At 40.1% G+C, this 60,954-nt stretch overlaps 1 protein-coding gene across 1 annotated transcript; it reads right to left on the bottom strand.

Annotated features, from left to right (window-relative positions):
* Positions 1-4,234: 4,234 nt before the first annotated feature.
* On the bottom strand, positions 4,235-59,836 carry LOC121315480 (DNA polymerase zeta catalytic subunit-like). Its single transcript, XM_041249598.1, has 32 exons — positions 58,945-59,836; positions 43,267-43,456; positions 42,774-42,848; positions 41,880-42,040; positions 39,424-39,580; positions 38,855-38,949; positions 37,682-37,786; positions 36,618-36,702; positions 32,822-32,964; positions 32,430-32,564; positions 29,691-29,925; positions 28,764-28,906; positions 21,576-25,746; positions 20,270-21,207; positions 19,722-19,804; positions 19,225-19,350; positions 17,590-17,782; positions 17,290-17,401; positions 16,502-16,617; positions 15,393-15,511; positions 15,068-15,186; positions 14,272-14,413; positions 13,662-13,906; positions 13,247-13,355; positions 12,248-12,454; positions 10,681-10,790; positions 9,336-9,450; positions 8,860-8,997; positions 8,072-8,262; positions 7,043-7,289; positions 5,398-5,607; positions 4,235-4,877 (listed from the first exon to the last, which is right to left on the bottom strand). Exons 1-32 carry the CDS (start codon positions 59,081-59,083, stop codon positions 4,737-4,739), a joined length of 9,495 nt encoding a protein of 3,164 aa, XP_041105532.1. The 5' UTR covers positions 59,084-59,836; the 3' UTR covers positions 4,235-4,736.
* Between the last annotated feature and the right edge of the window lie 1,118 nt (positions 59,837-60,954).

Here is a 60,954-nt window from a genome sequence, read left to right as displayed (position 1 = left end):
ACCAGGCTCTACTATTTAAAACATTATGGACTTGACCATTTTAATTTCCACAGTATTCTCTGAAATCATCCCCACACTTTCCAGACCCTGAGTGGAAATGTGTGATGCAGCCTAAAATTAAATCTGATCAGAATTAAAGCTCAGCCAATCAACATGCAGTTATTATACTGGCAGTAATGCTGTCCAATAGCAGCTACAGAAACAGAATGCAAGCAGCATGGACTGTGTTGAATGAAATCAGAATAGCTGGAGCCGTTTGAGATAAGGTCGAAGAGAGAAGTTGAAAAGCAGATAAAATAAGTCCCGGTATAGGACCGGCTGTAAAAGAGGTCCCAGTACTGAGGACCGGCATTAGAATAAGTCCCGGTACTGAGTACCAGCAGAATTTCACCCGATTGCAAGTAAAATAATATTGATCACGTTTTATGTTACATCATTTTTTATAAGATGAAATATGTTAATAAATAAATAAATAAATTAAAATAAATTAAATATGGAAGATGATAATATATGATGAGAATAGAAATATATTGAATCGAAAAAAGAAAAAAAAAATCCTGTTTTCAAATAAAAAAGTGAATGTGTGTGCTGTTAATAGATTTGACAAAATTGAGGTGCTTGCCTGCCTGAGTGATTGGGTCACAATGCACTGTATAGAATGTATAATTCTAATCATGCTTAAACATGAAATCTACAACAGAGTGAACATGAAAGATTGTTATTTTAAGTGGAGCAACACTATCAGTGACACAGCAGGGTTCTTACCTGTACACTAATCTATGTTAACTGTGAAGTCCTAGGGTCTGTACCTCTGCATTGCCGACACAGTGTTGTACAGATCTCAAATTGTGACATTCCCAGCAGTGCAGTGAGAGAGAGGCCTTTCATGCTTGTAGGCTATAGTTGTACACACTATACCTGCTTGGGTCTTACTGTTGAATTTTGTCCCATCCGCATGCGTGAGTGTTTTGTTGAAGTTTATCCATGTGATTACTTAAGCTATTAATGTATTAATCACTGTGGTTTACCGTGAACTTTAGATATTACAAATTACATGTACATTTTAGACATTAGTATAAAAACATCAAAACACAAAAGAGCTTGTGATCGGCAATATCCTCACATCAAGTTACATTACATTACAAATACCGGTATGTGTTTAGAGACTAACATTAAGGGTAAAGAATTAGAAAATATAGCAAAGCACAGTTTGGCATAATAAATATAGTAATGAAAAAAGCTACATATACCCCCCCGACACACATATTAAAACTTTATATATTAACAGGTGTTTTTCCCCCAATTTCAGGTAAAATCTCATCTTTTTTCCTAGATTTACAACAAAAGTCCATGATTTAGCTAAATACACAAGCGTTTCACAAATTCAACATTTAAAATCCATCTATCTATCTATATTTATCTATCTATTTTACAATTCTTGGCAAGGCAACATTTAGCTAACATTTCTAACAAATAAATTCATGAAAAATCTTTTTTTTTTTTTTGGCAATTCAACATTTACCTAATAGATAAATCTGAAAAACATTGTCGTTCAGCAATTAATAAAAAAAGTGTAAAAGTCTGGGTTTTCACAATATATATATATAGCTAAATCTGAGGCTAAAGGCTATGCACACAGAGAGCGAAGCGAACGGTACGAATACAGTACAGTACATACAAAACAACTGTAGCTAGTCATGTAAAGAAAAGACTGTCTCCTTTTGTGGAGACGAAATAAAATAAAACAAAAAAAATGAGTATGGGTACACCACACACTAGAAAAAAGGAAACTGTTCAAGGAATAACGCAGGCTTGTTAAAGAGCTAATGTGATGATTATTATTATTGGTCAGACTTGGAGTACTCAATTCTGGGACTCGGACAACGTCCGTTAGGTAAACTGTGCCCCCACTACCACCACTAGTTGAATGAAAATTGATTTCAGTTTGTTTCAAGGTCTCGTGACTCGGCCTCGCCTTGACTACAAGTCTGATATTGGTCAACGTTTCAAAACAGACGCGCAATTGTACAGAAACACAAACCCAGTATGTGGCTCTCCCCGTCACTTTGTAAAATGAAGGTGAAATAAAGAGGTAGACATACCATCAATGCCCAACTGGTGTGCTATTTCTTGCCATGTGGCGTCCTTCTTTTCATGTATTTATAACCACGAGCACTCATCATAAAGAACATTATATTTTTCGACTTTAATAATTAAATTCTCATTGATGGCCATTTTTGTTTATTTCTGTGGTAATCTGTGTGAGCGAGACAGGGAGAGTCTGACAGCCACTTTGACCTTACTTCTTATTGGTCCATTGTGACGCACATTCATTTCTGTATCTGCTCGCTTCATTTGCGCCGGGCGCAGTGTGCCTTACTGCATTTAAATCAATAGTTTTCATTATTTTGTATTGGTGTGGATAGCCCTGTAACATACATGCCCACGCCCATTGACGCGTTTGGTTTGGCATGCAGAGCTGCGCTTACACTCCAAGAATGTGTTTGTTAACATTTATGTATTTAGCTAAAAAAATTTTGGTTAAATTTAGGAAAAAATACACGCTTTACATTGAATCCGGAAAAAAAAAACCAAACAAAAAACTGTTAAAACATTAGTGGCCTTTTTTTTAATCATTTGGTCACCCCATACATGGAAGCCACATTTCGTCTCTGTTCACTCGCCACTTCAAACATCATTTGTTCGGTTCTACAAGTCAACGGCTCATTTGAAAGGAAAGAACTTGCACTAATTAGCTGTCATTCATGTATTTATTTAAAATGTTCCATCCTTATTTATTTATATATATATAAAAAGTTAGTTATAATTTTGTTAGGTCTCAGAAGTTGGAAGAGACCCTGTCCTGGAATCCAGTCCTGGGTTTCTACCCAGGACTGGATTGACTACCCTTGTTGTAAATATAATTTAATCTATAACCTTGAAATAATGTTTATCTACATAAAATGTGTCTATCTAGGTTCCTTTTAGTATAAACATTATTGATACTTCAATGTTAAGGATAACAGTTGTTTTTATGCTTCTGGCATCATCCTGGTTATTTTAGCTGTGAATGGAAAGATATCAATTTAAAGTTTTGACAAAACGTCTTTGTTAAAAGGTCTTGGAGAACTGCTTCAGCTGTTGTAATATGAGGGGTAGATGCGTGGGACACAGCCAGTGACTGAGTCGCTGCAAATACATTGTAGTTATGGTGACCAATCCAAGTAGCAGCTTAAAAAAAGAACAACAAAAAAGTACAAATAACAATAACTGTACAGCAGAAAGGGTTGCACCAAACAGTGCAATCTTCAGCTGATAGAAGGCTGTGGATTAATTGGCAAAGGGTGTTCTGGTCAGATTGGGGTGTGACCATTGCAGTATTCCTTTCACTGTTACAGCAAAATAAAAAGCAATCCCATATTAACACTGCTGTAACTCCACATTGGATGAAGTAACTGGGTAGGCTGTTTCTTTTATTCTGTTTTGAATAACCTGCCCATGTGACAGTGAGTTGTGTATTTTTATATTGTTGTTTTTTTTTTTTAAATGATCTATTCATTGCTTGGTTACAAGTTAAAATGTACTAAAAAATAATCCTATTTATATTTGCTTATGTAAAGTCTACACATGTATCCAGTCCAATCCAGTTTAACACACAACCTAAAAATACAAGACAACTGAAAAAATAACACTTCCATACAGTGAGTTTTATTAAATCAATGAAATTATTTAAACCTCCAGCCATAGTAAAATCAATTTTAGAGAACAGAGAAAAGTCAGTCACAGTGCCTTAATTTTTTATACAGGTTATACAAATACACATTTCATGTGTACAATTGTTTGGCAAATTATATAATTAGTCTTTACATAGGTAGGGGACATTTACTTTTGAGCATCTAGAAAGCACTAAAAACACATTTGCACAAAAGAAATAATACATACTCTTGCCATAAATGATCAAAGTACACAATTGCAACAGTCCCAAAAACTTTTGAAATCTAACTCCACTCGTTCCACTTCCCCTTAGTGCTACAATGATAACCAGGAAAAATAAAAAGTCATCCTTTTCAAGCAAAACAATAAAATAAAATGATGACACATACACATTGCACCTTGAAACAAAGAACACAGCAGTAGTCAGCAGCTAGGATACTCTCTTTTTTATTAATTTTTGTTTAAAGTCTGGTGCACATGAAAACTTGACCAGCCACTTTACAAGGAAATACTCATATTTACAAAGCTTTCTGTATCACATTTATAGAAAAGACTAACTTTAAACAGTGGTTAATTAGTGGGTTAGAAGGCGCTCACTTAATTAGAAGACTCCAAAGTTTTGCATTTACAAATTGCTACAGCGCATTTGTTAAAAAATAAAAATAATAAAAAGTAGTGTACAAAGACCTTTTTAGTCTGTGACCAACATAAACCTTTGCATATTCAAAATGGTAAGACCTTAATGTTGGGCTGGGAGAAGGCATATCCACAAAAGTAGCAGCAAGGTACAATAATAATAATAATAATTCAGCAAATTATCAGAACTTCAAAACAGCTTAAAAAACCTTTTTTTGTCTTCTTGTTAAGAGCTGGTGAGCCATCTGCCCTACCCATCTGCAAAAACACACACAACAAAAATTAAAAATAATAACCCGATAGGTTAAGCCAAAAGCACCATTTAAAAATGTTCAGTGTGTTGAATCCGCCTGTACTTAGCACCACGTTGGTTGTGCGGATGGTGATTAGAACTGGTTCAGAAGCTGCCGGAGGTACGGTGCCTTGGAGACCTCCCGTCTCACTCTGGACAGTTTGTATAACACTGGGCAAGCCAGGGACACACACTGCACCTGGCGCTCAACACAGCCTGTACAGTTCTTGCAGATCTGAAATGGACAAACAAGTATTTAATACTTGGGCTTTGTAAACCGTTTCACAACCCAGGCCATTAAACAACTTCAAGCTACAGTATTTAAGTTAATGTGTTTTGCGCAGGTATTACTAGTTGAGTTCAGAAACCAGAGACATGCATTACCAATTTTATTACAACACTGACACCAACTGAAGCATTCATCTCCAGCTGGTTATTGTATTGCGTTGAAATCACATACTGGCTGGATGGCAGATTTTAGTTAGTGTACAGTTGCTGAATAATTAACGGTTAGTGTAATAATGTCTTCTGCATATTTTATTAAAATATGAAAAATCACACACCCTGCTAAATCTAGGATACTAACATTAACGGAATAAATGTGTTTGGAGGTACTTTCCATAAAATACCATTTAGTAAAGCCTCTCTTCCGTTGCCGCTGCACTCTTGGGGGAGAACCGTGGTCTTTAGTATTGTAGGTATTTTTGTTTTTGCTGTGCTCTTCCCCAGACTCGGGAAGGACTGTCAGCTCTTACCCGGAGCAGCTGCTCCTGCCTGTGCTCCCAGTCACGGATCTCCTGCAGCAGAATGAGCCCCACGTTCTGCGGCTGACTGCGGCACCGGCTGCAGATTCCCAGCTGGGTGAGTTCGTCACACACTGGGCAGTGCAGAGTGGTGAAGTACTGAGAGATCGTCCCCTTGCGACCTGCTTCATCATTCCCTGCCATTGAGGATGCTTTCTGGATCTGGGTGGTTCAAAAAACAACAAAAAAAACAAAACACAAACAAACATGAAAAATACCCAATTCATAAATTATTCTAAAAACACATTCAACTGTCTCTGTAAGTTGCCTTGGATAAAGGTGTCTGCTAAATAAACAAATAACTGGTGCATACATTTTTTATGTTAAACTTTAAATGCTAGGTTAATTGGATTTAAAAAGCAAAAACGATCAGCTTAGTTGATAGTGCAAATACCCTCATACATGTCGTCTGGTTTGTTTGTTTACGTGCAAGTGTTGCACAAATGAAAGCTGGCAAACTAAAGCATCAGTTTTGTAAACAGCAGAATATTTTTTTTGTTTGTTTTAAAAATGTGTTTGCCTGTACATATTCAACGTTCTTTTTGTTTTTAACTGCTTAAAAAAAGAATACTGTTGAGCTTAAATGTGAAATAAATAGATGGCATCGTACAATGCGGGATAGTATAGAGCAGACTTACAGTTGTGCCATAAAAAATAATAATAAATTGTACGCTTTTTTGTTTATGAAATTGTTGTTTGGGTGATTTGAAACTAAATGAGTGTTTTATTTAAGTATAAACTGTTCCTCAAAAGTAACCATATGTGTTTCATACAAATGGGAAAAGATGATAAACTGTCACTATACGGTTGTTTTAAGTAGTACTGTAGTTTAAAAAAAGATTCATGTTTTACTACAATGGCCTGGAGATACTGTAATTGTACAATAAAAAAAAAAAAATGTTTGAATTTATTGCAAACACAGAAGGTTGGGTGTATTCTTTTTTTTTTTAACCCTCTCTATAACGCCAGCCTTGCTTATTGCCCATGGCCCTTACCTGGTAGTATAAAGATGGTTGGCTGTATATTAGAACAAAGATAAGAAATGGATTTAACAAAAAGCAAAACATTTTTTTTTTTTTTATAAGACCACAAGATGGCAGCAGTGTAGCGTTACTGGCTACCAACAAGTCAAATCTGTCACAATCTGCACAATTTTATACGGACTGTGGCAATGGCTGCTGCTATTGCTACTGAATTCCATTTACAAACACACTAACAACCTGGCTAATGTAACTGTGTTTCCCATGAAAGGAATGTTGGTATACTGGTATGGTCAATTTGAATGTTGCAATTGTGGCTTCATTGTACATGTAAAAATGGTTCAAATGTTTTAAAAAAAAGTCTAGATGTACCGCATCCCCTGATCACTATTTGAGACTCTGGAGGCATATCAGTTGCAGACATTAGTTAGCCCCATTGCTCTCTATACTGGTCAGGTATTTAAACAGCACGTGTTCATTAAAAAAGGTTCTATCTGAATGTATTCTTAAAACCTAAAGGCTATTAGACTTCCTCCTTGCCAAATAATTTCCAATATTTGCTTTTCTGGACAAATAATAAAAAATCAAAAGTGGGCACCCAGAAACTAAGAGCTTACCCGAGGCAGCTGCTGGTACCAACTGAAGACGTCGACACCGATCAAGGCGAAGATTCTCTGCAGGGGCGGCAGGATCTGCTTGGTGATGTAGTAAGCAGCGTTGAGCCTCAGGCTGGGGTCCTGCAGAACCTCCAGGGGCCGCCGCACCAGCTGAATAAGCGGCACTCCAGGTATTCCATACACTATGACATAGGGGACCCTCTCGCCAACTCGGGGCTCCGAACGGCGGTCATAGGACAGCATCCGCCTGGGGGGGGAGCAAGAAGCGATTAGCGTCTCTACGGCTAAAGTAAGCTTGGCTATAGAAAATTGACAGATTGCTTTACAGAGTTGAATCAACTGGACTGGCTGCAAGAAGCTGTTGCTTTGAAAAGAAAATGTTTTGTGTTTGCATGCCACAGGAATTAATCTTTTTGCACCTTGTCTCTTGTTTTGCAACTGTACCATGCACCTATAAAATATGGCACTGGTTTTAAATAAGTAGTCACTATTCAAGCATTGTTGCACGCTGTGGGTACGATGCCGTGCTATTCTATATTCCTCCTTGAGGAACATGTGACCTACATGCAGGGCAGGCTTTGCTATTACCCAATAAACAACAAGCTCTATTTTATGTACAACAGTGTATATTTTTGCTAGACGTAGGAGCGAGCTGTAATGCATATTGACCTTACACAGATCGCTCCACAGTGAAAACAGAAAAATTATAAAAATACAATTTGCTCCTCATATTTTCAAGTAAAATATCAAAACATGGTTTTACCAGATAATGGTACCTTGCCTGCAAAATATTAATTATTGGGAGGAGGGGGGCCTTCAGCAAACAACTGATGTACAATTACGCTCTTATTCCGTTTGCCATGCAAGAAGTATCTCCTTTTCACTAGTTTGAAATGTGTACTGCAACTGGAAAGTGCAGAGAAATTGGGAGTAAGGTGCCAAAAATGGTTTAAACACACCACAATGTGCAACTTGTATAGCGTTTTGATTTTGAGAGCAGTTGTCAGTGAGGAGCTGGTGAAGCTGCACCTTGTAAGCTCGAGAGCTGGGACGCAGGCTCCAGGCCGGTATGAATTGCTGCCTCGATACTCTTTAGCGAAGGTCAGGTCCTGCATGCTGGCCTTCCCCTCCAGGACCTTCAGACACTGTCTCTGAACATACTGCTTAATCTGGCTGATATCCCGGGTCTCAAACAGCAGCCTGACTGAGCGCTCCAGTATCTGCGAGGGATAATAGCAATGAAACAATGTGCACTGCATGCAAGATACACGGCAATGCACTCCCTAGTGTACAATTATGAAGCAGGAAACCTATTTTTAAAGATCAAATGCAATCATGATTGTTTCTAGACGTGATTTGACTTCATATCTGTGGCTCAAGAGAGTTTCAGCAGTAATGACGCATTATTACCCAAAGCTGCAGGCATTACTGCTACATAACAGCCTGAAGCACAAGCTCAAGTGTGAGATTTTATGAAATTGAACGTCACAAGTACATTATAAAGAATTATATATAAAAAAAAAAAAAAGGTTTCCAGCATGCTACAATCCTCAGACTGGCTACCATAAACATTGCTAGGAAAGGCAATGCTACTTTTAAGTTACTTGCAAGTTTTGATTACTTCAGATGACATGCAATTACATGAATATTTTAATTCAAGACAAATACCTGGAAGAATCAACATGCTTTAATTCAGACAGATCACATCTTCAGGCAATTAACCTAATATATAATCTCCATGGAAGCAAGCATAATTACAAAAAAAAGAGAACTCTCTTTTTAATTTAAGTAGATTTTTTTCATGCCTATTTGTTCACCTTGGCAACAGCAGGACAGGTATCTCTTCGAACCGTCTCGATCCCTTTAGCGTCAAACACAGGATCCTTCTGGTCCAGACTTTCATACATATATCCCACATACCTCTTCTTGGTTTGCAACACACAAGGCAAATACACCTGCACAGGTCCAGTGGGGAAATCATACTGTAAGTGAAGTGACTGAAATGTACTTGTCATATTCTACATTACTATTCACACAGTGTTAGCTCAAGAGTTACAGACCAATCTCTTTACTACTGATGTCACGCTGCACTTATTGTGACTCCATTGAGTTTTTACTGCAGCTGCAAAAAAAACACAAACATTTCACTTCATGGAAGTATTCCATAGAGTTCTGAGTGTTTAGTTATACACAAGCTTCCTTGTTTATTGAAAACGCAACAACATGAATCCTTCAGGAAGTAAATAATGTCAAAAAAGGTTTTGAATGCTAGTTTAAGACTCATTTCGGTTACCTTCTCAAACTTCAGTTTGACTGGTTTGGGATTGGTAGCAGTCACAGCCTCTGCAATCTCCTGCCCAATCTTGAAGGCTTGCTTCTTGGTGGCTCCCTTCAGCAGCACAAACATACTGGTGGAGGGAGAGCACAGTACGGACGAGATTAAAGGAAAGGGCCGGCATTTCATCTCCCGCCTGTACAGTTTGTTTTTGGCAGGTTAGCTTTGTTGAGACTCTATTTACATTTTTTTCCAATAAGCCATAGAAATGCACCCTCTGGAACATTATGGTCTGATGCGGTTGATAAAAACAAAAACAAACTCAAGTGCATCTTCATTTAATGATGTCTTGCATTATTAATAGGGTTTAGGTACCTTGCTGACAGATGGGTTGACAGTTGCAATAATACTGGTCTGGGCAAATACTGATCCTGTCAGATACACATCTTTATTATATTAACTTTAATACAGGCGATGCATAAAATACAGGCTATGCATTTTTTTTTTTTTTTTTTTTTAATTCTGCTGTTGTCTTGAAATGAAAATCAATGTTAGAGTAACAGTAAACTCAGCCAGCAAGGTCTCATGGAAACACAACATTAACTGCAGGTCTGTACAGATCACTGTAGACAACAACATGGCCATAGACCAGGGTAACACACACAACTCCAAATGCATAGCAGTTTAAGACATGAGGCTTTTACTTGCATAAAATCATGTCTGAGTATGCCAGCACTACATATTTCAGGTACTTGAGTTATCCAATGCTACTCCAATGACTTTTTGGTTCCCATTGCTTTCGTCTGTGAGGTATCCAGGGGAGTGACTGACATTCTGAACTCAGCTCACGGTTTGCATGTTAATACTATTAATTTGCACTTATTTACTACCGAGTGATAAATTTAAAGCATCTTCCACAGATCTAATTAGGAGTCTTCATCAATCAAAGCCAGTGTGACAATGCAGACATCATCAGAGGGATTCGACCTCTTTATTCCCATTAAAGCTAAGATACACATGATGCAGTGACTCTGAGTGACTCAAGTGCAGTTAAGCTATCTTGATCACCCAGAGTTTGTGCAATTTACTGTACTGCTAATTTTTGCGTACTGCATTTCTCAGATGCAGTGTTAGTATAGCTATCCACAATGGCATTTGCTGTGTTAATCCAGATTTGTAAACTTTTGCTAAGTATTTAAGAATGGCATCTCTACCAATTGCAGTCCTAAACCTGTCCACAACAGAAAACAACACGGACAGACAGATGTTCTTATTTCTCACTTTCATTCAGTTTCTTCTGGAATGAAGACTTTTTAAGGCTCAATTTACACAGTAACAAATGTGTTAGCTAAAAGCACATTACCTGTCAGTGTCTCCATAGACCACGCGGGCTCCCCACTTCTTCGTATCGTTAACCAGCTTGATGGCACGCTCAAGTGTCTCCCTGGCTTTGTGAACAATGCTATCACCAACCTGCAGAAACAAAGACATGCATATAGAAATGGGTTTGCCACAGGCTCCACAGTCAGTAATCACTTCACCGTAGAAAAATGAAATTCAACGCACTACCATCCAAGACAGGTGGGTATAAATGTACATTATTTTTAGTCTCCAGATGTCTTAAGTGTGAGATACAGACAGCCTGTTTTTTTCTATGTAGAAGGTGCTCAGGTTCTAACTGATTAATACAAAAAGCTCTAGAGGGGCAAAGAATGCATTTAGAGGCCCCCTCTCCATAATAATAAAACTAAAAAAAAAAACTAAACTAAAAAAAAACTGAACTCTTGTGGCATTGCATGAATAAACCTAGTGAAGCAGTGGATATCGTCTAGGCTTCACTTTTGCAAAGACATCAACCAGGACATCAAAATCAAGTTTGTTTATTTTTTTAATTTTTTTTACCAAGATTTTTCAGTTGCCATAACAGTTTTTTTTTAGGCAGAACAATTTTAAAACATAGTACTTCGTATCATTGCAGCTTTTGGCAAGAGAAGAGAGAGTGTTTCCTTCAACAATGTTACATTGTCAGGCTAGTCTGCACTTTCAATGTCCCGAAGCATGAACATTTTCCTTTAAGCCTTTTAAACTTCTCACAGAAACTGCCATTTGGGTGCCCCCTCCCCCCAACTTTTGCTATTCTGAAAGTATGCCGAAAAAGTGCTGTAAAAAATGCAATCTCCTGCGTCTGCTATTCCCACCGCTTGCATGAACCGCAAAGCTACCCTTCCACATGGTATCTAAAAATACAAAAAAGAAACCTGTCTAAAGGTGACTGGCCATTGAGCTCATTCATCAGTTGCATCCCAGATGACACCTATTGCCAGCAGGAGCTTGTATTGCTTGGTGTCACCAGGAAATACTTCCACAGCACACTCTGCAGCATGTGACCGCAGGCAGACTGCAGCAGCAGCAGCGACTGTTTATAAAAGTTTGCTTGGAGGAAATCTCGAGTGACCAGAAAGAACGAAGTTGCTAATTTTGGGACTGCAGCCACAGATGTGAACAATTCCACCAAGCTTCAGGGTAGACTGCAGTTGCCCGAGAAGTTCCAAAAAAGTACTGAACATTATTTCAAGTGATCGAGGCAAATAAGAAACAGCACATCTTCCAGGTATTGTCCTAACTTGCATGGACGCGACACTGGCTTTTTTCGTTTAGAGAGCGAGTTTAAAAAACGCAGCTGTAGCCAAGGAGTTAATGTCTGAGTTAAGTTTAAATTCTTAGGGAAAGGAAAGTGAGACTTATCAAGATCTCAGTGACAAACACTGTAGGCTAACTTCTGAGTCCTTAAATCAACCTACAGAGTTGTGTGTTCATTGTTTTGAATGTTTACTAGATTTACTTAAAGAAAAAAAAAAAGAGTTATGTAAATGGCATTTTGGTTTAAAGGCTTTGTGACGAATCTGTCTCATGGGGTGTTTCTCTCTCACCTCGACACTCGGCATTCTCCCAGAGAACTGAGCAGCAGTGTAGCCGAACGTGACGTTGGCGATGAGCTTGAGACCCAACTGGCGAGCGTCCAGCATGCGTGTGACGGCTTTGTCGTGCTTGTAAGCCTTCATGGACTGCTTCACCATGATCCTGGTGTTGAGAATCTCTTCTAGCATACTGGGCAGCACACCCTTCCTCACAGACGGCTTTGCACAAGTAGAGGAGAAAAAGAACAAACCATAAAAGAAAGAGCAGGGAAGACCAAAATCATGCTGCTATTTGCAGAGTACTGTTTATATTTTAACGGTACAGTATATGCACTGTATATTGTATACCATGGTCTATTTGCTAGGACAGTACAGGAGAGGTGTGTGTTATATACACTGGACCTTATCCAAGGTTGCTTAGTCACAAACATTATAAACAAAGAGAGTTATGTATCAGTTTAATTAAATTCATGTAGGCAAAGATTGGTTTTCTGTTTCAAAATAGCTTTTATTTTGGATCCTACTTAAATAGCCACTTCTACCACTCTTTGACTAAGATATATATAGGATTTGCCCCAGCTGGACTCTGCGTATTATGGGAATGCACACTGTGTGTTAGATGGAAAGCTAGCCCTTCATTATAAACTACTGGAAGCTTTCGATTGCCCCTTAATGAAGAAAAGACAAGACGCCCACCGGTTAACCTTTATTCACTCTGAAATAAGTGGGAAGCTGCCTCTGTATTTCATTGATCTCTTCCAGTCAATTCAAATATGTGGGTACAGCTTGAGTAATATTGTAATGGGACAGCGCTTCAGTAATTTCTATTCTGTGAATAAAGTTTCTTTGAAAATTTAAAAAATGGGCCCAGAGCAAAAGATTTCCCCTCCAAAGTATTATATTTACAGGACAGCAATGAATCTGTCGAGGGGAGCCTTTATGGGGTTTGTTTCTTGATACTGAACAGCTGCGATTTCATTGGTCACACACAGCAATAAAGGACCCCGTTACCTTGACGAATGCAATCCCATTGGGAGAGACAGTGATGTCATTGCGGAGCAGGTACAGTAGATCTGGAGGTACCCTCAAAGATGTGCAGCCAAATTTGAACTCATCGTGGCTGAAACACACAGAGTAATAAAAGACTGAACTGGAATTGTTGTTTTCTCCTGTGGACAGGTTTAGGGCTACAACTCGTAAAGGTGCCATTCTTAAATACTTAGCAAAAGATTACAAATCTGGATTAACACAATTTATATTTTTTACAAGGAAATTAAAAATAGTAACTAGGTGGAGGTCCTGAACATAAGAACATTTACAAAATCAGGAGGAGGACAGCTTGTGCAGTTCCAGTTATTTAGTTGAAGTAAACATGCTCATATACAGGGTATTATATAAATGGATCAGAGTGTTGTGTTTCTCTTACCTCCCAAGGTGTTCCACGTGGCCCAGGCAGGTGGAGAAGCAGTAGTTGTAGGCTATGACAATGGAGGGGTACAGAGACTGGAAATCCAGCACCACGACAGAGTTGCTGTAGAAGCGAGACTCAGGCTCCATGACCAGCGGGATGCACTGAGGGGCTCTCATCTGAGCTCGCTGCTGTATGCTGGGGGTGACGGGGATATAGTTCATGGGCTTAGCGATCCGCAGCATCATCGACTCAACCCGGTACTGGAAGACAGGCAGGGCAACAGGTCACACAGTGCTGCCCTCACTCACAGGCATGAATAAACATGAATAAACATCATAAAACATGAGTGGCTAGTTTCAGAGACACCACATAACACTAAGCTAGGACTTCTGTACCTAAACTAACATTAGCTAGTCCAAGATTAGGACTAAATCAGGACCTGTGAAATGTGAAATTTACATGTTGTAAATCGTCAAAAAAAACTGAATCCCTGAAATCACTTACAAATGAGGATTTAAAAATCTTTCATACATTTCTAACAGTTAAACTTATTGTCATCAATGTTTTTGTTTTTCAAGAATCCACTTAACTGTCCAGTGCACTTATTAAAAAGAACTGGCCTGACCTGAGAACCTCTCGTGAGCACATGATAGAACTGGATCCCAAACAGCCTGGCCAGTTCACTGGTCCTGCCGATCAGGTCATGCTGCTCTAACAGCTGCAGGGTCCCACGCACACGGCTGACGTAGTGATCCACCATCTTCCACCTGGCAAAATCAAGGAAGCACATCAGGTCACAGCCACCACCGATTCCCCCAACCCTTTAGTTGTGTCTTCAGATTTTGGTTTTACGTGTACAGTAAAATAAAAATCATTAACCTTCGTAAAAGATGTTTGTAATGACAGGTCTCTCACACTTCTCTTGATTATTATAATTCATCCATTCAGTCAGTCATATCGGTATTCAAAGGTGATTGACAATAGCAATGGCTATAGGTAGGGTGGGTACCTCAGTTCTGAGGACCTCAACTGCCACTCCCTGCTACTCAAACCATTGCCACACTCCATATTTCTTTAGTTATACATCACCTGACACATGTATCCCCCACCCCCCCCCCTCCCCCTCCCCCCAAAAAACTTCCTGTACTTAACTCTTAAGTAAGGGCTTACTGCGTCTGTCTCAGCATGTGAAGTTGAATATGAGCAGAATCCAGCCTAGGGTGGGCCCTGAAAGCAAGTATACTTACAACACGGCACTGATGTATTAAAAGGCCAACATCTTTAGTGCATCTCCAACACACACAAGTAAAACTAACGGTGGCCTTCAATTTGTTGGTCATATAGAAATGGATATATAAATATTCTGAGCGCTCTTGCACAGCACAGTCATCTAAAGAGATATTCATTTCAATAAAACCAACCTGTAGAGGTCAGTCTTGCTGTCGAACCAATCAGAGAGAACGCGGGGAGTGTAGAGGGGGTAACGCTGGTGCAGAACATGGAAGGCCACGTTTTCAAAGCTGTAGCTCGTCAGCGTCACCTACACAAACACACACAAAAGAAGCCAGTTATGAATTTCAGCTACAGGGGTACTTTAAACTTTTGAGTTAAAAAAGTCACAAGGACATAATGACCGATTTGAATGTAAACAATAAGTATTCATTAGTTAGGATAACGCTGCTTTTCCATACCAAGTAGTCCATAAACAGTGCCCTGCCTGACGTTCGTTATTAAATCAAGCCATACCTCAGACTTCATCATCCTCCAGACGTTGAGCACAATTCGTCCAACGACGTTGATTTCCGTCATGGTGTCGGCACCATACTCATCCCGCTCAGCAGAAAAACGATTGTCTTTCCAATCGCCTGAGAAAATAAGGGCCAAGTGGTAGTTTTAGAGGAGGATGTCAATTACTCTTTTTCAAATACATTCTGGGGGTTGGGTGTTTAAGGGCTGAATCCTAACTTTCTTCTTTCAACAAAATCAGCAGTCTGGCAATTAACTGAAAAAAGAACATTCCTTATTAAATGACCAGGCTTTTCTGGTCTTTCATCATCACTCCATACTTAAAACAAGCTGCTTGAAGGCTGTACACTGCATAACAATAAACACAACACATTAAGCAACATAGCGAGGAAAGAATTAAAACTTCCAAGGTTACTTATCAAGGTCTGTACACATGGCACCTTAGCTGTAACTCATCCCTGATTAAAACAGGAATTAGGTGAGGCCTAATGCACTAAATCTTGATTAAGAAATAACAAATGAAGATGAAGACTTCCACTACAAATACACTTGATGTGAATGCAGCAGGAGAATCCAAAAAGATTGCAAAATACCAAGTCTCAGCAGTATTTTGCTCATTACTAAACGTCATGCAGAAAGGGGGCTGAGTGCACAACACTGAACAAACACGTGGGTGCAAAGGATCCACAAACTGTGAAGTGTGAGTCACAGCAACTCCGGAGACAGGCAGAGGCAGCGCAGGCTCATTTGTTTGAAGACATTAAGAAGACAGCCTGTGCACTTCCACTTTTTTTTTTTTTTTTTTTTTTTTTTTTAAAAGGAAGCCTTGCAGCTCATGTTGGATCCTCTGAAAGACGTGCGTGTGCTCCCAATTTGAAAAATAGAAAAACAGAGCTGGTTTGAAAGCTATTTCAAATTCTCTGAAAACATTGATTTTAAATGTAATTTTTTAATTATTAGAGATTTTATATTAAACATGTTTTTCCAAAGTGCATCATTGTGTCAAAAAGGTACTTTCCATTAAAGTAAAAAATGAGTATAGTCCTTGCACTGCCTCTCGATCTCGACCCACCCCCAGCCCAGCCCAGCCCAGCCCAGCCCAGCCTTACCTGGAATTCGTGAAATTTGCTGGCAGAGATCCACATTGAGAGCGGCGGCCCTTTGCAGGAGGTAACCCCAGGAGCGCATCTGAACCTCGTATCCCAGCAGGATGTCAGGGTCAAACCTGTGAGAAAGCAGGGTTACTGTTTAATGAAGTGTGACAGCTCACAGACCACACCGTTTAAACAAGAACGCACACATCACAGCAGCAGTGCGTTTATTTGAATGTCATTAAATCTGTGTTTCAAGAGTTCAGAAGCTGCTATTCAATTCTAGTTCCCAGCCACTGAAATATGTGACATTGGCTTATCCAGCCAGGGTGTCTCTTTGTTCACAACCGTCCGTGCCTTCTACTGAACACCAGCTGAGCTTCACTTTGGACGCTGTACACCGAGTTTCTATAGCTGGCAACTACAGTGCAACTGAAGCACAAGTTCTGAAAACAGGTCAAAGCACCATCACTACAATAAGAACCACCCAATGACTACATACATCATAAAAGTAACGTGACAAAAATGACAATTTAGAAGACATGAAAAATGTAGCCACTTACTCTTACTAACAATGATTCTAAAAAGTAATACAAGGTCACACACAAAGAAGAAAACTATAGTAGAACAAAATGGCAATGTAAAAAAGCCTGTGTCAAGCCTTCGAAACAGACACCTGGTAAGGGATCCATGCAAGGCCAATATACAATATAGTCTAGTTTCTTTAGACTAAACTCTTCATACAGCTGCCTGTTGTATTACAGTGCACAGTAAGAACATGCATACAGGAAACACAATCTACAAACCTTCTCATAATGCTGATAACTTCTTGAAATAGCTGCTTCTCATCAGTAGTGTAGGTAACTTGCAAACCAGTGACACCAGATCTTACAAGCAGGGGCGCTGTGACTCTGGAACCTACAGATATAAAACAGCTTGATACAAATCAAACATGTATTTAATTTTAAACATGCACAGCAATGTAGATGGCTGGTTCGTCCACACAAGTAGTCTTACACACAAATTTCAAACAAACTTGTTGCATTGATCATTAAGTGACCAGGAGGGTAAAGTTCCATGCTTAGGACGGTTGAAAAGCCAGCCACCTTGCCGGAAAGTGCTGTAGTCTTTGTCCACCACGATAGCCCCGCAGAGCTCAGTGTTGTCCGTGTCGGGCAGCAGTGCATCAGACGTGATGCAGTAAAATAAGGCACATATAGGATCAAAGTCAGGGTCAGGCTCCAGGTCCCTCCTAGTGCTGGCGTGTAGCTCCATGCTCAACAGAGTCAGGTACTGTACCTGCAGATTACAAACAGAACAGAGACTTGCTGCAGAAACTGTCAAAACATATCCCAGAACTGCACCCACAGACTGGAGTGTTTTTAGGTCTTACTCCAAACCAATTCAACCAGGGTGTGAACGTGTGGTTTAGAAAACTAGCAGAATAGTAAACCTACAAATTGTTAAGGGTGAGAATTTCAAATAACATATTTGAATATACCAAGAATGAAAGTTTCGAATACTCAACCTCTAATTACTCATAAGTGTGACAGGTCCTTAGAATGTATCAGCAGCAACCACACATAGGGACGCATAGATAAAAACATCAACAGTAATGTGAAGAAACATCTAAGCCATCTACTGTATTCAAAGTAAAAACTATAAGAAAGAAATAACAATACACAGAGAAGGGGGTTTTACTATAAAAAGGACCCTCAAATCTTTCAACTGCATTTAACACCCTTTGACAACTCATATAAAAGACACAACACAACATGCTACTAACAGTGGACAACAATATGTTTGCTCAATAAAATCTATGCTGTAATGCAACAAGATGTACTGTACCCCTACTTGCTGATTCCATAATATAATAATCATTTTTACAAAAGTCTGATTCCGGAATCAGGCCGATATCAGTAGGAGACCAATAACAGCAGAACTCAAACAACAAGGCTTAACATCACCTGGGTGGTTTGCAGTCTAAATTAAAGTTAACTTTATTTTTTTTCAGTCTGAGGCTCCTCACATTGCTGACCACTGCACACTGTAAAAGATTCAAAGCTTGTTTACCACATTCTGTGTTTTCTTCCAATGTAGCAGATGGGGGCCTGAATTTTAGATGATCGAGCATTTATCTTGCTGATTTATGACATGAAATACTTGTGCTGCAGATTACATTGCACATGGTCTCATTTAACTTGCTTGTTTTTCAAGATGTCATTTTTACTGCTCGTGCACTCCCTTAGCCAATAGCAGAGCTAGGTAATGAAGGACACCCGCCCCCCGTCAGTCATCAGTGAGGTGACAATTTTCCTGGTGAAGTTAGAGCATTTGTTTTAGAAATGAACGAGTATTCGAAACTTGATCAAAGTATCTGAGTAGTAATTTTATTTAGAATACTCAATTACTCGAATATTTGAACTCACCCCTACAAATTATTATTTGAATAGATTGCTCAAATCACTGACACCTAATCATTAAATGTTACAGAATTGAAACATATAAATATGTATTTTGTGTCCTTATACTCTATGTATAGAGAGGCAGGGTACCAGCAGAAGTACTTTGATGTCTTTGCTGGGACTGACAGGTGGCAGGATCTTTCCTCATTAATGATTATTCAGCTGTTAAAACACCTTTACATTGCGGTATTATACTGCTCGTCATGACTGTCATGCTTAAGGTCAGTAGATCTGAGGAATTTGAAGAGACTGGCTTATTAAAACAGAGATCAGTACCTCATGCAGTGCTTTTGCTTCCTGAAGGTTCTGCATACTGACTTTAAAACCATAAGAATTGTTGAGGGACGGTCCTTCAATTTGCGAGGAGTCTTTCTTTGGAACATTCAATGCAGCAAATTGATTCTGAAGGACAAAGCAATGAAATGTCACCAGAGGAGACTCAAACTGCACTTTGAAGATATAAAATTATAGGAACACAGTGAGCTAGTCCAGGCCTTACTGTCAGCAAAAAGGACCAGGCACAACGCTTCATTTACAATGCAAGATTACCATTTACATCAGTGAAAAGAAAATAAGCACCTTTTCAATGACTATGCTTTTTAAATCTGTTAAAATGGTCACTTGCAATCCTTTACGTTATTTGGACTAGATGCATTACTAATTTAGATTATCCAAAATAACAGAAGTATACAATTTACAATAAACTGCAGAGAACATTACATAAACAATAATGGGCTACTGTCAGTCTTATGCGATCTGAATAGAAGAATGACCTTAATTTGTGTTGTTAGGAGTACCCTTCTTAGAGTGCTAGCTTTGCTGCCCCTTCGCTGGCTCAGCTTCTGTGATCTGGGCTCTAGGTGAAAAATAGAACAACTGTGATTATAATTATATTTAAACAAAAGTACTGTTATGTTTTTCTTTCTTTCTTTTTTTTTTTTTTTTTTTTTTTTTTTTATAAAGATTGTTTGTTAAACTACCAGAAATTGCGTAATTCTGGTCTGTGTCACATTAATTAGTGGCTAATGTTCACTAAATGCTTGCATTTAATATGTTTACTTGAATTATCCTATATTAAGTGTAGGGTACCAATACTTTTGTCTGTGACTGTAGATTCATGGAATGCTAAAAAAGATGCATAATGGTTTCCTGACATCTCTGTCAAATAGACAGATTATAATACTGTGTGAGTGAAGTTCAGGAGTGGTCACCTACATATCTACAGAGCGAATCCACAAAAATCTTTGTTAATGAATACTTGATGTCTCTGAGGGTTAAGAATTGAAGACTTTTTAAGGTATTGATTAGGATGGGGACCTACCTGTTACAGGGGTGGAACAGAGTGGTTCAAATGGCCCCTCGTTTTTCCTTCTCTGGTGTACTGGCGTGCTGTGGAGCTGGACAGGGCTAGCTTTCCCTGCAGACCCTGGTTTGTGTGAAAGTGTGCACGGACTAAACGGCTGCTTGTCTTGTCTTCTCTGTGTCAACTGGGAACCTTGACTTGAAAGGAGGCTGCCTGTATGGGTTTCAAGAAGTCTGGGGGATCTCAACTCCAACCTTTCCCCTTTCTCCTCTCCCTTGTCAAAATCCCTGCTGCTGGATTCGGGCGAAGCGGTCTGCTGCCAGGGGGGCAGAACAGGGGAATCAGGGGAGCTGTAGTTTCCACAGTAGTCCTCACCTTCCTCCCCTGTTTCTCTTAAATCTTCCAAAGGCTTGGATCTGTTCTCTCCAGGGCTGTTTTGAGTGTCAGACGACGTGACAGGTGATAACTGTAGAAGCAGCGAAAGATCGCCACTTTCCCTCCCAGGATGCACTGCTGGCAACTGTGAGGATGTTTTGTCATCCACTGCTGTGTTGCTGTGGGCCTCAGCTCCCTTGTCTATCTCTTCCACGGAGGCCACTGAAACAACTGCCAACTGAACTGGCAGCTCACCCTCGTTCTTCTCCTTTCCCGCTCTCTGGCAACGATCATACTCCTTCTTGGCCTGCAACCACAGCTGGACCCGCTGGCGGCTGGGCGCACTCTTGCAGGGCATGAAAACCACCTTCTGATCGTTGGTGGATGCCAGATGCTGATCCTTGTCTCCCCTGACAGAGTCGAAAGGGCCACCTCTGTTGGTGGTGGGAGAGCCAGACTGAGTCATCACTGAGAATGCGGTCTTCCAGAACTGCAAACCTTCCGAGGAGAAATCCCCTTCAAACTCTGACAGCTTGTCTGCTAGCTTGGTCTCCACTGTCAGCACACGCCCTCCAATCTCCCTGAAGAGAATAAAACAAGCTTTCAAAACAGCGAGTCAATTTATTTTTGCACTCAGACAGAAAAACGATATTTGATTTAATTCACTGTTACATCGTTGGTAATGTGCTAAAAGTAAGCTACACTACAGTCATTGTATTCCCACATATTTAAAATATAAAATATACAAAGACAAAGTAATATCCTTTAGTAATAATTCTTACTTAGTAAATGGAGTCATTTGCAAAATCCACATTACCTTTTATGAACTGTGTGGCTACCACGGCAATATAATAATACCCTCACCACCCAGAGTACCAAATTAAAATGGGAACATGAACCTCTTTCATGGAGCATAATAATACTGTGAAGCAAACAGTAAGGATATTACCTTGGTTTTCGTGGCGCATCAGAGGGGTCGCTACAGAATGGCTCTTGATAAGCAGTCTCTGCAAGATCCAACTCCAGCAGTGTTGACATTATTTCATCACGGCTCGGGGGAGACATGAGCGGCTTCAGTATGTGAGCACCCCCTGTGCTGCGCAGTGTATGGCTACCACTTTTCAGCTGGGACAAGGAGCTGATCGACCTTGGAGAACTGCTGGGGGTTGCTGTTAAAGCCTCGCTTCCTTCCACAAGATCCTCAGTAGGGGAACCCAGAAGATCAACAAAAGACATGTTGTTTAATGGAAGTGGTAGAAATGGGTCAAAGGAGGTCAAAGGGTCCTTTCCATCATCGAACAAGCCTTGGCTACAGATCTGAAGGGGGCTAAAGCAGTGATTTTTGCTAACTGAATCAATGCTCTGCCTGCTTCGCACAATTCTTGCAGCAGCTAGCTCTCGTCCACTGTCAGAATCAAGCAAAGAAGCAGATAGATGAGTATGAAGAACTTCCCTGCTTTCTGCAGATGACCTGTCAAAAAGGTCTGGGCTAAGAGGACCTGTTCTCAACCACTCTGCCCCACGATGATGCTGAAACTCTTCACTAGCACTTGGCAACCTGTCTCCCATACTCTCCAGACCCAGAGCAAAGGCAGAAACAGGCTCCTGGATCACATCGCTAAGGAACTTGTGGGGCAGGTTCTTATCAGCCAGCACAAACTGGCTTCCCATATACAGGCTGCAAAACTCTGTCTGCCCAACGGTGTTGATGTCGAAGTTGTAGTTGTGCGGGAGTTCAGGAGATAAGCTATCCTCAAATGAGTAACAGCTCTCGAAGCCTGGGTCTGAAGGAAACACAGGACTGTCGTCTGATAAAGGGCAATCTGTCTGAATGAGCTCCTCCTCCTTGGCAGGATTTTTCTTCCGGTTCCTTGGCTTCTTCTCCTTTGGGGTTTGGGTTTTAGGATTCCTGGACTTTCTAGGGGATGACGATGGGGCTCTTTTGACTTTGGCCGGCTTTCCAGTGGGGCACGATCCACTCGTGTTTAACAGAGGTGTACCGGAAGGATCCTGTAGAGCTGTTCCTTCCTGTACCTTCTTCTGCCTTTTCTGTAGAAGTTCTTTCAAGACAGCTATTCCAGATGGTGGTTCAGTCACAGGAGGCCATCCCTCTCCAGTCTTGGAAGAGCTATGTAATGGAGAATCTGTTCTGGCTTCTACCTTGCTGTCGAGTGTGGAGCTGGGTAAAGGTTTTATTCTTATAGGTGTGAACCGTGCAGGTCCTAAAACATCAGCTTTTTTGAGGGGTCCAAGTGACATCTTTTTAGATGGACGCCTTGAAGATTTTCCTGGGGCCTTGTCTTCAGGCGACTGAAGGGACCTCAAAAGTAAAGGAGATGGGATTTCTGCATGGAAATCTGTAGACTTTATAGAACCAGGCAGCTGCTGTGGACTAAATAATCTGCTTTGACAGGAGGCATCTGAACCATGGTGGTCTGACTGTGTTGTGGCAGGAGAACACGGAAGGTTGGTATTTTGTACCCTGGATGACAGACAGCTACTTTGGGGGTGCAATTCAGTTGTCTTCGACAACTCCAAGGGGGTCTGCGAGATTGCAAATGCTTGAGTGGATTCATTGATACTGTAAAAATGAAAAGACTGACTCTGGGAAGGTTGGGGTGTGTGTTGGCCAAGCTGGTCTTGGTTATTCTGAGAAGTGGATCTTTCAAAAGTCCTAGGGATTCCAGTTGGAGTCCCAGAGGTCGGTTGACTCTCAGAAATGAAGGCACACTCTACACTACTATTAATCTCCATTACACCACACACATCTCCATGAGCAGTGCTAGTCATGGGAAATTGAGAGGAAGGGAGATGCACAGCTGAATATTCAGAGAGAGATGTTTCTTGCCCAGGAAAGAGAACCTGAGAGCTGCTGCACTCGCCACTGACAGGTAGCTCATTACGTTCTTCAGAAAGGATTTTTTTGCAAGATTTCCGGGTTCTTTTACCACTGACTAGGCTTTGGCTGCTTTCTGGCAACAAGTCATTGCTTTTCTTTTTTCTTCTCTGTCCACAACTGCTTGGTTTCTGCTTCTGATTGTGTTTTAATGCAGTCTCATCTCCTGCACTTTTGGTAGCCACCTTTCCTTTTTTCCTTTTGGGGCTGGTGGACGTCACCGCTCTCAATTTCCTCAGACAAGTCCTGCTGCAAACTCTTCTTTCCTTTGTCAACTTGCCTACTTCCTGACTAGGTGGGTCATTAACAGGGAAAGCATCTTTCTCTTCAGTGGTTAGTGGTAGCTCAGCATGTGGTTCACTTGGTGACCAACACCGAGGAGGCGAGGTTGCAATTGGGCTGGGTTTTCTCTCAGAGAGATAACCCAATTTGGACAAAACATCGATGTACTCTGTGGTAAAGTCATTGACTTCTGCATTATAGCACATCGATGGCGGAGGAAGTGTAGCCAATGCGAATCGCTTTTTCACAGGTTTGGTCTTTTTTATTCTCTTTAATGTTACGCCACGGACCTTCGGTGAACTACCTGCTTTTTTCTTTGCTGTTGAATGAACCTTTGCTTTTCGTTTCTGTCCCCTTTTTGCCTTTGGTGAATAAACTGGATATTTACTGGCAGTTGACTCGGGGACCTTGGGCCAAAATTCTTTCACCGGTGCTAACTTTCCATAGTGGTCCAGCCTTTCAGCTGTCAACACAACCTGCTCTTCCTCAGCACTCACCTTCGCCATTTTAACCAGCATGTTCTTCTGGCCCTTAAACCTGTTTATGATGATGTACTTAATGATAATTGGGGGCTCCTTATTCGACATCTTCCTGCGCTTTCGAGACTTTGGGTCAAGACCACTGAGAATGCAACTGTCTTTTAAGGTTTCTGTTGGAATCAGGGCAAACTTGGAGTGCTGGGAGCCTGCACGGGGTTCACTGTCCTCTCTCTCATAGCGCACCTTGCGCTTTGCTCTTAACGTGTATTTGCTCCCAGGCCAACCTGAAGGCTGTGCTGGGCCTAGTTGTGCAGGACATTGTGTGTGACTCGGCAGAGCAAGCTTGTTATCTCCAGCAGTCTCAGCAACTGAAGCAGCAGTAGTCATCGTAGTTGTAGAAGAAGAGGAACTAGTAGAAGTTCCTGTATCAACAGAGCCCAGTGATGAATTAAGCTCCTTTTCAGCACTTTGGGTGCTAGGAGTCTTCAACAGTGTGCAAGGAACCTCCTTAGAGTCAGTTTCTATGCTTTCACTTGCACTCATCTTGGCCTGCTGGCATGCCACATTGGTCTTCTTTTTACTTAGTTTTAGCCTTGACCGTCTCTCACCTTGGTCCAGCTTTCCAGGCTTGCCAACACACTTGGCGGTTGGTCGATTTAGGCAATTAGAAAGGATCACACTGGGGAAAAACTTATAGTGGGCATCTTGCTGATTACCAATTGCTTTTGAGGTCTTGTTCTCTTGATAGTCCTCATACCTTATCTTTAGCTCACCCAAACCTCCCTCCTTGTAAGTTTTCCCAGCATCTCCCCCTTGTGGTTCCACTGAACCATCATCTCCCACTGGGCTTGGCATCAGGCTGCTCTTTCTTGATGAAAAACTATTGCCTCCTTTCTGATGAATCTCTTGTTCAGCTTTGGCGGGAGAGTTCCTCATCTCGGAATAACAAAGTGAAAAGCTCCTGTGGTTCTGGAGAATGGAGATTTTCCCCTTTTCAGGGCTTTTAATGCTGATGCATTTCTTTCTGCTTTGAGGCTTACTGTTTTCAAATGTTGTGCTATCTAGTACAGGGTTGCTAATGCCCTTCTCATAGGAATAGAAGGAAGGCATGTCCATTTTATCAGCTTCTGTGTGGGAGTTTTCAGTCTTGGGGGTGATGTTACAAGTGGCAGGGTATCTAAATGTACAAGTACTTTCTTTACTGATCTCATACAAGGAGGGGTCTGGCTGGTTGTCTGGGATCGCAGAGCTTTTTAACAGAAAGAGCTTCTCTGTTGGGTCCTCTTTGTTGAGAGAATGGGCTTGACGGGGCTCCAGGTGTTTGCAATCCAACACATTTTTAGCAGAGGATGGGTGTTCCAGTGGGACGCTTTCATTGGGAAATGGATTTCTTTTTCCAAGAATCTTGTCAGTGGCGGATAACGATGAATGTGTCCTGGAGCCTTCTTCGTTTAATGATGCATCTGCAACACAGACACACGCAGACTAGCTAAGTAACATAGAGTACAACACATTCTTCAAGTATATAAGTCAGCACAATAAAGAGGTCTTTACTATGAAAAATGTAGGTCACTGCAAGCTACATTTACAGTATGTGCAAAATCTTCTTGGAACAAATGTACTAGAACATGTCAGCTTCAAGATACACATTTTACTTGATGGAACAGTGCTGCATTCTCAAGCTTACATTCCAGGAAACTGAAGACACTGAAAAAGACATCTGCTCAAAATGTCTGTCAATGAATTTAAGTTTCTTTTAGTGTTTCTAAAAAACAATCTGTATGACTACGGGGACTAAGCAAGGCACCACTGGAAACAAAACATTTAATGAGCTTATGTAAGCTAATAAACCACAAAGTTATATATTAATCATTTGATTAATATAATTTCAGACAGATTTAATAAAATGGTGATTAAAAGCGATTTGTGATATTGCAAGAGCAAGACTAAGCAATCCCTTAGCAAATATTCATTCACCTTGGGATCTAGCCAGAATTATGAAGATGTGCTGCATATCCTTCATTATTTCTTCATGCAACCCATTATGGTCCCAGATAAATACATTGCATCAATAATCAAACAGGATGAAGCTTCCTTTGTGTGAATCAAGGTTCTGGATACGAACAATTGTTACATTAGTGAAAGACAGTAACAGCTATATAGGATAGAGTGGGAGCAGCTATTGGAACCTGACGGGGTTATTAGGTGCCTGCCTGCAGCCTACAGAATGAGTATAGTTAATTACTTTCTTCCCTGCTGTCTAATTGAAACCTTTACTCGCCGCTAAACGTGTTTTTTGTTTATTTTTAGTCAATAGCTGCAGATTTATGAAAAGCATTACAGCTGATTGAAAGCACATTGCACAGTTTAGGGGTTCTAGTCTGCAGCACAAACAAACTCCCAACTTCTAACATACCAAATCACAGGTTGCTAGTACCTCTCAGGCAAATATACAGTGGGTCTGTTCAACTGATCCAAAACGGTGGTGGAAGAGTGTACTGAATATCACAATTTTCTCCATATGTTTTATCACCATATGGTGAAATACATTTTTACTCTTGAAACTATGGAATTAAGTCAACTTGTAATACAACAAAAGAGCCGCTAGTCTGGAAGGTGGATTGATTCGATTTAATAGGAAAAAAAAAACAAAAAAAACATGATTGACAGAGCTGCAAATTTTATGCATCATGAGGGATTTACTTCTCATGCAAGACTGGCATTCGCCATCACTGCCTCCTCCATTAAGGCTGCTTCATACTTTTAACTACAGTCAATGTACCTTGGCAGCAGCAGATCACCGTGTCGGGTGGTTTGGCTAAAAAAAACTCAAAAACCTTGCAGCTGAAAATTTTATTTGTTTGTTTGTTTAAAAAAACACAAATATTTTTTTCAAAATAGGGCTCTACACACACCCAGGGACATTGCTACCATAGTAGTTTCAATGCCACCTTCACTGACACAGTCGACAAGAAATATGAAATTGTAAGGCGCGTCACTGTTTTTTCTGTGACAAGTTACACCATTCAGAACTTGCTAAAACTAACACTAAAGAGCAGCTGTCACTCTGACATGTGTTAATCTGAGTCAAGCAAAAGGAGGTACATCGCCTCTGGCATCCTTGTGTGCCAAATGAAACGAATAAGCAGGAGATTTATTTTTTGTAGAAGAGTCAAAGGCAATGCATTTTTATCCTGGCTGGTAGGTTATAACTAGAGCCCTGTGAAATTATTTGTATTTTTTTTTTTTTTATATAGTTTTTCATTTTATTTTTCACAAATTTCATCTTATCCGCTAATAATGTTTTTTATTTAGTTTTATTACAGATACATATTAATAAAATAACTTAAACAGATGTGTTTACATAAAAACAAAGTATACATCGTGTTTTAACTATACACATTTTTTAATTATTTTTTTTAAATTTTTTTAATAAAACATTATGACACACACACCCAGCATAGAAAAATAATTTAGTTACCACAATTTCTCATTGGCGGTGGTAACGATAACATACGTGAAGTGCCTGTCGCTTAGTTTCATGTACCACAACATAAAATCATTTATTTCCACTTCCCTCAGCAGCGGCATGTCCACATTGCTTCAACATTTAGTACCCACGGATGCCTGAATGTCTATCTACAGTAGATTAAACAGTTGGCCAAGAGAAGTCAGGAATTTAATTTCATGATAAATTCAACATCATGTGACCAACTGAGTAACAATGTTATATTACAGTCTCTTTCAATTTCCATTCCAGTCAGCAGTTGCAAAATCTGCACATCATTATTTTGTCCACGTCATCTGCATACATCCCATTATGCTCCAGTTCTTTGCAACGCTGTTTATTTATTATGTGGGGTTTAGGCATTTTAGAAACAAACATCTCTTCAATCACAATTTTTGTTCTGAAACGTGGTAAGAGAGTTTCCATTTCCTTTCAGACTGTGTCTATGGTAACAGATGAGCCTTGACAACTATTATTGCAAGTATTTTTTCCCACAGTTTAAAAATGTTATTCTATGTTTGCTTTATAATGATTTTTCATTGTATTTTGTTTTATATGTTGCATTTTGTTTTATTTCATGTTATGTGAAAAACACAGGGCTCTAGTTATGACTTTCAAACTGTACAAAGACTGGTATTTTAAACAGAGGGATGTTTTTTTTATTTTCTTAACTACCTTTATTGTGCTTAGAATAGTTCTTCAGTTTTTATGTTGATTACGCATAAGCAAATAGTTTAAATACAATGCTACTGATATACTTCGGCATTCTGGTACCTTTGCTGTAGGTCACACTGCAGGGAGACCATCAGAGCGAGTTTCACATACAACATATGAAATGATTAAGTACCAGGAAGCCAAAAACCAGATCTTCAACTGATTATTAGACATAATTGCTGGTGCAAATACTAAGTAAGAAAACAGATTCTAACGCCTTGGTTAGCACTTCTTTAAGAAGCTGGTCTGCTAACTCACCGCTGTTTTCATCGGCAGCCCCGTCCAGCTGAGGGATAGACAGGTTGGTGAAGAGCGAAAGCTTCCCGCTCCAGTCCATCTCCTCCTCTGAAAAGTCCTGCTCCTCGCTGCTAGAGCTGTCATTCACGTTTGTACCAGGGAGCCTGAAACCAGGATAGTGTTTATATCTGTAGAGTCATAATTCAACCACAAGGAATAAAACAGAACTGGTCAATGTCTATCGGTATAATCTAAACGCGATTGAGATGTAAAACAGAGGTCCTATTGGAAGTGACTGCAGCAGCAGATGTTGATGCATAGTTCAGCTCCTAGTCTCTGTAAGTCGCTTTGGATAAAAGCGTCTGCTAAATGACAAATAATAATAATAATAATAATAATAATAATAATAATAATAATAATAATCTTAATACCCCTAGAGTTGGCTATGTGTAGTGTGACGATATGGCCCTGGGGTGTGATGTTATCAATAATGTGAAGCATGTCAATCACACAAAACAGTAGCACTCAGATCTAATGTTGCCATCACTCAAAACACAGAGGTAGTGAAATAAAATACAAAAACAAATAATAAACTGCAGAATCCTGTTGAAGTTTACAACAGTGGCATTAGTTAACAGTATGAAAGGACAATGTCCTGACTTAACTGCACATCTGGGATGCTATGAGTCTGCTGCCCTGGGTCTCAGGTTTACAAATAAGAAGGATAATGAACACCTACAAATAAACGATTTTCTAAAAACTACAAAGTGGAATTCCTTCCAATTACCCTAAACGTTACCTTGCAATTAACTTAATTATACTGAAAGTAAATGACAATAAAATGGAATCTGTCAATTAGACTACAGACTGCAATGGAATTGAAATCCACCAATCAGACTACATGATTTAAAGCAGGGTTAAAAAACTGAAAACCAGAACTCAAGGCACCTGTGTTTGAAATGATAGTCTGGAACGTCGCTGTCCCATCTCTGTGACATCACCAGGCTGAGCTCCGCCTCCTCTTTCTCCAGCTCTGGCTCCGCCTCCTCATCGTCGCTGTTCTGTGGCTGGCTGCAGCTCTCAGAGAGCCGCTGCTGGGATGAATTCCTGGGCTGTTCAGCTTGGTACCCGTCTTCCTCCAGGCCAGCCAGTAAGTGCACCAAGGCATGGTCCTGACTGCTCTCTGTGAAACACCAACACAAATTCAATGGGTCACGTAATTCAACAAGGTCCTAAACAAAAGGGACTGGGTGAGCACGCTGATCGACCTTGCCTCTGTTGTCAGGACTCTATTAAAATCTGATCTTTGATGGAGCAGATCGGATGACTACTAATTAAACCATTAACCCTTTGCAGTGAACTTATTCAGCACTTGTCAGGTGCGTCAGGTCCAATTTATTTTCACACGCGCTGTTTAAAATATATATTCCTCAGAGTAAAATAGGTTTAAAAGGCACTGCATGGCAAAAGGTTATCAGTACTGCATTTCGCTGCATTTATCACATACCTCTTTATAGATGTGAATACTGACAAATCACCAAACTCCTTAATAATGCGATCCAAGTCATTATTTTATTACTATAACATCTCAAAAAGCTCTGCAAATGTCTGTGATATTCTTTGAGCGCTGGATGCAGAAGCAGCTACCTCCTTTGTTTGTATCTGCGTTATCTCTGTAGTGCATACGCCCTTTTTTTCAGCTTCATTTGGCTCCTATTGGTCTCACTCAGCCATTGAAAGGTTTTCTCTGCTTTTTCTGGAGAAAAAACGACTGGAGCTGTGCTTTACGTCTTTTTGATGACGTTGGACAGGGTCCAACATCGGACTGGAAATGGAAAATTGTAATGTCGGACCTGGTCTGACATAGGACCGCAAAGGGTTAACCCTGTAATGCCAAAGCATATCTGACATAAGAAAAGCTACTTTATTTTTTATGTAACTAGATTCCATTTTTTGTAGAAAACATACCCCGCACCCGTCCGTCTGTATAAATAATAATACAGAGGGACGGCTAAGCATTGTATTACAGGGATACAGAAATAGACATTACAGGGCTAAAGCTGAATCCTGACTGACTTGTATTCATATTTTTGGGGGTGAATTTTGTGCTCATGAAGTTAGCGCTCTAAGTGAGAGACAACACAGTCAGTCACAACGCCTGCAGGTGCTATGGGAGCCTCCTGTTAGCAAGACCTGAGGTGAACATCCTGGTCACTCAGTACTGAGACTGCCACCCTTAGCAAGACCTGAGCTGAACATCCTGGTCACTCAGAACTGAGGCTGCCACCCTTAGCAAGACCTGAGCTGAACATCCTGGTCACTCAGTATTGAAACTGCCACCCTTAGCAAGACCTGAGCTGAACATCCTGGTCACTCAGTATTGAGACTGCCACCCTTAGCAAGACCTGAGCTGAACATCCTGGTCACTCAGTATTGAGACTGCCACCCTTAGCAAGACCTGAGCTGAACATCCTGGTCACTCAGTATTGAGACTGCCACCCTTAGCAAGACCTGAGCTGAACATCCTGGTCACTCAGTATTGAGACTGCCACCCTTAGCAAGACCTGAGCTGAACATCCTGGTCACTCAGTATTGAGACTGCCACCCTTAGCAAGACCTGAGCTGAACATCCTGGTCACTCAGTATTGAGACTGCCACCCTTAGCAAGACCTGAGCTGAACATCCTGGTCACTCAGTATTGAGACTGCCACCCTTAGCAAGACCTGAGCTGAACATCCTGGTCACTCAGTATTGAGACTGCCACCCTTAGCAAGACCCGAGCTGAACATCCTGGTCACTCAGTATTGAAACTGTCACCCTTAGCAAGACCTGAGCTGAACATCCTGGGCACTCAGTATTGAGACTGCCACCCTTAGCAAGACCTGAGCTGAACATCCTGGCCACTCAGTATTGAAACTGCCACCCTTAGCAAGACCTGAGCTGAACATCCTGGTCACTGAGTATTGAGACTGCCACCCTTAGCAAGACCTGAGCTGAACATCCTGGTCACTGAGTATTGAGACTGCCACCCTTAGCAAGACCTGAGCTGAACATCCTGGTCACTCAGTATTGAGACTGCCACCCTTAGCAAGATCTGAGCTGAACATTCTGGTCACTGAGTATTGAGACTGCCACCCTTAGCAAGACCTGAGCTGAACATCCTGGTCACTGAGTATTGAGACTGCCACCCTTAGCAAGACCTGAGCTGAACATCCTGGCCACTCAGTACTGAGACTGCCACCCTTAGCAAGACCTGAGCTGAACATCCTGCCCACTCAGTATTGAGACTGTCAATTCTGTAGGACTAAGGTGGTTTTGAAGTACTGGAAATCAAACTCCTTTCACTTGTGAACTGAGCTGGGTGAGAAGTATAGAAGGCTAGTGAATTAACCTGTTGCAATGCCAACATCCACTGCACTGGCACTTAAGTTCATGATAACTGACAATATTTGTATACAAAACAAATGTTGATAGGATCTCTACTTGAATGATCTTGAACTAGATAAAAAGTCCACTGACTTAATGGGCAGTGAAACCATACTAACCTTTGACCCGGGTTAGAGGTTGACACAGCAAGGCATTTGGCGTCTCTTGTTGAAGGTTAACATACTGGGAGGTACAAATACAAACCCAGAGGTTAAGTGGGCTAATAGTAACACTATGTCACAAGAAGCTGTCAAAAAGTACCTAGAATGGAAGTCTGAATAAGTCTTTGAGAAGACTGGAAGGTCTGACTGCTCTCCAGCAGGCTCAAAATGGCCTTTTCGTCAACGATAGCAACTTCATCTGCTGTTATTTTCTTGGTTTCTGGAAAAGAAACAACTGCAACAAAAAAGTAGATTAGTAGTAACTGATAATGCATAAAAAACTGATTTTGAAGATTAAGACCAAGAGGTATAAAATAGCAGGACAAGTAAAATAAAATAGAATAAACCCTGCCATCACAACACAGTATAAAATAATACATTAACATACCAAAAATGTAACTGTAAACATCAAAAGGTTTTTGGTTACAATTACCTTACTTAGAGTGGCAAAAAAATGTTCCCAGCATGCCAATGATAATACTCATCCCCTACCTGGCTGGCTGTCCTTGTGCACTTCCACTAGGTTGGCTGGTGTGCACTGAAGGGCTTCAGGGGTAAGAAAATCTGAATGCAGCGACAGCTCCAAAGGAAACATGTCAGATTGTTCATCGTCCTCCACAGACTCCGATAGAGAGCTAATTATGGACAAACAAAATTATTAAAATAGATAAAACATAACCCATATCAATTACACACAGGCTATCCTCAAAATCGGAGAGGTAGATTCGACTTGGTACCAGTGTCCTAGTTTCCACTGACTGCTTATATACAACGTATTCCTTCGAATTTCAGACGCAGCCCAAATTTCCCACCCTCAATCTTCGGAAAAAATAAAACAAATACAGATTTACAAAGATACAACCTCAATTATGCATATGGAGGCAGTTTGCGGTCGTCTACTATCAATCAATCACACAGAACATTACAGTTATGTGCTGCTTCTCATTTCCAGTCGCGATTACTCTCATAAAGTCCCAGTTAAAAGTTTGAGTACACTTGCTGGAAACTAGGTTTTTTTCATAATTGACAATGTTTTACGTCGTATACGTTTCTGTAAATACTTGAAAATGAAAACACATGTTACAATATACAAAATAAAACATAAGGAGTATCAAAACAATGTTCAAGAAAATTGAAAATTGTCACAATCTTGGATTTCTCAAAATAGCCACCCTTTGCCTTAATAACAGCCTCACAAACACGAGGCATTCAGTTAACAAGTTTCAGCAGAAAATCAACCAACATGGCTTCCCAACTCTTCTGCAGCAATTCCCAGAGATGTAGGGCACTTGTGGGTAGCTTTGCTTTGATTCTTCTGTCCAGTTTGTCCCATACAAGTTCTGTGGGATTGAGGTCTGGAGACTGAGCAGGCCAGGTCATTACATTGAGTTGTCCTTCATTTTCCTTATTCGCCAGATAGTTCTTGCACAACTTTGAGGTGTGTTTCGGGTCATTATCTTGCTGAAGAATGAAGGACTGCCCAACTAGCCGTAATTCTGATGGAATGGCATGCCTCTGAAGTATGCTATGATAGCCATGCTGGTTGAGCTTGCCATGGACTTGGTAAAGATCACCAACTCTGTCACCTGCAAAGCAACCCCAGACCATGACACTGCCTCCTCCATGCTTGACAGTGGGAACCACACATGCAGAACTCATGCGCTCACCCTCTCTGCCTCTTACAAATACTCGGCGGTTGGACCCAAATATTTCAAATTTTAACTCATCGGTCCATAAGACTGAATTCTACTCCTCAGACATCCAGTTTCTGTGTTTTTTGGCCCAGGCAAGTCTCTTCCTCTTATTCTGCACTCTTAACAATGGTTTCTTTGCAGCAATTCTTCCAGTTAGGCCAGCTTCACGCAATCTCCTCTGAACAGTTGATGTTGAAACATCTGTACTTCTAGTAGCATTTAGCTGAGCTTGTATTTCAGGGGCAGTTAATCACCGGTTTTTCAGACTTGTGACTCGAATGAACTTGTTCTCTGATTCTGAGGTCACCCTTGGCCTGCCTGACCTTGTTCGGTCCTCATGAGTGCCAGTTTCTTCAAATCGTTTGATGGTCTTGGCCACAGCAGTTACAGACACTTGCAAAGTTCTTGCGATTTGTCTTAAAGATTGACCTTCACTTCTTAAAGTAATTACAGACTGTCTTTTCTCTTAACTGAGCGTATTTTGCCATTTTCTGCTCCCTTACATTCAGGAATGACACACTTGTGCCTATGCTTCCTATGTTTATAGTAATCATGGACCCTCACCTGTTAACAATATTTGGCGACAAAAGGTTAATTAGGTAACATGCTAGTTAACTCAGAGAACATCTAACAAAGACACTTTTATACTTAGGCCAGTGTTATAACACTGTATTATACACATTTCAGACTTTTAACTGACTGACTATTTCATTGAAATTGACAAGATTTCTATTTTCACTTAAAAATTTAATTTTTGAATGCAATTCACTTATGATTATCAGCTTATATAAGTACATGTATCATATAATGAAATACTAAGTGTTTATAAACAAGTTTATACAGTTAAAAGCATAGATAATCATGAAAAACCTGGTTTCAAGCAGGTGTACTCAAAACTTTTGACTGGTACTCTATGTATGTATGTATCTGTGTGTGTGTGTGTATATATATATATATATATATATATATATATATATATATATATATATATATATATATATATATATATATATATATAATCAATTTTTTTTGGATGTATACAAAAGGTTTAAATGCTTCAAAAAAAAAAAAATATTTCTGGACGTTTGACAAAAGCCCTCCTTCAGCTGTGTAGAAAGACAAAAAGAAGGGTTTTGTCTTTTAAAAAAAAACAGGAAATTCATGTTAAGTGAATTTGTACAAGCAGTAATTTACAATAAACGACTGCTAAATTTGTCCGGGACCACGTAGAAAATATGTAGTGTCAGGAAATGTGTTTAATCCGAGTTCATCTTAATGAGAATGAACCGTGCACTGTGGTGTAAAGACTGACACGTCTCATAGTTTAAGTGCCAGTTACAACAGCAGCTCAGGTGGAGCCCTAATACCTGGAACAGAGTCAAAGTGAAAATAATGCCTGGAAAGCAAAAAGAACAGCACCTAAATCAATGAGAGACCTTTGAGAACACTGGTATGTTAATGAGAGTGAAGATTGGGTTGTATAAAGCCTTGGTTAGCACAATACCCTGTGAGTTGTTTATTTAACACCAATACAATTAATTCCAGATTACTTTTCACCTGCCAGGAAATTTTCACCCAGTGCTTTCTGGCATGTGTGAAGAGAACTGCACACCCCCTGGAAGATTTGTGAATTGAGATGTAACGTTACACACCACGGTGTCAACAGCAGTCAAACCCAGCGCATCAAGCTCACTGGGAAAACTCAGCTATACTCTTATACTGGGGTGATGAACCAGACAGGACAAAACAGCACACTCGTTAAAGTGAATGGCAATTCATCTTTCAGCAGTGCAAGGATTGGAGAAGTAAACTGAATTACAGATAAAAGTGAAAGTCCACAACAACTTTCCATGAAAACTAGAATCAAGTATTTCAGTATTTGTAGCCATGACCTGAGCATTTGCACTGTGCCTTGTTAAAGATGGCGACCATAATCTCCTTCTGCTTATCAGATGATTTGGAATTAAGTTAATACATAAAACTAATATTTAACTGTACATTTGTACAAAACATTATTCAAATTGGATCATTGGTTTTACTCCAACATGAAGTGCCTAGTTTCCATTTCTGAGATTGAATTTGAAACTCAAAATAACTTTCTACTTCTATCATGAGACCTTTGAGAAGAATATAATAAATAAAATGAACAAAATTAGGCCTGGCATTCAGTTACCTTGACCCGGAAGTCAAACACTTCACATACAGTGACCTCCATGACCCGCTTAGTTACAGCAAGGGCAGGACAGCCAGGCAGCATTGCTTTGCCTGGCACAGAAATATAATTCCTTAGTGTTCATGTACCATTTACAGATTCCAGGAAAATGATAGACAAAATTAAACACGGCACTAAAATACAAGTATGTGCAATTGAATAATTTTTCGTAAGATATACAGAGATTGAGATGTATAAAAAGCACATATTTTTTTGTGATACTGCTTATGAGAAAGAGTTATAACTTCACAAACCACCGGCAAATTGAAAGGATGTTTGATGTGCACCGAGCTGAAATTGCACTTGCAACAAGCAAAGTTATGCCCAATCAGCAGCTCTTTTAGACCTACATACAGAATGCACATCTTTAAAAGTTACTTACACAGAGAAGTCATTCTGCCTTAAAATCTCCTTCAGTCTCTTCAGAAAGTTTCTTTCACTTTCAGTAGAGGCAACAAATCCTCGATCTGGAGAATCAGAGAAGTTATTATAGTACATGCATTAATGGTGGACTCCACTTCTCTCGCACCGTGCATTCCCCTAATTTGTTAGCAAGGACTAAGACAGTTGATTTGCATCTTCAGGGACTGTGTTTATTTTCCAGATGCTTGATTATCTGAGCTATCAACAACTCCTCCCCAGACTGCTGAATACACAGCTGTTTACAGAACTCGTAAGCACTCTTACTTAACATTTCAGAGGAAAAAAAAACAAAACTGAGTGATCAAGGTGAAGCTCCTCTGGTTCCAGTCACAAGATACTAGGAGTTAAAAAGCTTTTGAACATGCTATTGTTATGGGTGACAATGTGAGAATATCTGATATATTCAACCCATTCGGGGCATGCACCTTTGCTGTTTAATGCTGTTCTAGTTCTCTATGTCCGGACAGGCCATGTCAGGACCACTTCAATATACAAATGCATTGTGCCCTCTGTAGTTAAAAGAATCCCCCCCCCCCCCCCCCAAAAAAAAAAGGGATTCTGCATTAGATCACCTGGTCTTGAACCGTGTAACAGCAGTATTATCGATCAAATCAAATAGCAACCACAATGCTGGTTTTAGCATTCAAAACGTGTAATAGGCTGTGCTTACCTAGCTGTTACAGTTTTGGCATTTCAGCATGGAATTCTTTATATTTGCCAATAAGAACAATGGTATTTGAAGACAATGATGTACTTCAGGAATATGACAGTAGGTGGCAGATGTGCGAGCTACTACACAGAAATATGGGAAAACATATTCCCTGAGGGGGTTAGGATGCAACAACCAGACAACACTGATGAAAAAACAGTCAAAAGATTAAAAAGAGGAAACTCCCACCCCCTCAGCCCAGACAAAACCTCCATTGTGGTGGCTATTAAAAGCCACAAACAGATTTCCAATCATAACTTTCACACGAGTGCTGAAACCAACAACACTTCAAACATGCGTCTGCTGTGATCGACCTTGTGAATCGGACGCTTCGATTCGAGAAGACTCATTTTTGTCCCGTCTCCGCTGTTTCTCGTCCTCCCAAATGGCTTGCAAACCAGGATTTCTGCCAATCTGAGCTGGAAAAAGAAGAAATGCATTGTATGCCTACCCATCAGCGGCAGTCAAATTAACCAAAAACACTTAAGTTTTGCTACTACAAGGAGATCGTTGTCAACCATAGCAGAGAAAGAGAAAGGGAGACCCAGCATGTTTTTTTTTGGTTTCAATTTAAACTGCAGTCTAATGAAAAGTGGTTTTGAGTGAACTGGGATTGGGAAAACCTTGGTCACAAGTAACAGATTTTCCATTTGAAATGTAATACAATGCACCCAGTATCTCAAAAAAAAAATCAAAAGGGGGAATTACAGTATTGCATGCCTGGGTTATAATTATTTCCTTTTAGGTTGCTTAGCAACCTACAGGGCCAATTGCTTTCCAAAGACAAAGCAGAGAGCCAGGCCAGAATCCCGAGAAGAGTTACACGTTAGAGCCGAGCAGGTTCAAGTTCATTTTTACATGTGTTGTGTTTTTTTTTTTTTTTAACATAACGTTTTTAAATTTCTGGTAACACTTATTTGGTTTAAAAAGACTTTCAATAGTATACAATTATCCTAAAATTATTATACAAGGAGTGGCTACTTTAAGATAAACCATTATCTAAAAGTAGGCACATCATTACGATGAGTCACAGTGCAATATGTAATTGATCATGCAGTATGTAAGGCCACGACTAATTACTAAAATAGATAAGCAAATATCGTTAAATTTGAAACTAGCTGGATTATCTGGTTTCCACAACTAGGAAAAAAATTAAGCACTGCGACATGTCTAAGTGGCATCTACTAATTAGTCTTCTCAACCACAAAACCAGACCAGGGCACACGGAGTTAAGCAGATTGACTTTAATCAAGTACACACACACATTATATATATATATATATATATATATATATATATATATATATATATATATATATATATATATATATATTATATTATATTTTTTTTTTTTTTTTAAACACAATAAAAAAAAGCATGTGTGTCTGTTTTTCACCATTTCATTACACATAATCTAGACCAAATGGTTTGGATTCTTTGAAGATTTTTGGCATGTAATGGCTCCAAGGGTAGCTTGATTTCCTTACTTTCCATTTCCAGGCGATTGAGGATATCTGCTGCTACGGCATCTGCTTCCAGCTCACAAGTGCTGTGCTTCTCAACCCCCTCCAGGACCAAGGAGCTGCAACACAAGCACACTGGCTAGGATTTCCCATTTTCCCTTAGAATGTCCAGCTGGTGTAAGCTTACGGGGCATGCAATATGGAAATAAATGTAATTTAAGAGTAAAAGGGAAATATGGAAACAGGTGTAACTGCAGAAAGTGTGGTTACAGCATCTTTAAATAAGTCACGGCTTTTACAGGGAACAATATGGACAGACCAGATTCAGCAAACAATGCTGTGTAAACAGGTAGACATATTTAGGCATCAGTGTTATGACTTTGGTATTATACCAATTGGGAATAGCCCTGCCTATGAGAATTAGGTGTAAACAGAACCCATCATAAAGATTAGCACTTCAAATGATGAGATTTTCTCACTACATGACTGCGATAATGTTAAGACCGACACCAGTTATATCTCAACACAGTGTTTAAACTCCATATCCTGTGCTCAGCACGCCTCTGGAAACATGACAGACTGATCCCACTCACCTCGGTATGGCTTCCTCCTCCCATCGTACAGAGGCTCCCCCCAGGGTAGAATCTGAGAGCTGGACTTTTGAAGTTGAAGGACTCCTCCACATGCTGCGTTTTAATTTGAAACTGCTGTTAATGGAGCCATCTTTGGGGGTCCCTCCTCCAGCATCATCTGTGGGTAGAACAAAAATGTTAGTGAAGGGATGGGGAAGGAAGGAATATTGGCACCATAAATGCAGCTCCAGACTATGTGGTGTACAATGCAGCGGAGTGGCTGTACAGTTGTTTCAGCTCAGGCATTTCAAACACTATTACACAAACACACTTCTATGATTAACCATTGTAACAGTAAAGCTGCTTTTTCCTGTTCGAGGCCAGTTTCAGCGATATGCAGCAGATTTTACAGACGAAGGGTAAACATGAATTACTGATGTACATAAAAAAATGATTTCTACCATTATTCGAGGGATACACACACCACACAGAATATCTCAAAGACTCTGTAAGCTTGTTGGATCAGCCTGTGGTGTCCTTACACCCTTTTGTCCTCTGTATTCACAGAGGCATGCACGTTTAAGAACCACAGGAACCTGAACATTTTCTCACATTCATTTTTAGATCAGAGATTAGCATAATCTGATGGACTCAAAGTATATTATCCATAAACCTGTACCAAAATAAATAATAATATATAAAAAAAGCCATTGCCAAGCAGGGCTGGGGAGCGCTTTAAACCAGGAACCATACTAGGTAAAAGGAAACCCCAGCAAGTGTAGAGAAGCAAACTGAAAAAGGAGTCTATTAAACTAGAACAAACCCTTTAATCAGGTCTTGTAAAACAGGAGCAAAGCCATTCCTTTTTAAAGTAAGCTGCTTTCGACTGTGATTTTAAATGGTGTTTTACAAAGAGAGAATGTTCATGGTCTCTAGCCTGCGGGTTTGTTTGTAGTTGTCTTGCATGTGACTTTTTATTTCTCTCTCACGCTCACTTTCTCTTCCCTTATCCCATTCAATAAACTGGAAGCCATCCAAGCCATTCTCTCCTCACGGCCTACGGGGTGGGATCTTAAAGACTGATTAGCATCCCAATGATAATGATGTTCTTTAACCTGACACACAAACTCAGTGACATGCAGACACACAAACAAGAGCAGACCTCAAGTCATTATATATGTGCGTGGATTTTACTGACAGCTTCCATGTTTCAACCTGAACAGTGCTATTGAACGGCAGTTTGACACAAGACATTACTGGGCTGCCCACTTCTCATTTCAATGGCCATCAGCATGTTTTTAAAGCACTGACCATCACACTTGTCACTTAGTTTTGGGGTTGTAGCAGGAAACAGCTATCTGTTGCCCTGCATGATTGGAGGGGGACTGTTCAGAGGAGGGTGGAATGGGACCAGAACTCAAGTTCTGCATTATTTACTCTGCTGCTTCTGTCCAAATTGCCTTTCCTTTAAGGGTTGAAATGTGCATATGCATCAATATCCAACCTAAAATCAAAATAGGCTTTTAATAAAAAAAATTATAAAACTGAACATGATTTTTGAACACTGCAGCAACTGGTGTTTCAATATTTTATCCAACAGCCCACAGACCAAACGCTGTTGTTATTAAGCTGACAGCAATACATCAGGCTCTAAAGTGCAAGTTCCCTCCTTCCATGTGCTTTTCTTGGTAGCTACACTGTTGTTTGCTTTTCTTTGTCTTTCAGGCTTCCGCTCCTTTTCTTGAGCCCTTTCTTATCTGAGTACTTATCACTGCTCCCCCTCCCCCCTCCCCAGAACATGAAAACAGCCTCACTGCAAGACAGCCAAGTGAGGCATTTCCACAGGCAGACCTGCCAGGCTGCAATAGTAAGGGGTTCATTTCTAGGGCAGTTTATCAGGACATCTAGCTTGCTGTCAGGTTCCCTAGGTTAAGCAAGGCCAGGATGAATTGATCCCTGTTTAACCCAAGCTTAGCAGCGATTGATCCTCAAGTGAGATTGTTAGAGAGAGTGTTAATAGTGGGGCGCTTGTACACACAGACTAAGGGAACAATAAAGTGTTAGAAGCAGAAAAGCACATTAACTGCTCAAGTTTAAAACTTTGAAAGGGTTGAACTCTAGCTTGACCAAATGGCTTGCATATGACTCTAGGCAGTATGTGTTATTGTGCAAGTTTATCTGATGTTAAAAGTAGGGAAACATAATGCATTACGCAATTACAATTTAATAACTAGATTATAGTATATGATTTGTTCTATTAAATTAATATTTTGTTGATGTAGACTACTCTACTGCTCTTCAAGCATATTTACACTTCAAAGAAATCACTCAGTGTGTGCCTGAGGTTATATTTAGCCAACACACACACACCCAAAATGAAAACCCTGTTGTCATTAAGTTTATGAGATTGAGAATTATTAACCCAAGCAGAACCCCCCCAATAAGAAGCGTAAATGCAGATTTCCTGTTGAAGTGACCTTTTCTCTGGCTCTTTCTGAACTTGACGGCTCCGAGGTTGACCAGGTTCATGCCGTACAGGTTGTAGTCGATGAAGAGCTGCAGGAGGTAAGGGATGTGCGCCTCATGAGGCTGGTAGATCTTATTCATGACGGCTCCTCCTTGCAGCAGCTCACAAACCCTGAACAGAAACACAAGCATTAACCTCTGTCCTAAACCACATATTTGATTTGCTGTTTATTTTTTTAGCCTGCGTTTACAAAATACATATGCAAGAAGAGTATCCACGAATACTTTTAACTAAAGCACTGTGCAGAATAGAACTGTGAAAAAAAACTAAAAAACTAAAACAAAACCATTATTACTAATGAATTTCAGTAAAAGGACAAAGGTAAGTTGTAAATCACTGTCTGACTGGAGGCTCAGTGCTGCTTCAGTACATCTAGGCCATGTTAGGCTCTGTTACTCAGCGCACGATGCAAGCTTGCAGATATAATTAAACCAGCCTGCAAGAACATTGTGTCCCCTGCCTTCCAATGATTTTAACTGAAGTTAATGGGATAGCTTTCCTAAGCTTTTACTCCAGTGCCAAAAACGTGTACAACAGAATTAGAAGACTGTCTTCTCACTTTAGTATTTTGCTGCATAGATTTAGACTATGCGTGCATGATTTGATATTGCAGGACTGTAGATTTCATCACCAGCTTTTAAAATGAATCAGCACAGGAGAAGTTCACAGGAAGAACTCCTCATTTCTGGCTGACAAACAAACACACAGAGTACTGTATCTGATCCGAGATTAAAACTATTTTCTGGATAGTCCATGCCAGACAGGACCCCCCCCCCCCCGTCACAAATGTCACGTTTGCCATTGGAATTCTGTTTTCATTAGGCATGATTATTTGTTACTCTACCTCTTGACCATCAAGGGATTGTAAAGGTAAATCTTCATGAACTGCCTCTCCTTTGCATGGTATCCATAGAAAGGCCTAGGAATAACAAAAAGAGTGTTGATTCCATCAGGGCAACTGCTCATCCAATAGCAGCCTTTTCAGTGGGTGGGGAACGTATCACACTACTGTACACCTCGATGCTCACACTCAATTTCTACTAAAACAACACAAATAGCTTGCAGTGAGTTTCTCAGTAATAGCTTGACCCGAGTGTCCTTAGAAATGTCAACCTGACAGATTTACCAGTGGTGACTCTGCAGGTGACCAATCAGAGAATAGATATCTGCACTGACTTGCAAAACATATGTATCAAAGCGAAACAGTACACTAAAGTCAGCTTACGATGGCCAGTTTAATAACAACCGATAATTTTTCACAAATAAATAATCAAGACAAATGACTGATGACATCACGTTAAGTCAATTACTGTTTTATAAACTGGAAAGACACTTACATTCCCGACACCAGTGACACCTTGAATACATGCTGAACGCTGGAGGAAGGGTTTCCCATGGAAACATTGAGTGCTCTGTCGATGCTAAAGGCCACCTGCCGTAGGTAGCGCTCTGGCTGCCGCCCGTAGCCATCGTATGGAACATAGACGTAGGGAAATATGCCATGTAAATGGAGACAAGTTTTCTGGCCTGGAAAAACAGAGAACAAAAAGTTTAATGAAGGGAGAACTGCCGCAGTCATTAGACACAACAAAATATAACAATAAAAAACACACTGTATCACCCTCATCCTCAATTTCTGCAATGGTCCAATCGAACACAACTGAGTTGATCCTGTAACCCACTCGAGAGTATGCTGCCACAGGTTTCTTTCTATCTTTAATTAAACAAAACAGCCAAACTTCACTCAATCTGTCTTTTAATTTTCCAAAGTTGTTTAGTAAGGTAACAGAGGGTTAAAAGCAACGGGTATGGGGCTGTTTTCAAGGGGCATGCTGGAAAGTGCTGTGGTTGGTCGTCACGCTTGAAAAACCACTGGTTAGTTTCTATGTTGTTTTTATTTTCCACACCCACCCATACACAACACAATGCGGATTGAGGCCTTGTTCTATTACATATTTTCCACTAGCACGTTAAACATGTACCTGTAAACATGTCAGAAACATAGGGACACATCAAATTTCTGTATTACTGCATGTGTTCTTGATACCGTAGTGCAAAGAAATATTAATACTCCCAAAATGATGACACTACCTACTGTAGATGGATATTACTACTGTATACCCCAGAGGGATACCACAGTGCCCAAAACCCATCTGCCAAAGCCAGAGAGAGAGAGGGATAGAGAGAGAGAGAGAAAGAAAAAAACACACTGAACAGATGTAACCCAACCTGGCTCCTTTGGGCTTCCTTTCTGAGTAGTGGAGGCACAGATTCTCAAAGGCAGGCTAATCTCTCCTGGTCAGAACAAAGTGAAAATGTGCTGCTGCCAAGTAATCATCAATATTGCCATAAAAACCAAACTCATAGTCATTGGACTTGAACAACTTATCATGCAATCTTCGGCAGGGCAAAGCTTTTCAGTATATAAATAAAGAGGTCTACGGAGAAGCTGTAACACACTACCGATGTACTGTAATTGCTCCTTGAAGAGGCAGACTTTTCTCTCATTTGTCTTTGCACTCTCATTAGATTAGGTAACCCAATTTTACTTGGTCCTAATTTGTTTTTCCTTCTACCTATTCTTAGCATTTCTCTCCTGAGGGAAAGCTGCAGGAGTCAGCACTACAGCACCCAGAGGTCTGTCTAGACAGCAATATTCCTAGGGGGTCACACTGTTTGTTGAATGCCCGAGCCTCTAAAGTTATATTCAGATAGATCATTGGGGATACAATGTATGATACAGGCCTGAGCTGCTGTTGCACTGCAGTCCTGCCAAACTGTTCACAATATAGAATTATTCCACAGAGCTCCTCGACTGTCCCACGAGGATGTGTTCTGGTTATTTTATTATCATGACGGTAAAGCGTTCAGCAGCGCAAAATTAAGACGTATCAAAGAAATGAAATAAAGTCAGTAACAAACATTACAGCTCTAGAGGTACTAGTCCTAGACTGGCGAATACAGACATACTGTAACTGCTGTCAGAAAATAGATGCTGTATCGAACCATAATCTGTTATGAAATCCATTGCTTTAAAAATGGGGCCTCTAAGGCCATATTAAACTAATCTGCCTGATACGTACATTTATGCCACCTTGGTTGCTTCCTAGTGTCCAACAATCCTGTTAATTTTACCATGCATTTTTAGAATCTCTTTGCAACGTTCTTCCATGGGTTTAGCCATGGTAGTTTCAGCAGCAGGGCCACGCCCCTCACAACCTCAACAGAACATGCTGTTCACTTGGTAATGATGTCATAGTTAGTTTTGGTCATTAAATGCAAAGCACGTTGTGTTCCGACTGTTTACTTGTTTTGCATCAGCAGTAGTGCAAGAACAACTCCAATACTGTACTGAAAACACTTGATCTGGATCAGTATGGGGAAAGCCACTTGCTTGGAAGAAAGCTCCCTTTTCTGCTTAAACTCGATTTTCTTTTCCTATGCACAGTTTATGGCACAGCTGGTTGCTAGGCAACCTGGATCTGCAGCAGAAATCAGAGACACACAGTAAACAACTGCATTTCCTTATCAAAAAAATCTGGTCAAAGAGATTAAGGCAAAGTGACCTTCTCTCATTACCAGGAGGTGGGGCTCTAGCTTATCACACAACATACTGAATTTTATGAATGAATCAATACCCAGTCTGTTTGCTACTGTAGCCTACACTACTCTATTATGCAGCAAGAGCTGAAACTGGGGATGTGATGTGTTCACCCGCTTCCAGTGTTTTCTAGCAGATCAGTTCAGATCCCATCAGGAACTTCAGGAAGACACCCAGAATTTCCACAGCCAACACGGTGGATCATACTGTATGTATTTCTCCTTTTTTTTTTTTTTTTTAGGCTCAGCTCATCGCTACCACCCCTGCGCTGACTCGGGAGGGGCTAAGACAAACACACACTGTCCTCCGAAGCATATGCCGTCAGCCGACCTCTTCTTTACACACTGCAGGCTCACCATGCAGCCACCTCACAGCTACATCGTTGGAGGACAACGCAGCTCTGGGCAGCTTACAGGCAAGTCCGCAGGCGCCCAGCCAGATCACAGGGGTCGCTGGTGTGTGGTGAGCCGAGGACACCCTGGCCGACCGAAGCCCTCCCCCCCTTGGGCGGTGCTCAGTCAAATCAGCGATGTCCAGGCTATAGGGTGCTATCCTTTACCGGATGGGCCACTCGAGAGCGTCTATACTGTATGTATTTCTAAGGCTATGGGGAATAAAAACATGAAAAGTGGCAGCCGAAGGAAAATCTTTAGGACATCCTAGGTTGACTCTCTGAATTGTCTTACTACTACAACCTTTAATTGCTCTTTAGTCACAGAACACAGTAACTGTTAGGCTAGCCAATATGCCGCACAATCAACAGAGTACTGTAAACAGGTTCAATTTCCACTGCACTTTCATTCAGCTACAGCTGCTGGAGGCAATTGAGTGTGTGAGCAGCCATTTGAAGGAATAGCTGGGAAGCTGTTCAAACATTCTGCTGTTAATGTAAACTAAAAAGGAGGGGGGTGGGGAAGGTGGGGCTGGATGATCCTATTCTAGATTATGCTATGATGCTGTTTGCAGCAATCCCTTAACTCAAGGTTATTGCTCGTTGCTTATCGTTAAAACATCTCGGTATGCCATAAAAATGAATTCCTACTGCAACCCAGAAACTGCCTCAGGTTTTACACATTTTTCTTTTAATGGAATATCAAGCAATATCCGGACTGTTCAATAACACCTGGCAGAATTTGGATTTTGTTTCTCAAGTTTAGTATCCTTGACTCACATATTGTAACCTTCTAAAACATGCAATATCATTAGAATGTATTTATTTTACATCACCTGTCAAACAACACAAACTCATCACTTTCCAAAATAAGGCACAGCATCTAAATTAATTAAGCACTGTTCACAAAACTAAATACGTGCATCCTGTTGACAAAAGGCAGATGTAAAGTATTGAAAATTTGCCAGGGATGCAATTTCCAAGGTCTTTTTTTTTTTTTTTTGGAATAAGTCCAAACTATCACCTAAACTGTAATGTTTGAGGGTAAAATGGAAAGCTTTGTCTTTATTTAGGCATGCAGAGGAGCTGCAAAGAACACTACGAAGAGGCACTGGCAGCGATAGGATTGTTAGCACAGCTGCTGGGGGCACACCTATTTTTGGCACCATTAGCACCGGGATGGTAAGGTTGCCAAGCTGACTCTCTTCTTTTCAGTACACAGAGAGCCCCATCCCCTAAAGCATGCCAAGTTTAGTAATTATTCAAGATGTTTACAAGTTATCATTCCATTGGCGACCTAGAAACTTGAGTGTGTGAACTATGCATCAGCTGTAGAGTCGGAGTGATTAAAAATATAAATAATATCTCTTCATGAATGGAAGTTCAATATATTGTAGCGGCCCAGTCAGTTTTGGTTGGCAGACTTTTGTTTCATCTGGTCCTGTGCATTTACATTATCTGTATTGTTCCAGGGTGGGACCATACCACTAGTTTCGACAGTGTGGGTGTGTGTGTGTGTGTGTGTGTGTGTGTGTGTGTGCCTCTGTTGGGTACGGACCATGTCACCTAGATGCCCTTGCTCTGCCCCCCAAGAGAGTAGTGGTCTGCTCTCTTCACTGTGTGTGGGTGTGTGGAAGTGTGTGGAATAGAGGAAGCGAGAAAGTGAGCAAGTTTTTAGGACAGAGACAGGAGTTGTTGTTTTTGTGGTGTGGTCCTGACCCAAACACGAGCCCTGTTTAATTAATCAAGTAGTTTTGTTAGCGCCTGAATCCCCTCTCCTGCTTTGAGCCTCTAGACCAGGGGTCGTTACAATAGTTTATTCATGTATACCACCTTAACACTAGCCACGGAAGTCATTTTGACAGGTTGAGGTTTTCAAATTTATATTACTCTGCATGTCTGAAAGTTATGTGGTTGTCCGTTTATACTTTTCCTAAATAAATACCCCGACGGCGGTTGAAAGGCAGGATCACGAAAAGAAGGAAGTTATAAGCACGCCCACCTAGCAACAAAGCCGTAATTTTGACTGACTTTAATACATGTTTTTATTTTGAAAAAAAAAAAAAATAATATATATATATATATATATATATATATATGTATATATATATAAACATATATAACACACACACACACACACACACACACACACACGTTAGCTGTTATTTGGCATCCTTTGTTTTGTATTTAATTCACTGGGGTAAAGTAAGTCCTACACAACATATTCTTTACTCCAGGGATATTTTTCTAACGTCAAGTTGCAAAACAAAGGCACACACACGGGCCACACCCACCCTGCCCTTATGCTGTCTCTGCCTGCGTTCTGAGCAATAAATATAATGGCTTTTATTACTTTTTGAAAATGAGATACAGCACAGGTACTGTAAAGGAATGCATACAAACACCGAAAATGGTTCTGTAATGCTTTTTAAGTCAATGGGACAGAGAAATCATTTGAACACGCATAGGAGTCCTGGCTTGCTGCTTACGAAACCTAGCAACACACAGACGGCAGACCTGTAACTCGCAGTACTGGAAGATAAACATGCGAGTGGTTTCTTTCACCCTGGGCAAAAGGCTCTCACTACCTTTTCTGGGCCCCACGAGGAGGCTAATACACAAAACATTACCCCATTGCGTGGCTTCTTTTCACAGACCAGGACTAATGAAACGCCATTAAAGTAATTATTTTGTATGGATAGCCAAATTGAAAACCACACATTTCAACTGACCAGCAGAAAGCATTATTTAAATAATTTACAAAGGCCTGTCTGTTCTGCTGAAAGTCAGCACGTTGACAGCACACACACATGAAAGCTGCAGCACCCACACTAGCTCAACGAAACATGATTCTTGGCTGACTGTTAACTGTGTACATTCTGACCAACATTTTTTTGGGGCTCTTACCAGGTAACATGCCTGCTTGGCTATCCAGTTTGTTTGAATTTACAACAGGTCTTCCTTCACTGAAGCCTTTTTGTTGCTCTGTTAGGTATTAATTCCCTGCAACTACATGCAGCAGAAGGAGGCTATGACTGTCATCTTAAATATCCACCGTCAGCCATACTGTTTCAGGAAACACAACCATTTTAAAATATTTGTATTCCGATGTCACTGGAACGATGACTACCAAGTTTGGAGTCTGCTGGTCAGATGGTTTTCAAATAAAAGCAGTCTGCTGTTAAGGGAGCGTTTCGGTGAATTTTGCGGCAGCCATTTTACTATTGAATTATATCACAGCAGCTTCTGCTTTGCAGGCAGGTTTGGATGCTGCTAATATCTGCCAAGTGTCAGATCAATCACTTCAACGGTGCCAAAGAACATCATTTTGGGAGGTTTCAAGAAGAAATGCGTCACACGGCCATTTCGGTTCAACACCAGTTTCTTAAAAGTCAGTTGTATTGCTACAGTGTCAAAGATGATGTTTGTGAAGTTTTGAGTTAGTCAAGAAAATCATTTGTCAACTGAGACAGTTTTTAATTTCAGCCTTTTAAAATGGGCTTTGTGATACTGTATTATAACCCTTCCAATACAGTACATGCTTATGTTTAAACATAGTTTTAGGCATCTCTTTGGATTGGGCAGCTCTAGAGTACAGACCCTCACCACTTTTTTTTTTTTCTTTGTGTAATCTTGTCTGGGATGTAACAGGTGGGAATGCTACGGTTTCCTCGTGATACATTTTTAATACTTTACAGTAGTATTGTAATGAAGCGTGGAGCACAGTTCAGAGGGCACAATTACAATAGCAGTCCCAGCACAGCAAGGCACACTAGATGGTGTGTACGATTTAAATTTGAACTTCAAAAGAAAAATGTAGGGAGTGAAAAAACCGGGAGCACCCGCTGCAATGCCACACAATTTGATTGGCCTTTTAATGCTGAAATCTACATATTTCCCGATTAGCATTACAATAGCCAATCAAATCGCGTGAAAGCACAAAGCAGGCAGAACTCATTTGCATACAAACTCAAGATTTAGCTGGCCAGTTTAATATTTAGCTAAATGTTAAATCTTGTAACTAGATTTATAAATGATATCTGAATGTACACATTTAATATATATATATATATATATATATATATATATATATATTTCACATTTATAAATCTGGGGAAAAAAACAAGATTTAAGTTAAATCGAGACAAATATTAACCCTTTTTTTAATTTTTTTTTTTTTTTTTTTTTTTTTTTTTTTTTTTTAACAAATGGCACCCCATAGAGAAGAAGAGCTGTCTAAAGCGGCAGCGAAGTGTTTGGATTTTCAGGTAAGAAATGGGTGCACAACAATTCAACCCGACAATAATATTAATGTGAAATTACAGTACTGCAGAAAGGACGAGATTAGATCGAATTAAATTGTGACAGGACGGGCGTAGAATTCCAATACACATTCTGATTCCTTTCATGTCTTCAATGAATATAAATTGCTACTTCATAAAAACATTTCAATGACTGTTGCTGTCGCTAAAAATGAACACACAATAGGTAGACGATTAATCAAATTCTCAAATTCTTAAACCCCAAAAAACACAAAAACTGAGCAAGCAGCTATGACATGGTTCAAGTAGCAGCTCCCTGCGTTATGAAACGTGTAGGAGAGCTAACATAATAGTGAATGAAACACAGTCTTGAGAAGTACATCAATTTCTGTTTTCATTTATTTTTGTGCAATACATTCTCACTACCTCATGAAGCTCTGCTTTTTAACTAGTAAAACATGCTTTCATTAAAGGGGCTAGAATGTATATGATCAAAAAAAAGCATAACTTGTTTCCTGAATCTAGTGTCCAGCAATGCACCACAACAAAAATGTAAATCCTTGGGTATTGCACCCAGTTAGACACTTATTTGCTATTCGGATGTGACTGAAACCTGAAATTAGACACAAAAAATTTGTACCACATTTATAGCCCTTTCCCCAGGAAGAGGCCCCAAAATCACATGCAAATAAGCTGCACAGGGCACTGTGAAGTCATGTCAAGTTACTATATGAAGTAATGAGGACTGCCTATGAACACGGCACAGCTATGTCCAAATGTTTTGTTTCACACAATAGAATTAACAAACGCTTCTTCATAAAGTCAACTGCAACTTACTGATCGGAATCTAACAGTACTACTATGGTTTCTGAATAAAAACATGTATTTAAAATGGCTGTTGCAAAGTTGTCCATTTGAAAAACTAACATTGTTTCCCCATGTACTGTTTTATATTACAAAGCCTGTTGAAACATGTCTTTCTAGTCTAGCAATATACTGGATCGACATTGTAGGAATGCTTTTCTATTGTCAAAATAAATGTTAATTATCATGTATATTGTGCTCTGAGTTTCAGGTGTTGATCCAAATAAGTTATTTTAAAATGTATATCCATTCTGTACAATAATTCGATATCTAGTGTAATAAACACATTTTGAATAAAACCCTTTTTGTAATGTTGATAAAAGACGACGAGGACAGCAGTCACGAGACCCCCGGTCTACTTTAGGATACTGTGCGACTAAAAAGTGAAGACCTAACTCAAACATGAATATATACGATCAAAAAATAGCCCCTGTATTGCAAAGAAAACAAACAGAATCCTAATTTGCATTTGTGGTTAAGTGACATAGCGGCTTGTTTACCTAAGAAAGGATTTTGAGTATCATTATTTTATGAAAAAAATGCCTTTTTAGTGAAGGGAGCAACTGTAATAAGGGGGGAGGGGGTTCTTTTAATCAGTTAAACAATAAACATTAAATAAAGAATGTGTCTAATTTCAGGTTTCAGTCACATCCGAATATCGAATAGGTGTCTAACTTCAATTACTGTGAAAATGTAAACTTTTAACAGTATGTACACCCAGCTGTTCATCATTGTGATGCACAGCATTCTCCATTGCCTGGCAAAGTTTCTATTTCAAGTTGTTTTTTTTCAAAGCCGCATTGTTTGTATTGGTTTTGTAACAGCGGTTAGCAAACTATAGTTGCGCAGTCACTGCTGATCAAACAATTCATTTAAAATTATTGTTATTAAACTCCAGCCACGGGTAAATCTTCAGCCAGTTTGCTTGAAAATCTATAATTTTCTAACTTCCCCTTCACTGACATCGCTGTTTTGTGCTAGTGCTGTATCACTAAGGCTGCATCTAAGCCTCTAGTCTACTTGTATTAGTCGGGGGTGTGTGACTGAGTTTAGTAAAGAAATACCCTGAATATTTTATTTTTTGCCAAATTACCCTTTTCCATTTTTTTCATTATGAAAGTTTGCTGTTTCTAAATTTGAATTTTTTATACCATATTATTTTTACAATGGAAAAGTGACCTATATTTTATTTTAACAACAATTAGTGTATGAATCACTCATAAACACTGATTTGTGTTTGTTTGAATTAAAATGTCATCAACCCTAAAAGCTTTCTGTATTTTTTTGTTGTTGTTTTATGAATGAGTATGAAATCGCCTTGGTGCCTTTGGGTTATGTTTCGTCTTTTTACCCACTAGAACTGCCTTGGTGCTCCTGAATCTTCACGCCCAACGAAGGCAACATTGCTTTGCCCTTCATGACCTTAATTAACTACATGCCCTGGAAATGTGCACATTTGTGATGAACAATTATGGAGAGCATTGGCATAACAAGCAGCATGCTAGAAAACAAGCGAGTAGAAAAGCGAAGTGCAGAATTTTCCCATGCTTCCATACAGCATGGTGTCCACACCGTCCCTGTTACAACTGTACATTTAGGCTAATTGACAAATGTACATTACAGTACAGCACTCACAAAGTAACTCTGAATGGCTCTCCCCACACTCAGGCCTGGGGGACAGAGATGCTGTAACTACTACAGTATACAGCAGTGCTTTTTAAAGTCTCACAGGAAGTCTGAATAGACAGTGTTATGACATTAGCAGACACAGGTGATGTATTCAGTACAATCATAGTCCCATCTCTATCTACTGTATATGGTGCACTAACTGTCGGGAGGTGGGAACACTGTTCTGCATTTAAGAAAAGTAAAGAACAAAGTGTAATTTACAGATCAGCAGCAGACTGCAGACTCGTTAACCAATGAGCCTCCTGTCACCAAAGCTAACTTTCCTGGAATCTGCAAACATGTGATCATTTGCATGTTAAATGGTGTTACTGACGTTCATATTGCTCCAGAATGTCTCCAAACAAGCCCTTGATAGTTAATGAATTATTTAAACAACACTGCTGTCGTTTTGCAAACCTCCACACATCAAATAATTCCAACCCTGTACTGTAAATGCATCCATGAACCTTGTGGTGTCACACATCAACATGTGACTCACAGGTTTGCACCGCTGTGTAACTGGAAGTGATCAGACAACCAGCAAAGCAACAAATAATCAACAACAATAATAAATCTGAAGCTGCCATGATAGACAACAGAATATTTGAATGTGTTGCTCCAATTCTGTTGCATTATATGCAAAGTTCTGACACAGATCCATCCTTCATTTACACTGTGACCTGACTCTTGTCTTATATCTCCTTGTCTTCTATCTAAAACAGTCCAGAGAGCCTGCCATCACCCAGAATTGCCTTTACTTCTCATTGACACCTGTGGAATGGGTAGGCATGTTCTCCATCCAAAACATTTTAAATCGCTCTTCCTGCAGTGATTTAGAGGACAGATCTCAAACCCCAGTGTATTAGAGAGGCCACTTTGAAAAGAGCTTTGAAACAGAATTTAAAAGTTGGAAGTGTAAAAAGTTGCCAAGATGTTAACAATGAAAAGAAATTCCAGGTACATTATTTAAACAGTTGAGCAACGCACAGGGATGTGTAACGCTATATTTAAACAGTTGAGCAACACGTGGGGATGTGTAACGCTGTATTTAAACAGTTGAGCAACGCACAGGGATGTGTAACGCTATATTTAAACAGTTGAGCAACGCACAGGGATGTGTAACGCTGTATTTAAACAGTTGAGCAACACACGGGGATGTGTAACGCTATATTTAAACAGTTGAGCAACACGTGGGGATGTGTAACGCTGTATTTAAACAGTTGTAGCAGCATGTGGGGATGTGTAACGCTGTATTTAAACAGTTGAGCAGCGCATAGGGATGTGTAACGCTATATTTAAACAGTTGAGCAACGCGTGGGGATGTGTAACGCTGTATTTAAACAGTTGAGCAACACGTGGGGATGTGTAACGCTATATTTAAACAGTTGTAGCAGTTGTGTAACGCTATATTTAAACAGTTGTAGCAACGCATGGGGATGTGTAACGCTATATTTAAACAGTTGAGCAACACGCTATATTTAAACAGTTGAGCAACACACAGGGATGTGTAACGCTATATTTAAACAGTTGAGCAACACATGGGGATGTGTAACGCTATATTTAAACAGTTGAGCAACACGTAGGGATGTGTAACGCTATATTTAAACAGTTGTAGCAACACGTGGGGATGTGTAACGCTATATTTAAACAGTTGTAGCACAGGGTGTGTAACGCTGTATTTAAACAGTTGTAGCAACACGTGGGGATGTGTAACGCTGTATTTAAACAGTTGTAGCAACACGTGGGGATGTGTAACGCTGTATTTAAACAGTTGAGCAACACGTGGGGATGTGTAACGCTGTATTTAAACAGTTGAGCAACACGTGGGGATGTGTAACGCTGTATTTAAACAGTTGAGCAACACGTGGGGATGTGTAACGCTATATTTAAACAGTTGAGCAACGCACAGGGATGTGTAACGCTATATTTAAACAGTTGTAGCAACACGTGGGGATGTGTAACGCTATATTTAAACAGTTGTAGCAACATGTGGGGATGTGTAACGCTATATTTAAACAGTTGAGCAACGCGTGGGGATGTGTAACGCTATATTTAAACAGTTGAGCAACGCGTGGGGATGTGTAACGCTATATTTAAACAGTTGAGCAACGCACAGGGATGTGTAACGCTATATTTAAACAGTTGAGCAACACATGGGGATGTGTAACGCTGTATTTAAACAGTTGAGCAACACGTGGGGATGTGTAACGCTGTATTTAAACAGTTGAAGCAGCACGTGGGGATGTGTAACGCTATATTTAAACAGTTGTAGCAGCGCTTGGGGCAGCATTTAAACAGTTGAACAACACGTGGGGATGTGTAACGCTATATTTAAACAGTTGAGCAACGCACAGGGATGTGTAACGCTGTATTTAAACAGTTGAGCAATGCGTGGGGATGTGTAACGCTGTATTTAAACAGTTGAGCAACACGTGGGGATGTGTAACGCTGTATTTTTCAGAATCCAGCTACTTACTCTTTAAGGTGAAAGTACAACACAGCACTGGTGATCCCAGGACAACTAGTTTGCAGTTGCAATGTATCCATGTGGGGCGGATACAAAACTGAACTTACAATACTGTCATGTGAATTGACAGAATCCAAATCCAAATTGTGTTGTAATTACAGAGCAGATGTGATTAAATGAAGCTGTGTCCCTTGCTTGAACAACAGCACGGCACAATGCAAAGCACTGAACACAGTGGCTGTATGAACGTTGTGTCAAGTGCTGTAGGGGTGTGCTTGAGGTATACAGGGGGATATGGCTGAATTACTGAAGCACATGGCTGACCATATGCTGAAAGCTCCCTGCTAGAGGAAAAAACATGAATTTCAATAGTCATTTGCTATTGAAGTTTAAAGAAACAAACCACCGAAAATATTCCCCAACATAATTTGTATACAGTTTAAATTGTCTTCCTCTTGTGATTTTTTTGACTTGCTTAGGTTTTAGGTAAACCCGAGCCCAGCTACTGAGTCATTCTGTGATATCTGCCATGCAGTTTGAACCCTTTTGGTCTGTCCTGCCCAGCTGTGAAACCTGGCAGGCCTGGAACTCCACATGAATCAAAACGCTACTTCCCAGCTTAACTTTAATATCAAAGCAGGTTAACCATTTCTGAAAGAGATATCTGGGCCAAAACACAGGCTCATACTGTACTTACTCAAATACAAAACTTTGTCAGGGGGAAAAAAAAAAAAAAACGCACATTCAGCGTTTCAGAAATCCTGACAGTCTAATGTTAAAGATAATTACATTTATTGATGTGTGTTGAATGTACTTATATATGGATTGTCACTAATCAGCTACAATGCGAACAGAAACAACATTTTTGCACAATATCCTTTAACTGAAGGATGCCCAATTTTGAAGTACATAATATGCTGCTGTAGCTCATTTCTTAACCTTAGCATAATTTTCATAAAAGCCATATTTCATTACACTGTATACAGTACTAATAAAACAGCTGTTGAACAGATGTGTAATACTTATGGTAAATATTTAATAGCAGTTATGCTTATTGTGTAAAAGTCAGCCACTGACCTACTGCACATTAGTCTACAATCTTCTGAGAGCAAAAAACTAAAACTCTAGGCTCTCTAGGACAAAGCACCAGGAGCGAGAAATTACAATTAGATATACAATTAGATTTTGATCTCTTCACTATCACCAACAAGCCTTAGTGATATACCGTGAGGACATTACTGCTCAGAAGAAGAGAGAAGCATAAAAAGGCTTGATGTGTGTATTTGGAATATTAAATATTTTTCAAATTTTAAAATGGATGGTTCACAGACCCCTATAGGGCACTTGTGGTAATACTCTTCATCAGGAATAGAGAGGGAGGAACCAGAGATTCCAAGTGCACTCTGTGGAGGTCATCATATTTAATAATACCATTGTCAGGTTACAAAATAATGGCAGATGTGTGTGGGAGGCATTATTCAGATTAGAATAGATAGCCTTCTGATTTCCTACCATCAGAACAGGATCCAGAACAAACTGAAATCAGGAGACAAACATGTGGCAGCAGGTCTCAAACCCAACATGAAACGCTGCATGTTGAAACAATACCAAACACATCACGGTGCCAAACTATACATTTATTGATGCAGGAAGACAACGCCAACTGATCTCTACTTGGCACAAAGCTCGGACACAAACAGAGTCTCGCTGCGTAAACTTGCAATTTGTCCAGCATGTTCAAGATGTGCAAATACCTTAACTGCTCTGAGATCAAATCAAATGATCTCATATCAATTTTACCTTAACTAGAAAGCAAACTAAAAATAACCCGATGTCACTGTTTAAATCAGTGCACAGGGACTCTAAACACAAGATTCATACAAGCCATTCCTCAGCTATTCTACTTGTAAAGTATGCCAATATGTTGGAATATGGAATCCCTCTCAGCTGCAGGATTTATTATGTTAAGCTTGAATTATGAATATTACCTTCACTGTTCACATTATGCTTCTATGCAGGAGGTGTGTTGGTGGGAGTAAAAACACAATGTGAAACATGACTATGGCAGACACTGAGATAATGCAACACTACAAATATGATTCAGGGCTTTTTTTTTTATATAAAATGCCAAGTCAGTTGGCCACATTGTTTGTATTGTTGCTATGGAAACACATTGATGATGCCATCTGTCAAGAGGAGTTGGGTGTCCTTGTTAAAATGTTACATTCTGCTGCCTGTTATTAATGGTCAAGATGATGGAACCCTTTCATTCAGACAAAATATCCGCCTCTCACATTACAATAACAGCAGTTAATACAGCACTTATGGGCTTTAACTGTATGTTCTTTATCATCTGGTGTAACTGCCCTGTCAAGTATCATTGCCCAGCAGTGAAACTGACATTTTAAACAGCATGTACAGGACTGTGCCTAACAATAGGACTAGTAGTGGAGGTCTGCTACAACCCTACCATCCACCCGCCCAGCAGGTAGGTTAGAAAGTTATTTCCATTCAGGCAGGCCACAGGGGAGTTTGCTCATCTACCTTGTAATTCAGCAACGTACCCACAATAACCTCTGTACAACCAACTGCCCTGAACTGCATGTGCTGGTGTAGAAAACCTCACACTGTCAACACACAGCCATTTGTTGCTATTTTGTAATGTGGTTTCTTGGGTAAATTGTACCTGTCTTTTAGCCTCAGTCTATCGTTCAAACGTGGTTTTCGTCGGCGACATACAGTTAATTTGGGACAATAATAACTAGGTAAGACATCCTTCTCGATTAGTAGATCTATGCAGGGAGTCTGGAAGCCAAAACATGAATTGTGTATGCTGCTTGGCAGCCTTGAAAAGGCAAGTCTTCAAACCAGTTGAGGCATTCCTTTAATTAAATTAATGGGCTGGCATTAACCAGGAGTTAAGTATGTAATACAGTAGCCAAAAGGGTGGGTATGTATGTATGTATATATTCCACTCATCACTGAGCATCAAGTGTGGCTGTTGATGTATTACAGAGGAGCCCATATATGCCTCATAAATATGCCTTCCAAGACAATTCACAGGGATTGTAAAATGAATCTGATATTTAGTTTGGATAGACTTCCTTGAAAAGTGCATGCTAGGTTTTCAGAGTACTCTCTACTCTGAATATGTACTGTAAGTGCAACATGGTGGAATTTGTCAAGCTTTTGCTTGGAAGTGAACACCTAGTTCTATCTCTGTGGTACAATCGGAGTGGCTCACCTGGCTAAATTAACGCCAAGTCCTACTCGCATCAGAAGGATTTGCATATGTTTACAAACACAGTCTTGTCTCATCGAGTCACTAGTGCCACGTGTGAATGTTTTATGAAGCAGCGACTGTAATATATGCATTAAAAAGTCTACTCTGCCTAGCAAATTCTGAATAAGTTCGTACCACTGAACACTGGAAATTCATGCAGAAACATGCAGCCCTGCACTCTGAACATTTAACAGCAGTGGTATACAGAAATATCCAGTAATGGAAATTCAGGACAGTTTGCTAGATTGCGTCACTTACGGGTGCATTTTTTGATTCTCAAAATGCTAAATTAAAATAACCCTACTTCTTAAAACGCTGAAATCTCCAACTAAACCACACGAGCATGGTGTGCACCCAGAAATTACCGCCGCAAGAACACAGGTTGAAAACCGATGCGATCTGAAAACACACCGCTGGCATACTGGCTGTGTTTCCTTCTTCAGCTTCCTCAGATTTCATTAAGAAACGCACACACATACCTGCGGGTGTTGCTCCGAAGATGCGGACCACCGGCACTCTCTTCACCTCGTTTTCTCGGAACTCGGAATAACAAACGTCCAGGTCCTTCAAAGGATTGGCCATGTAGTAATCAGCCGTGACTATTCGCACTGCAAACATGATTGCCAACGAGTAGTGTTGCTGCGACCGCTATAAAATACGATAAACTCGAAAACAACACGTACAGACACGGGCGACCAGTTAAAGCTGCTGTTTTTCCTTTGTCCCAATGATAAAGACAGAGCTAACAACGTTGTTTTTTTTTTTTTTTTTTTTTTTTTTTTTTTTTATTTGTTTAGTTTTTAGGCCTATATTAATGCAAAACAAAATCTCAGACGTTTAGTGTCGGGGTGCACCTAGTTTTTCCCCGTATTGATATCTGAGAAACATGATTCTAAGAAGTAATCCGGGCTGCAGTTGTTGGAAGCATGACGGCAGTTATGGTGCTTGTTCTTTGTCGCTTTTCGAATTTCCTGGCAGTCTTTTTTTTTTTCAACGAAGCATTTATGTGTGCACCAAGCTCTGTTTAGGATACGAGAAATCAGATTCCAGTCATCATTAATCCTCTCTATCACGTGTACTGCTGGCTAATCGCTTCACCTTGGGGGATTTCAGATCACTGTATGAAAAAAAAAATAGAGTCCAAACGTGTCTTGTGTGACAATCCTTATGTTTTGACCGTGTCCTCCCAGTGAGCGATTACATACATCATTGTTCCCCTACCCTCTCTATGTAATATGAGCACAGCCCTCTTCAGCAACCCTAATCAACACCATTCCTCACTATGAAACCCTCTCCCACTCTCCACCTCCTCCACAGACTCCCGACACACTGCAGCACTAACCACAACACCATTGCAGGTCAAGGGGCCTCGAAGTAGGAAGTACCGCCCGAATCCGTAGGATTCCTACTATTGGCTCGCATCAGTGACCTACATTCAAAGAGACTGACGCTTTCACAAATGATCAAAAACAAAGTGGGGGGGGGGGGGGTTACTTTTCGCATTTCGCGCTCTGATTGGAGGGACTAGACTAAGCCCCAAAATCATTGGATTGAAAAGTCCGGAAATCTGACGACACTGACAAACACACTCACCGTGCCGATTGCTATGAGCTTTGGGGCATGTCTTTCTCTGTGCAAAACATGTTAGGGAAGCTAACTTGAGCACATGGCCGCTATATCGCTAGATATTTATATATATATATTATATATATATATATTATATATATATATAATGACATACGAATCGGACTGGTTTGGACCGTAAAGACGGCATTTCCAGACACCACATTTTGGCAGGTTTGTCGAGAAACCGTTTGCAATTAAACTTGGAACAACTCGAGTTTGTACTACTAAAAAAATACTTCGAACGGTGTATCTTTGTAGGGTGTTATTACATAGGTCAAGCATGCTTTGTCGCTGTGTCAGGTGTTACTGTTTCACAAAATATCTGGTCTTATATTTTGGTGCCTACTGCAGCGACAGTGATTAGTGGTGTATTTTTTATATTGACTACTAGTCTCTGTAAGTCGCCTTGGGTAAAGGCGTCTGTTAAATAAATAATAATAATATTACAGAAGCATAATCGATAGTGTTACAGTAGCTTATCACAAAAGTACTGATTTCTGTTGGGCCAAGCTATATTGTTAATGGTGTCACATGCAGCGCAGAGGTATTAACAAAACAACAAAAAACAACCCAATTTTATTATGAATGCTCAAATACAGCCTACATTGCCTCATTTAATAACTAAGCTCAATATTATGTTGTGTATATGGATAACGCGGACCAGCATGTATTTGCATGTTCTCCTGGCTTGTGATCGGTTATGGTACAAAGGGGTACTGGTATATCTCGAACAAAACTGCATGAACTCGCCATGTAGAGTGCACCACAAAAAGAAAACTAGTCATTTCTGATTTGTATTCATCATAGTAGCTTGCATGTTCCTCACATATTTTTTGCTTCAATGCATAAAGCCGCTTCTGAAT

The sequence above is a fragment of the Polyodon spathula genome, chromosome 5 (genome assembly GCF_017654505.1).
Source record: "Polyodon spathula isolate WHYD16114869_AA chromosome 5, ASM1765450v1, whole genome shotgun sequence".
NCBI classification, from domain to species: domain Eukaryota; kingdom Metazoa; phylum Chordata; class Actinopteri; order Acipenseriformes; family Polyodontidae; genus Polyodon; species Polyodon spathula.
Note: the sequence above shows the minus strand (reverse complement) of the source record. Positions and strands in the feature narration are given on the sequence as shown.

Excerpts from the sequence above, each read along its gene's own strand:
- LOC121315480 (XM_041249598.1), bottom strand. The coding sequence starts at position 59,083 with ATGTTTGCAGTGCGAATAGTCACGGCTGATTACTACATGGCCAATCCT. Across the intron at positions 43,457-58,944 it reads CTTCGGAGCAACACCCGCAG|GCCAGAAAACTTGTCTCCAT; the intron begins GTATGTGTGTGC and ends CTGTTTTTCCAG. Across the intron at positions 17,783-19,224 it reads AAGCAAAAGCACTGCATGAG|GTACAGTACCTGACTCTGTT; the intron begins GTACTGATCTCT and ends TGTAATCTGCAG.